Below are 57,634 nucleotides of genomic sequence, written 5' to 3'. Positions count from 1 at the left end.
TGTAATATATAATGATTCACGGTATTTAGAAGTGCCCACGATAACAATATCGTGCATATTCATTACCGTGATTAACCGCATTTCCGAATACCGGCACATGTCTAGTCACACTTTACAATAAGGTTCCATTATTTAACATTAGTTTATTAGTTAGCATAAACTACCAATGAAAAATTATTCTAAAGCATTTATTAATCTTAGTTAATTTCAACATTCAATAATGTGTTAAACATTCAATAGCTACATTCAAAAATGTAGCTATTGCTCATTGTTAATATTAGTGCATTAACTAAGGTTATGATATAATGCATTAACTAATGAGACCTTATTGTAAGGTGTTACCTACTGTTCTTTTATAATTCTTTTGCACTTTAATCTGTTCAAAACATTTGTTTACTTTATACATTTTTGTGTATTTCTTTATTGTATTGAAATGTCGAGTTCTTTGTCATATTAAAAAGTTATCAAATCTGTTATAGTATGACAGTACTTTTTTGCAACTTTTTCAGTATCGTGATAATACAGTATACCGTGATAAAAGCTTCTGCAATTATCGCAACATGACAATTTGATACAGTCACATGCCTAGTTGTGTGGAGAGGTCACTGCTGCAGTGGAAGAGGGATTTCTGGGATGGAATAGCCAGGAATTGCTCATCCAAGGTTGGGTTTTTGATGAGGATGGTTTCACATTGGCCTCTGGAAGAGGAACTAACAAAGAAATCCCTTCTCAGCTAAACCATTTTGGTTGACGCTGAAGGAAGGGTTGTCGACGAGGGTGGATAGGGAAGACTTTCCACATTGTTCTCGAAATGAGAGACCATCAAAGCCACCCAGAATCCCTCTTGAGCTACATGTTGGGTTAGGGTGTTCCTCCAGGTTCTTCCCCAGCAATTTTTGCCAGCCAGTTTCTTTGATCCTGTCCCCTCCCCACCCTGCTCTCCTGTCATTACCCAGATCCAAGGAGCCATTTCCTTTGGTTTAATTAGACTGCTAGCTCAACGTTGTTTTTCTCAGAGAGTTGTTGTGGCTGGTCTTGTGAGAAAGCTGGATACTTTGGACAAAAAAATGGGGTTGTGGGTTTAGAATTTAAGATGGATGTGTGATCGATATTGGGTTGACAGACAAGGAGAGGGCAAGAAAAAAAGCACAAATGAAACGACCTGGTCACCCCCTGTCGGCAGTGTGGCCGAGACCCCTGTGTGTTGGTGATGGAGCAGGGGACACCTTTCTCTTGTGGGTGATTGATTACAGAGCTGGCTTTTTAACCTCCTCTTCCCACCACTGAGGGCGTGATGTGGACCCTGTGAGGTGACTGGACCTACCGACACCCCCGATCATTCCCCAACCAAGTCTAGACTTGGTTGACACAAACATGACCTTGTCATGCTGGGGTGGGTGACAGCCATCATCACATCGCTCATTGCCTGCTCTAGAGGGCCTGTGAGAACAAAGTGCCCTCATTTGTGCTCAGACCTGTGCTGCAAGACCCTGGGGAAGAACACAGAGTCTGAATCGGCACCATCTTGATGAATTGATCTATGCTGTGTGGTTGCACTGTACTTCCTAGAGAATGAGCATTCTTGGGCTCTGATGTACCAAAGGGGGTTGGCTTTTTGATTTATGCTCACTATTATCCATATACCATTGTTGAATACATTGATAAACACCGGTTTCAGAGTTTATGCTTATTTAGATGGCTTTGCGTCTTCAATTGTACAATTTCCTACATTTCTTAAATTGTTGAAAATTGTATAGATGAATACATAATTTATTGATAAAAAGACCTAGTATCGATTCTGTACTATTTTCTATAAATAAATTACAAATAAAACACTAAAATATAAGATAATTTAAAATGCTACAATTTAGGCATTACAATATTATAATGCACAGTATGAAAATGGATATTGATTGTGAGATTAACTTTAACTTTAAGATTAATTTAAGATTTAGAGTGCTAAATGATGGCAAAGATCATTTGAATGTAAAAGTATGGACAATTCACATGCACAATTAAATATACACTATCAGCTGATATACCACTTAATTAATTTCTAATATTGCTCGATATGGTGATATATTGTGCATCTCTAATCAATATATAAGATTGTATTTGCACAGTCGTAGTTCAAAGCTGCATATGTGGTGCATAATGATACATTCATTGCCTTATTCATCGGCCCATATTGTGATTAGGAAATGAAATGCATTTAAGGATTAAATACTTTGATTTAATGTTGAACTAATAAAATGTCAAACTAGAATGAGGATTTTCTTATTGCGTCACAAAATCTAGTGGACATACTCTGCTCCAAAACTGTCCCTTAGTTTTGGGAAACAGTTTCATCTTGTTCCAGCCTGATGATACAGAAAGGCCTTTCAGTGTCCTTTAATTGGCCTGGTGGTGTCTTACATTTTGTGGTAATTGAAGGTTGTGGTCAGTGTTGTCCACTGCCTCTCCACCCTCAGTTTGGCCCAAATCTTTTGTGTCAGTCAACAATTCAACTAAAAAGATTGGATTGACATCCCAGATTAATGGAGATTATATGCTGAAGTCGTTTAGCATAGAATGAATAAATTATCTGCGGGTCTCCTGAGGACAATCAATCAAAGTCTGGCACAGAACTTGTGCGACTGGTGCAAAGAGTGTGGGACATAATGCAGTGGCTGAAGATAACCATTTGAATGTGAAAAACTGTCTAACAGCTAAAGCTAATTGCCACAAAAATGTCTGAACTAACAAAAAGCATATCCGCAAGTTATATATTTTGTTGTTGAACCACTGTGGCCCTAGTAATATGTTGGTTGACAGAGAGGGTGGGGATGATATCTTCCTGCCAGGTCAGACAAGGGAAGTTTGCCTCTCTCTGCAGTTCCTTTTCCAAAAGCAGATGAGGAAATGAAGTACTCGTTTTCTCACCAAGGTCACAGAGGAACGGAGACCTATATTTTTTTCTGTGTTGATTTCTTTTGGACTCTTTCGTCTCTCCTTCGCATCCCAGACCCAGTTCAATTTTCTTTCTTTTCTCATTCACTCTCTTTGTAGGGTATTGACACGGCGCTGAAGGCTTTGGTACTTTAGATAAGGCGTGTGAAAGCTCTCCGACTGCTTCACCGCACACTCGCTGTCAGCTGGATGGCACTTGTTCGTGACTGCTTCTGGAAAACACTTTGCTGCCTTAGCAAGAAAATCCCGAGATCGTCCTGTAATGTGATTGTAGTTTGATTAAAGTTAACATTGATTAATGTAATAATCATATGGTTTGTGCTTAGTAGGGCCTTGAGTGCGAATGCGTCAGAGCATTGCAGCCGATTGCGTGTGTGAGCCGCTGCCAACTGAAACTGCGGCGTGGGATCCTTTTGAAGCTGATGAGAAGCCTGATGAAAGGTCTCCAGGGTCATTCTTAGCCTCTCTCAATTCAGCCCCCTCTAATTTCAGCCCTGCCCCTCTTTAAACTGCCCCATCTACTGACTGTGGGAGCTTGCACCTGTGGCTCCCTCCACCACCACCCCGTTAGCCACCCACTCACTTACACACACACACACACACAACACACACACACACACACACACACACACACACACACACTCATGGTGTTTACAGGCTTAACGTCCAAACATGACTGCAGTACCTAATGCAAGTATGCGGCCGAAGGTTTGCTTCTGATGCATTTTTTCACAGCCCTCTATAAATATCCTCGCTATCAGCAAAAGTAGTCCACGATAAGGAAGGAAGAATTACTTGTGGTGAAATGGCAACACTTATATCCAAGGGGGTTTGTTTGGGTGTGTTTGTGTTGCTGTTGCATGTTGGGCCACTTCTAGGGGTCGGAGGGTGTGTGTGTGTGGCCGGAGGAATTTTCTCGGAGTATCACGAGACTCAGGTTGATGGTGTCTTGCAGTGATGGGTTTTAGATGGAGGTCTTTGTTCACTGGTTCACTGGTCACCTCCCCCACTAGTCTTTATCCGCATCTAGCCCTTTGGGCAGCTGTCACATAATCCAGCTAATCAGAGACCGAGTGTGTGGGAACAGGACCGTCCCTGTGCTACCTCATCTCTCTCCCTCTCACATGCACACTCCCTGACATTATGACCTTTCTCCTTGGGTACGCATGACCGCATGTGCGTGGCCAACCGGATCAATCCAGCATATTTATTTACTGATGGAGATTTAGACCAAATACACACATACAGATAAGCGTGCGCTCATAAATACATGCATTTCACATCCACACAGATGCTCGCTACCACGAGACCCCACTAATACGCTCTCTCACAGTGGCCGCCCGCGTGTTGGGGGATGGGAAGAGAGGTCAGAAGCCCTGCAGCATGTCGTGGGATGATCCACGTTCATGTCAAATAATCCACCTTTTTAAGACGCATCTGTTGTACATCTGCATGGATATGTGCCCACCCACTCCCACTCTAACCCATCCAGACAGACCTGGTGCTGCTGCTAATCCCTGACTGCATCCACCAGACCAGCCCCCAACCTCTCCAACCACGCCGTCTGGCTCCGCCCCTCTCACTCCACCTCTGGAGATGAACGAGATGCATGTGTAAATCTAACAGGTCGACTCACTCGGTGTGTTTACGTGCACTTTAAAAGTTCGATTTCAGTCGAACTAAAGCAGTAATCAGTCTTTTTAAAATAATATAAAATGCGTTAGTCTGGTTTTTGTGAAGTCAGACTAACTGACCTAGATATTGCGTTTATAGCTTGGTTTGGCCAGCGTGTATACAAATTATTGAGACTACATCTGGCCTAAAATTGGGACTACCATTTTTCAACAGTTTTGTTGTTTAAAGTGAGCATACATCTTCATTGTAGCTGCTAAAAAATCGATGAAGTGAACATAGCGAGCAGCCAGTACTCATTTTCACAGTGCATTCTGGGAATTTCTAGCGAGCAAATGTACACTGGGATGGTACTGACAGTTGGACAACCCTTGCCAGCCCTCTACGAACACCTTGGCAATTGAATCGCCATTGGCTAGTACATTTTTTTGTTTACTCGCCAGACTGATAAATATATATATATAATGTTTGTAAAATGGCACAGTTTTATAAATATCTGAAAGTACACTCTTAAGATCAGTCAGTCAAGCATTATAATATGATAATCAATATTATTTAATGATAGAACTTTTGTAATTTGAATTAAAACTTGATAACCATGTATGAATGCATATTAGTCATTTTAACTGAACTTCGGACTGGTGGTGGTGCTTTTTTTAGTCATTCAGTGTTTCTGTAAAAAAAAATTTAAATTGGGGAAAAACTAACAAAAATACTGATTAGATAATAATGATACGAATTCTACTAATAAGAACAATATAAAACGCACCAAGGATTAATGAGCTACTGGATTCATGAATATTAATCAGGTTGTGTGCGTTCGCTCGAACTGATTTGCTGAAATCAAAACAGGGACGATAATAGGTGAGGACCAGCCAATGAGATTGCCGTTTGCGCATTAGTTCCGCCCACTACCAGAGGAAGCGGCAGTTCTTAAAAGCTGAAGAATTCCAAAGGAACGCTGTTATTTTGACAGGAAAATGCAACAAAGAATATCGTTTACATGTAGCGCGTTCTCTCTCTCTCTCTGCGTGTGTGTGAGACAAAGCGACGGCGAGTCGTGTGCTTTCACACTAGAGTTTACGGTACGTTAAATACAGGTGCGCTGCGCATCCATTCAGATGAACTGAAAAATGTCACAGATCAGTTGACTGAGTGAAACTCTGAAGCGCTCAGTCAGAGAGTGTTCGGCGAGTGAAAATATATCTGAGCTAAACTTATACTTAGCCTCCAACTCACACACTGGCGAGTAAAATCTGAGAATTTATTAGCCAGTGGCGAATATTAGATATCATTTAGTCGCCCAGAGTAAGATTTAGTCGCATATGCGAGTGATTTACTCGCAATGTAGAGGGTTGCTTGCCAGTGCTAACTTGCTAAAGGGCCGTTCACACCAAGGACAATAACTATAATGAAACTATAACTGTAAAGTTTTAGTGATTGTTCTAAATCTTGGGGAGAATTGGGGAAGTCCACACCACAGCTATAACGATTTTTTCCAGCTAATGAGCAATAAAAACATTAACAGCCAATCAGAATCCACCCGACTTTAGAGAGCTCAAGCATTTAAAGTGGCAGATGACATAACTGCAGCATGTGCTTATAATCAACAAAATGTTATTGTGCTAATGTGTGGAGGCTAATATAGTTATCGTTATAGTTATCTTTATGGTTATTGGCCTTGGTGTGAATGGGCCTTAACACTTGCCACTAGCACACAGACATGCATTAGTTTTAATATTTAACACACTTTTCAGTCTGTACTCACACAACTAAAAGTTTACAGCTGGAGATGTAAGTCTAGCAGTTAGCACATGCAGTTAACAGATGAGACTTTTATTCTCCACAAAATTAGAGAGAGAAAATATGTTTTTTTAGGAGGATCAGTGAAGTTGTATAAAGTGCTAAAAGTGGTGTCATGTACCTGTCTAGGGTCAGGACTCAGGAGTGAGGACATGGTCTGAATAAACTCGTCTCTAAAGGAAACACATCAATTAAATGATTCTTTTCCTCATATGAAGATGCCCTGCTTCAGTGGCCTGGTTTTTACTCCGTGAAAGTTGATAATTTGACCTGGTCAGGTAGGGACTATAAGCAACATGTTAGTGGATGGACTCTCAGATATAGGAGCATCAAGAATGTTTCCAGATTTAGTCGGAACTTCCAAGGTGTGGCTGAAAATCTCTCCCTCCCGCCATGTCATGTGTAACATAACTCAACTCTTATAAATGCTGCCCGCTGTCATGAGAGAGGACTGTAATGGAGCTTTAGCATTGCTGTCATTTCATTAATGCTGTTTGCTAAGACAAACATCACTATTTCTGTTGCTCATACTTGAGGTTAGGGATTTGAATAAACCTCTTACGCTCTGTATTACATTTAACATTTAGCAGACGCTTTTAATCCAAAGCGCATTAAAACTGCATAAATTGTCTGGCATAATTTCTGCCACCTCAGATTTTGTTTAGAGGAGGGATGCTTTTCCTTTCTTGAGTTTTTTTTTTTTTTTTCCTGAAAGATGATAAAACAGGTCTATATATTTGGTTTATATTTGGAGGAGGTACCTGACCCATATCTAGGGATCAGGTTCAGAATATCATGGAAACTTAAGGGTGGGACCTTTTGACCTGGATTGTTTAGCATTAAGAAAATATAAAAATCTGTTGTGCTTTCTTCAAGAGCATTTTAATATTTCATCTCATAATGATATTCTTTCTCTTTCTCCCTCAGCGATCCTACACACTCATCCTGGAAGCCTGGGACTGGGATAACTCCACTCAGAACAGTGAGTATTCCTCTGTAACTGCTGTATGATTTACTGCTGCAGGCTGCTGTCGCCTTTCTGGGTTGGGTTTGATGCTCATAATGGCTGTTGAGTGTTGTTATCTATAGTTTTGTGCTTTAGAGGATGACTTTGTATGTGGATATTGAGTCTGATCCTTGACGATGAGATGAAAGTGTTAAAGCTGCCCCGCTGATGAGTTGTAATTTTGGTGCGGGGGAATTCATTGGGGTGCGTCAGGGTTTTACTGGGCACGTATGGGGTTATTTAAGGATTTTGTTATGAGCATTAAGTGTAAAAGTTGTCAGTTTTCATGTAGGTACTGATATAGAGGGTTGGAGGTATGCATTGAGTTATACTGTATATTTTTAACCACACTAAGCAGGGCTCATCACTTTTGACAGATATATTGAGATGACGTGTTGCTTAGCCAAGAATCGTTACCTGAGCTTCCACACAAATTTGTAGTTTAAGGCTCAAAAATCTTGTGTCTTCCACACCTGCTTCAGTAGTGCACGCAAGTCCACCAAGATTGCCCAATAACCCTGATCATCTGAAGACCTCTGTTAATTGCAGCCACTGGGTGAAATGTCCTGAGGATGTTGAGTATTGAGTCATACACATAAATTACAAATATGAGGTATTGCCAAATAGTCAGCATGATAATGTTTGATTGTTTGGATTACCTCAGTTTATAAGACAGATCTGTTGATCAGATTTCTAAGCAAGCAGAGCCGAATTCATTTTTAGTTGCTTTAAGCTCAAATGTGGTAAAACAACATATTTTTTCATACTTGAGTGAAAATCTCAACTGAAGATGAGATCTTGGGCTGTAATCCCATAAACCTGGTATTTGGGGGCTCCCAATATGTAAGGATCTTGGGGAAACAACATGGGCACCATAATTCCACAGCTGTATCCTGTTTTCTCCCGCCACCTTTGTCTGGCTTGAGGAATTGTCGGTAGGAAAGGGTCAGGCGGAGGAATTCGACGTATGCAAAAGAAAGGTGAATGCTGGTAAAACGGGAGAGACCGAGGGGGAGCCTGGCTTTGATCTGCGGATGTGATCTGTAGAATCACTGTATATCCCAGCGTCTGTAAAACTCCTAATGCAAACACTCTCTCTGCTTGACGTCCTGTTTTTCGTTTTCATCTTTGCATGCACTTCAGCCTGAAACAGTGGCCCAGAGGATGCTTGTTTGACTCACTTCTTTGAGTCAAGCGTCTTAAAGGCCTCTTCTTCATGGAGTTTGCTCATCAGGAGTACGTTGAGCGTGATGCCAGAGAGATGCAATGCAGGTGTCTGGTTTTGTTTAATCAGTGCTTGAGCTATATTGACCAGACTGACTAAAATAGTTTGTGCGTGTTCTGTTTGGTTTGTTTTTTTGTTTTTGTTCGTTTGTTTTTGTTTTGTTGTTTTTTTGTTTTTGTTTTCATTTTAGTTTTTGTTTGGTCTTCTGTTTTTTTATTATTAATTTTTTTGTTATATGATGATGATGATGATGTAATATGATAGTCACATAAAAACTTGGAAACCTGCTTACATGCTTAGATGAAATATGAGATGTGTGAAGAAAACTGAGAAATCAAGATAAATATCACTAGAGCACAATATTTAGTATTGTGCCTCATTTGCAATCTAAAAGTAATTTTGTCAAATTATTGAAAACATCTGAAGGTATTATTTAATAATTTATTTAGGATACATAAAACTCCTTGAATTTAGCTTTAGAGTTTTAAAAACAATGACTCTAGGAGTTTTCACCAGACCATCTGTAAGTTCTAGTGACCATTGATTAGAGATATTTGAAATTGACGAGCTCTCTTTGATGATCTGGAGCACACTCAATGACTTGGCAGAGCTCTGTTTGAGACAGTGGCTTCATTTATCACACGAGCCCCATAGTACAGAGGCGTGCCAGACATTAATGGTCTTGTCATCGAGAGAGAACGCTGCCAAGGTCTGTCTGATTTGACTATCTGCAGTCTATACTCACGCAAGGCTTGGCAACAAAAGCGCCAGTACATCTTCCTCTCTCCAATGCCGTTTGATACTACTGGTTTAGTATGCAGTTTGAACGCTCAGAGCTGCCGCACCTGTTTTCTTAAACTGGACACATCCCCACGCCTCCTTGTCTGTCTGTCAGAAACCCAAGGGCAAAAAATATGTCTCTCACTCTTTCGCTGGGGCGAATAAAGTTTAGCCTGCACAATGCATCATGTCATCTTGGGCCTTTGAAACATTGTTCTATTCGAACTGAGGAAATTAGCCAGCATGCATTTTTCATAGATGCTTTAAATAATTCAGTTACATCTGTCAGAACAGTTCGTATGTGTATGTGTGCATGGTAGGGCCATGCAGGCCGCAGGAAAAGTCCTGTAGCTATGTGTTTACTTTGCAGGAAGGGCTCTGGACTGCCCAGTGTTTAGACATTGGACAGAACGGGCCGGCAAAAGCTCGCTCCATTGTTCTTAATCTGGAAGCGCCAGGGCTATTTCTGTTTTTGTTGCTTAATTCGGTCGACATTGTCAGGGGACGGAGAGGAAGGTATGTGTATGTGCGCTCCGCATGTGTGTTTGCAAAAGGGGAAAGATGCGGACGCGCTCTGCGCGTCGGGACAGAGGAAATCACAGGCCCCCCGTTTCCACCGTGATTGTTCGCCATCTCCGATCCCACTGCAATAAAGATTGCTTTCTTTGCAGAGAGGCTGGGAAAGCTTGGGAAATTGGAGCTCTTAGTGTGAACACTAACCACTCTCACTAGTAGGAGGGATTCGTGCCGAGGGTCTGTGTTCTTGCGGACCTGGACAGTGTGCTTGATGATTAGGGCTAGGGTGGGATCCAGGTCCTTCAAGGACAGCTAGGGCTAAGAGCTGAAAGTGGCCGACTATAGAGACCAGTGGCTTCTTCTGCCTGCTGCTCTTGCCCAGATCTCCCTGGTAACAGCAGTCAAACTCGCACCCCTCCCTCTGGCCAGACATCAACGTTTTTATTAGAACTAGAACTAGACTTTGACTAGAACTCACAAGAAATGGGAACGGTGCTTGCTTGTGTAAGTGACTGCTATGATGCTAAGGTGTTTTTTATGCAGCTGCTAATGTGTTTGGAGTGATTTTAAGGTATTTTGCTGCTGTTGCTAGGGCGTTCTAGACGGTTCCTTCATGGTTACTTTCCCAATCATAAGTCTCTATAATATTCTGGTCTCTAGATATAGCTTTGGTCCCTTTTTTGCCCATTTTATTGTCTGCTGATTCAAAAATCTTAAGTCTGCTCACTTAGAAAAGCAATACCACACCTCTCCTCACTCCTGATTTAAGATATCATATCATCATCATGGCACAAAATTTAACACTCAAGTTAAGGGATATGTTCAAACGAATATGAGCTGTAATAATCATTAAAGAAGTACTTGATTTCGGATGGTTAACTGAGAGTAGATTGAAAGCCCTTTGTTTTATCAGTGGTGTCATTCATGTGTGAGTGTCTTTGTTGTGCAGTGATTTGTCTGAATGGATTTGTGAGGCAGGAAGTTGTAAGGGACAGGATAGTCTGAGTCACTAGTGAGTTTATAGCTTCAAATCAGGGTCTGTCCTGTCTCTTTTCTTACAGCTGATCTACACATTAATTTGTTATCAATGTGTTATTATATTACTTGTGTGAATGTATTTTAGCTCTGTCTTAGACATGTGAATTAATGGAATGAGTAAGTTGCATTTTAGAAATTTTATTTATTAATTTGTTATCAATGTGTTATTATATTACTTGTGTGAATGTACTTTAGCTCTGTCTTAGACGTGAATTAATGGAATGAGTAAGTTGCATTTTAGAAATTTGATTTCTTAATTTGTATATTTGCTTTGAGAAATGTTTATTGTATGTAATAATTATTATATATTCAGGGCTTCAGACAAAAAAATTGAGTAAGGAGCCATTGGTTTATAAGAAAAAAACTTAGGCGGCAAATTATTCTTTTAGGTGCCACAGAATAAACACGCTTTATTTATTTATTTTTTTAACATTTCAGTCATACTGTCATGTGTTTGTCTCACCTTTTCTTGACTTTATCAGCATTTTAACCCATCTTGTAGATGACCTGGGAACTAAGGTTCACTTAAAGTGGGAATTAAACATCTTTTCCAACTTGAAATATACAGTCAAAAAGAACTGTTTATTACACAGAATCTGTACCAATATTATGGACCATAAGCATCACTTGGCCATTGAGTGTACACTTTTAAGTAATTGAAATTGAATAAATTTAAGTTAGTCCAACCTAAAATAAAATGTGAACTCAATACTAGGGATATGCCGGTATCAAATTTTCATGTTGCGATAGAGCGTCTCTCACATGTTCCGCCATGTGCTTCTCGTCCGTGCTTATTTACGTCAGAGTGCGCACGTGTCTTTCACGCAGCATACAGCGGTGTTGTGCATTTTGACCAGTTGATGGGAAAAGTATTCTTAAAATGCATTCAAAATTCAGAATAATTTGTAATATATAATTATTCACGGTATTTAGAAGTGCCCACGATAACAATATTGTGCATATTCATTACCGTGATATATCGCATTACCGAATACCGGCACAAGTCTACTCAATACATTTTCAAACTGTTATTTACCAGTGTAACTCGGAATTGTCAAGTTCACGTAACTTATTTCTTTCGTTATGCATGAAGTTTATTTACTTAATAACTTTAAGGCAACAGGTTTCCTCAATTTTTTTAAGCAAAGTCAACTAATCGCTTTTTACAGCGTAGTTTGGGCTCCTCCTCAATGCATCCGAAATGTTGTCATATGTCTTTCACACATCCAGTCGGTTTTTCTTCATTAGTAACATGCAATTTTATAGGACGTGTTGAATTTTATATTTAGCTTGCATACTTGCATTTCTTATATTGACAACAGGTTAAGTAACTGTAAAACTATTAATATGCAATAGCGCCTAAATATAGAAAAATGCTCTTCTTTATATTAATTTTTCTAGCTGGTTTTCCGCAGTTTGAAACACTGAATGAGCGATTGCATGAGACATTTCAGTAAGTTGTACTGTAGGCTTTCATAAAATTAGCCTACCTTTTGGTGTTGATTCATGTTAATTTCGTACTAGTAGAGCAAGATATAATGGGTTCACTTGCCGCTTGAACTGAGGCGCTAAAGCGATCGTGCCTGTCGCATTAAAGAGTGCCAAAACCGTATTTATTGTATTAATTTAGTTATGAATTTGTCAGACTTTTAAAGCTGATACTTTGTTTATTAAAAAGTAACAAAGCACAAAGCTTTTTGCGATTACTGGGCGGCAAGTGCGCTACAAATAGGCTAATATGAAGTTCACGCATTAACAGAACACAGCATATAGACTAATATCTTGATAAGAAGCCATATTAGTAATGATTATAAACGAGAATTGTTAATGATATTGCCAATATCCACACAGCTGACAGCTTTACCTGTTGTAGTTTGTTCAAGTTGTGCACAAAATAGACACTGCTTTTGTGCATTTTTACTTGCACGTCTCCGTCATTTCGATCTCTCTCGCGCTGCACAACTGAGCTGCGTTTAGTGAGTGTGCCGTCAATGCTGCTGTGCTGCAGAGATGATTGTTGGACTGTTTGAAACTTTCTTTTTTTTTCCACAAACTTTAATGCGCATCGTCTCAGTTTAATACATGAACATAACAAAAGATATGATCGCAAAACAATCAGCAAACAATAAAGTCATAACATGCAAAATATATAGTCGCCAGTGGCGACCTAAAAAAATCAATCACAGATAAAATATTAAATGTTAAAAAATATAGGGCCTAGAAGTTAATATAGGCCCTTAAGTAATTAAATAGTTACTTGTTGGACTTCAAGTTGACCATCTCTAATAACTGTGTTGTTGCAAAATATAGTTTTTCATTCAGACTATTAACAAAGTATATGATTTTATGTTTCTCTCTCTCTCTCTTTTTGTTTTTTTTAAGCCGGTGAGGAGAATTTGATCGAGCGACACATTCACGCCAGCATGGTGAATCCTGGCAACCACTGGCAGTCCATCCGGCACCCCGGCATCACGGCCCACATTGAGTACCGCATCCGGGTCAGGTGTGACGAGAACTACTACGGGAGTAAGTGCAACAAACAGTGCCGGCCAAGAGACGACTACTTCGGGCATTACCGCTGCGATCCATCAGGAAATATTGTATGTCTAGACAGCTGGATGGGAGAGGACTGCCGGACAGGTGAGTGATGTTGACCATCTGTATTTTGTACTTACCACTGCAGTTTAATGTTATGGCAGAAAAATATTTTTTATTTTTAGTTTTCATTTTCATTTTAGGTTAAGTTTTACCTTTACCTTTATTTTTTACCTTTATTTACCTTTATTTTCAGTTGTTAGTTGAAAAGGCAATATTTAAATTTTTTTTACATTTGTTTTTCATCTAATATTTATATTTTATTTTATGTCAGTTTTATTTCAATTAACAAAAACAATTATTGTTTGTTTAACAATAGTACTAATAACAATATTGCACTGAAATCTGCTTTTTTAATGCTACAAATGAATCTAGGCATCAAGTTTTAGAGATTAATTTTGAGATTACATTTAATAGTTTAATGGTAATAATTTATCTGGCATCCTCAATATCTAGCCAAGTTGCCCTTCATGAAGGATGAACTAGGGCTGGCTAATGTCTTGAAGCGTATAGAGAGAAACCCTGTTAAATCTTGCCCTTTACCACCCTGTAAAGAGACCTGCTGTGCTATCAGTGTTTTCACAGCTCTGTGATCTTTGCTCCTTTGCCTGCTCCTTTTGCCTCTGCAGTCCTGGAGTCACACTTTCCATTAGCTCAATTAATCTGAGTGATGCTGGGGTTTTTGATGTCTTTAATGGACCACTGCAGGCAACCTAAACACCTTTGTTCTGATGCTTTGAGTGCATATGTGTGTATGTACCCCACTAAAGAAAGGCAGTAAATCACCAGCCACCGTCCTAATGAGCAAGGGTACGAGTAGGTGGGCGTAACAGGGGTGAATAGGGGTAAGCGTATATGTGTGTTCGGGCCATAAAGTTGTCTTCTGTCACAGCGAGGATGATGAATTTATCTTGTCGCACTTGTAAGGCAACACAAACAAACAAGACTGACCTCTCCTCCCTCCCGCTCTCCCTCTCCTCTAACAGCAATCTGCAAGCAGGGCTGTAATCTGATTCACGGAGGCTGTACGGTGCCTGGAGAATGCAAGTAAGTGTTTGAGCATCATTTCATGCTCGGTTGGCTGGGCTAATCTGGCTCCTTAATTTCAGCAGGGCCATATGTGCTCATGCTGATCAGGTCTTTTCATTTGTTTACCTTTCCATTAATTAATTAGTGCACTGAAGCTATTGTTTGTGCAAGCTGTTTTTGTTTAATATGCTTTTTTGATCACGCTATACTTTCTCTCGAGTGTTTATATATTGTGATCGTTTAACATTTGATGGGATGAAATACTTTAAGGCATCACTATTACTGTTGCTCATACTTAAAGGGTTAGTTTAAACAAAAATGACAATTCTGCCATCAATTACTCACCCTCATGTTGCCTCAAACCGATAAGACTATTATTCATATTCATACCAGTGTGGTTTGATCTTGCATGTCACACAAAGCCTAAATTAAATCTATCCCTTTAAAGAATTTGGAAGCCCTTCACCCTTTAATATGTAATTCCAATGTACAGTTTTCATGTGGCAGATGATACAACTGGCAAAAAATGGACCGAAGGAGGGTCCTGAGTCATATCTAGGGTTCTTCGGATTTGGATCTATCAACTAGGGCTGAACGATTTTGGAAAATAATCTAATTGCGACTTTTTTTTTACCAATATTGCGATAATAAGCCTGGTGTAAACAATATGAAAGTCAGTAACAAATCACACAAACTAAAGTAGATTGCAGAAATATAAAAACAAATCTGTTGCTTTACCACACTACTTTAGGTAATTCAAAGTTACTGTAATAAACACTTGTAAACATGTGGACTGCACTAAACACTGTCTGTTAACTTTAGACCAGTGGTTCTCAAACTTTTTTGGTCGAGCCCCCCTTTAAACCTATAAAAACATCGTAATAACTCATAATTATCTCATAAACGCTGCTTTATCAGGAATTATAGGTAAAATGAAATTAAAATGCCAATGACACGTTTCTGAGGACAGTCGGTTCCCTTCAGATACATTCAAATAAAGACATACGCACCGCGTTTTGACTTGAAACGTGCAGCGCTCATATTTATTCAAGGACATCATTGCCTTTTGAAGTTTAATCCAGCCGTATCGCGACTCGTCTTTCCGTCCCCAACTGTAAGACCTCTTGAAATTATAATTAAGACATTTATTATACCATTTAGCGTATTTAAAACTTTTTATGGCCTTAAGTTTGATACAACTCACTTTAGGAGTTTTTAAGGACCCGCGGGAGATCTGCATTTAAGATAGCCGTTGGGCAGAGTGGTGATACATTTTGGTAGCCCGACCTGAAAACACAATAGCCCCGGGACGTCGGGCTAGCGATTTTGCGAGCCCTGTATCATAACACCCTAGTCACACACATGGTGTGTTTTGCAAAGGCAAACTCTACATTTTCTTTATAAACTGTTAAAATCTAGTTTGAGTTGGACTTTTTGGAAAGTTGGCCAAAGCAGTGTCCCAGCATACCTTGTGTTTTGGACATTATCATCATATGATAATTATGTCAAATGTTGGTATTTTGCTCTTACTGTCACAGGAAATTCTGATGCTTCCTGTGTTGGAGCTCAGCGTGAAATCCACCTCACCGTCCCACATCACATTCTCCTCTCGTTCTCTTCCTGTAGCTTAGCTCTGCCTACTTCCTTTGCCATAGGAAAAGCTCCTAGTCTTTGGCATGTGGAAAGCCTTCTTGCTCATGCCACCTACAACCTCACTGTGTCTAAGGGCAGGGAATGAGTAGATCCAGAGATGTCTAAGCCAGGAAGTCACTCTAGACGATGACATACTGGAATATTTTGACAACAAATCATTCAGACACTTAAGGACCCATCACACTTCAGTTTTCTAGTCCTTACGACTACTGAGCACAGATACCTGCCCTCATTCTTCTGCCCTCCTTTACCTACTCTGAGACCTGAGCAGTTTAAGAAGGACATGGATATTTTCTGCCTCAGGCATCAGAAAGGCCAGGAGTAATGTTTCAGGGGACGCTGGGGCCAAAAACATGCTTGAGGACATCATGTACCCAAGTTTCTTGATGGCCTGGAAGAAAGAGTTTCTGGAACCGGGGCTAGGAAACAGAGGCCAATATGTTATTTCAGAGTTTGAGTATTTGGGAAGCCTCACTCCCCTGCAGGATGTGGTGACTCGCTTCCCTGCCGTCACTAGCTTGATAGTCCTTGGAAGGAAGGAGGTGGAGACTAGAGGACTGAGGTTGCCACAGAAAATTAACCAGTAGATGTATTAGTGGGGCGCAGAAAGTGTTAGGACATTTTTGCCAAAAGTGTAGTAACTCAGTCCAGTAGATTTGTTTTGTTTTGATTTCGGTTTGGTTTGTTTGTTTTGTTTTTGCCCTTTTTTAAATAACCATTTTAGCAGATTTTTTTTTATACTTCCTAAGAAACAATTGGGTAAAAGCAAAGAACTATAGAATACCTAAGACGTGTCACTCGTATAGTTTTGAATGGGGAAAAAAATGCAACGCTTAACATGGCCGATCAATCGTGGGAAGCTCCACCTTCTGAATGAAAGAGCCAATCGCTAATCGGTAAAGTCAGCGTGTCACTGCAGCTGCCATTAGAAGTCCCGGTTTCTATAGAAACAGTCAGCGTTATGAGACACTGCGTGCCGTTAGAAGTCCCGGTTGCTATAGAAACAGTCAGCGCTCTGAGACGTGCGCTTAGGACTGCGCATGCGCACTGGCTGATCTTGCCTGAAAAATAAGCTTTTTATAATGCTATTTGAGCAAAAGAAACAACATTTATGACACAGTTGTTGTCAGATTTCATTGGTATGAAATTTAATCGTAAGCTTAGTGAACCGTTTGGGAGACATTTTTGCCAAAAGTGTAGTAACTCAGTCCAGTAGATTTGTTTTGTTTTGATTTCGGTTTGGTTTGTTTGTTTTGTTTTTGCCCTTTTTTAAATAACCATTTTAGCAGATTTTTTTTTATACTTCCTAAGAAACAATTGGGTAAAAGCAAAGAACTATAGAATACCTAAGACGTGTCACTCGTATAGTTTTGAATGGGGAAAAAAATGCAACGCTTAACATGGCCGATCAATCGTGGGAAGCTCCACCTTCTGAATGAAAGAGCCAATCGCTAATCGGCCTTAAAGGGACTTTGGTAAAAGTAACTGTAAAGATCTAGCATAATTCACAGTTTACCACAAAAATGAAAATTGTCACAATTTACTCACCCTCACATCTTTCCAAACCTGTATTACTTTCCTCTACAGAACACAAAAAATATATTTTGAATATTGTTTTTTTTGTCTACACAATTGGGTCCAGTATGTTTGGATCATAAACCCCTTTAAGTGTACTAATACTTTGTAGAGCCACTGCGAACCCATGCTGTGTATCAAATGTGAAACAAAATGACACGTAAATGCACTTGTGATTTAAGTTTAAGGTGTTTTTATGGTTGTAATGGACATGTCCTGACACATCAAGTAAATGCAATGCAACTTTCTCTTTCTCTGAGTTAGTGAGCAAGCTTATGTTTGCCAGTGCTCGGCAGAGCTGAACGCCCCCGTGCACAGGCAGGATTCAGACTCTCCCCACACACTCTGCTGCCTACATGCTCTTTCATACAATACTAGTAAGGTTGTTACTGGGCAGCGCAAAGCTGTGTGTGCTCTGGTGTAAGTAATCCAGCCTCTGGCCTGCCCCTTGGGCACAGATCTGGGGGGCTATTTCAGAGACCTCATTGGAGATGTTATAAGTGGATTTGGATCAAGGCCTCCATGCAGAGAATGTGCCAGGTGTTTATGCAGCAGCCAAATCCACTTCGCCCACCTCCTCGAAGAGCACATTTGCCTTTAGTTAGTAAACACCATTGCTTTTCACCTTAAATGCTTTTGAAGTTGTTGTGAGCTGATGTGAGGCATTGTGGTCCCGATTTATTTATTTGTATTTTTTATTAATGCATTGATATCACCTTTAGATAAATGGAGAAAAAATGCAAATGCTAATTGTTAGAATATTAAACTGATAAAAGAAGTAGTTAAACTTACATTTTTTAACATTTAGTGCATTAGTCATTAACAAACAAACAATACATTTATATCGCATTTATAAATCTTGGGTAGTATTAATTTCTACATGTTAACTTTAATAATATGCATATTATTTAATGTCAAATATGAACATTTTTGATATTCAAATTGATGTATTGTTTACAGCATTTATTAATCTAGGTTAATTTATAAATCTACTATTGCCGTTGTTAATTTATTTTAATTCAGGTTAGTTTAGTATGTTAATTTTAATATTAAATTTTTTTTTTATATAAAAAAAAGTCTTATTTAAAATGTAGAAATTAACACTACCCAAGATTAATAAATGCTGTAAATGTAGTGTTGATTGTTAGTTTATGATACCTATTGCATTAACTGATGTTAACAAATTGAACTTTTTGTAAAGTGTTACCCTTGAAAACCAAGTGTTACCATGAAAATATTAATATATAAACATATTACTGGGAGTGCCATGTCAGTACCATGGTAAATTCATAAGATAATCATTCAGTGCTGTCTGCTTCTCAGAGTACTGTAGTATTTCTATCACTGTTCCATGGTACCACCACAGTACTTATTTGTAAGGCTAATAAGTGTTTGGACTTCTCTCTCCGAGGCACTGAGGTCGAGATATACAGACAGCGTCTCTCCACTCGGCAGCTGGAGTTAGGCCATACCTCCTCTGCAGGAGAGCTGTCTTAAAATAGCCTGCTCAGAAATGACAAGACAGCTGGGTGAGGGGTGTGTTGGGGACGGAGAGAGCGCACCACTGGCCTTGGAATAGCGGAGTGCTGCTATAAACCAATGATTAGTTAACCCCTCTGCACCCCCGAGCTGCGACCGGACCACCCGAGGGGGGGGAGTGAAAGTGTTCTTAACCTTTGTCGCCCAGAATGTCGCCTTGTCCTAAGATTAGGTGTCAGCGCAGTGACGTGCAGCTGTATGTTTGTTCCTGTCTGTCATTAAGATGTCATGGTGGTTCAGTCCTTTAAGTGTTAACATCCTTATGTGGTTTTCAGGTGCAACTACGGCTGGCAGGGCCAGTTCTGTGACGAGTGTCTGCCTTACCCCGGCTGCTTGCATGGGACATGTATCATCCCCTGGCAGTGCACTTGTGAGAAGAACTGGGGCGGCCTCCTCTGCGATAAAGGTAAGGGTCCTAAATGCATCCAACACGCTGATACTGAAGCGTTGACCTAGTTAGGTTTCGAAAAATCAAGGTCAACCTGGAATTGACCCATAAAATGGTCAGTAGTAAATCAGAATGAATACATTAAGCCTGTGAACATCCAGCCACGGCTGTGACGAGTGTCTGCCTTACCCCGGCTGCTTGCATGGGACATGTATCATCCCCTGGCAGTGCACTTGTGAGAAGAACTGGGGCGGCCTCCTCTGCGATAAAGGTAAGGGTCCTAAATGCATCCAACACGCTGATACTGAAGCGTTGACCTAGTTAGGTTTCGAAAAATCGAGGTCAACCTGGAATTGACCCATAAAATGGTCAGTAGTAAATCAGAATGAATACGTTAAGCCTGTGAACATCCAGCCACGGAGGTGCCAGGGCATCAAATTCATATCGTGGTGTTAAATAGAATTACAGCATCTTACACTGAGCTGGTTTGTTGGCTGCACTGTTAGCACAGGCTGTGCATCATGTGACAACGCACGCACAAATACACTCTGGATATTGTGGTTGTGATTGGAGTGGCGCTCGGATATCTGATCTTTTGGTCAGCATGTGTCCTGGAAGGTGGTTAGGAATGAAAAGCAGCTGAGAGGTGCCTACAGTTCTCTTTATTTATTTACCAGCTTTCATGTGCACAGCCTGGCCTTACAAGGCCTGCTGGGAGCCCAGCAATAGTTTCTGCCAACTGTTTTCATTCAAAGAACAAATGTTAGCAGGCTTAAGAAAAATCTGAATAGGGTTAGTATTGCTTTCCCCATGAACTTAAGAAGTACCCCAGTTCATTATTATTTTATGTGTCTTTACAGATCTGAACTACTGCGGCACGCACCATCCCTGCGTCAACGGCGGGACCTGCATGAACTCTGAACCTGATGAATATAACTGTGCCTGTCCCCCCCACCTCTTCCCTCTTCACTTGCCTGTCTGACCCTTTTACACAGCCCCCTCTCCACCCCATTCACCACAATATATGTATAAGACTAAAGCGAGAAGAAAGGAGGGAGGAATTTCTCTTGTTTTTGTTTCCTCCTATTTTCTTTCAAATTTCAAATGGCTGCTGCTCAGTTCTTTGTGCCTTTGTGCTCATATTAAAACTGTAACAATTTGTGCTCTAATAGCAGCTAATCTGGCGACCTGGATTATATCAAACTAATCGCGTTACTGTCTTGCATAAAGAAAAGCCTTTGCTCTTTCTGATGAACACACTGACACTCTACCCTGCCCTTTCTCCATAACCGTTTAATCGCCTATATTATATTATATTATATTATATTATATTATTGCATAATTTTTTTTAATGATGCAAAGCGTAGATAAACACAGCTTCACATTATGTAGAGTAACAAGTTGTTAAAAACAATAATATGTGAAAAATATGACTGGATATGTTGATAACCCTATACTTATACCATTGTGAAATAACCCTATACTTGCATTTGTGTGAATGTACATCATTTGAATTGTTTATTATTTCACCAAAAATTGGGACTTACCTTGATGACACAGGAAGCAATGCATCATCTAAATCATTCACATTTATTGATATTGGAGTGCATGCTATAGTTTTCTGCTTGGTGTTGGATTTTCTTTTTAATTCTGTGAATATGTCCCAATATATAAACAATAAAGCTGACATGTTGACACATTTCCATTGCACTGTATACATCATAATGCCTTGCCCTACTTTGAATCGTTTTTAGTCAATGTAACTGATCCTTTCTCTAGCATGCATGTGTGTGTGTGTGTGTGTGTGTGTGTGTGTGTGTGTGGTGGGCGGTGAATAGCCTGGACACACATGCTGGGTGTAAAATTGCCCAGTTTGAATGTTTATATACATGAAACTGAAAACATTCCATAATATTATGGGATGTAACTCCTGTAATAGCTTTTTATGCAAACTGTCTCTCAGCATGTTATTTTCAAGCACCATTTCAGGTGTGTTTTTCATATCTGCGGAATGTAACATGATTTTGTGTTGATGTTGCAGACATGGATGAATGTGCCTCCAGCCCGTGTGCGCAAGGCGGAACATGTATTGACCTGGAAAATGGCTTTGAGTGTGTCTGCCCTCCTCAGTGGGTTGGGAAGACGTGTCAAATCGGTAAGATTGAGATCCTCCTGTATTGCAGTTGTGTTTTGAACTAGAGCATTCCGGCACATTTGAGTTTTTAAACACACACTGTTCATTGGACCATCCACTCATGCCATTTTATTCATTTTTGCATTGCCATTTGTTGAAAAATATGGTCCATTATGTATTTGAATGGTTGAATATGGTGTGTTAGATCTAAATTGCATGCAGTTTGCAAGCCTGCATGTGTTTTAGGCAAAGCAAGACTTGTGATTTGATTAGTCTGCATGAAGAACTTGTAGTGGCAATCTGATCCTTGTTGACTGTAAGACAGCCATATATTCATATGTAAAAAGGAGGGCCAGCCTTAGAACTGGTTCTAAGACTAGATCAGATGGCCCATTGCAGGTGCCACAGGAGTTTCTAGCATCCTTTTGCTCACAATGGTGTGCAGCCCTTGTTAGTGGAAGTGATGAATGTGAAAGGAAGTGGATTGTGACCTGTAAACAAGCGTGGGGTGGGAACAGGAGTCGGGCTGCTCATCTTACGCTTCGAACCTTAGCCTCCAGCTTGGGTTTCACTCACAAGAGCCAGGCCAGAGCATGGTGGGGAGTCGTGTTTCCAGGAGGACAGGTGCGCAGGGGAGCGAAGCGCACCTCACTAGGGGCCCCTGATGAATATTTAAACTCCTAATAAGCACTAGTTTTTTCATGGCTAAGTCAAAAGAGTCGTAGCCCCCTGAACTGATTGGTCACCTGCTGTAGGCTAATAGAGGAGGGATGAGAAGGAGGGGAGATTACGAGTAGACCTTTAGTTTACGATGCAAAAAATCAGATTCTTGGTACTTTGTCTTGTTTTCCAGTGAAAATATTTAAACTTCCTTAAAACAAGATATATTTAAGAATAACATTTTAGAAGATATTTATTTTGTATATTTCCTATTTATTTTCTAGATTAATTTTATTAAAAAAATATTTCAGAGAATATTCTCCAAACCTAAATATATATGTTTTTATATATATTTATACACTACTCTTCAAAGGTTTGGGGTCAGTAAGATTTTTTTATCTAAGATATTAATAATATATTCAGAAGGTATTCATTAATTTGATCAAAAGTATCAGTAAAGACATTTACAAAATATTTATATTTTAAATAAACACTGTTTTTTTTTTTTTTTACTTTAATTGCTTTCCCCATGAACTTAAGAAGTACCCCAGTTCATTATTATTTTATGTGTCTTTACAGATCTGAACTACTGCGGCACGCACCATCCCTGCGTCAACGGCGGGACCTGCATGAACTCTGAACCTGATGAATATAACTGTGCCTGTCCTGAAGGGTATTCTGGCAAGAACTGTGAAATAGGTATGAGATGGATAGAGGATTCAGTAAATAAAAGAGCTACAGTGTGCACGGAACAATTAATTATATGATGTGTAGATGGATGGATGGATGAATACAAAAACTATGCATGTATGGATGGATGAATAGAAAAAATTATGGATGGATAGATGAATAGAAAAAACAATGGATTGATGAATAGAAAAATGATGGATATATGGATGGATGAATAGAAAAAATTGATGGATGAATGCATGGATGAATAGAAAAAACGATGGATGAGTGGATGGATGAATAGAAAACGATATATGGGTGGATGAATAGAAAAAATAATAGATGGATGTTGGGTTGAATGGGTGGTGTTGAGGTGGATGGATGGACTAATTGATAAATGGATGGATTGATAAATGAAAAATGGATAGACTGATGTTGGGATGGATGGATAATAAATAGAGGATAGGTTGATTGATAAATGGATAGAAGGATGGATGGATAGATGGATGAATAGATAAATGGATGCGTGGATGGAAAAATGGTAGATTGATAAATGGATGGACTAATACATGGATAAATGAATGCATGGATAAATGAATAGATGGATGGATAAATGGATTGATTTATAAATTGATAAACAGATAGATAGATGGATGGAAGATAGGAAAAAAGATGATTAGATGGAAAATTGGATGGATTGATGGATGGATGGATGGAAGGATTAGAAAAAAGATGGATATAGGGATGTATGAATAGAAAAAAAATTGATGAATGGATGGATGGGTGGATGAACAGAAAAAACAATGGATGGATGTTGGGTTAAATGGGTGGTGTTGGGATGGATGGATTAATTGATAAATGGAAAAATGGATAGACTGATAAAAGGGTGGATGAATGGATGGATGGATGGAAAATAAATAGATGGATAGATTGATAAATTGATTGAAGGATGGATGGATGGTTGCATGGATGGAAAAATGATAGATGGACTGATAAATTAATGGACTAATAGATATATGAATGTATGGATAAATGGATAGATCGGTAAATGGATGGATAAATGGATTGATTTATAAATTGATAAATGGATAGATTGATAAATAGATAATTGGATGGATGGATAGATAGATAGAGCAACAAATCATAAAGTCAGTTATGATGTTTTATCAGTGTCTTTTCTGTCTATATTTATGACGCATTGTTGTGTTTTTGCAGCTGAACATGCGTGTGTTTCCAACCCCTGTGCGAACGGAGGAACATGTCATGAAGTCCCGACCGGATTTGAGTGCCAGTGTCCACCAGGCTGGGAGGGACCCACTTGTGCTAAAGGTGCGTAAACCTTTCGTGCACCTTCCTGTCTGACTGTTTCCAGGCTCAATCTGTTCAGTCTGGAGACCTAGTTACAGACCTACACTGGAGCACAGACACCCGTCCCCTCCCCAACATGTGTCCAGATGCTGAGGCCAGTGTGCCGCTTGGATGCTTGTCATGCTGGGATGTGTCAAGTATATGGCAAGGGAAGCCGGTCTTGTATCTTGGCAGCACAGCGGGGTCCCATCGCATGGCGAGCATAGCTTGAGCTCTTACGGGTCCCGGATTAGAGCCTGGTGATACCCATCACTGAGACAGGGGGATTTGCATAATCTGTCTGCACTTTGAACCAGCATTTGGCTTCACAAATTGAGAACGCAGTGTGTCATGGGTCGCCCTTCCTTCTCCACCCCTCCCGTTCCACAAAGCATCCCATTTTAGCACCACAGAGCTCATATTTGATCGGCTGCAAATGTGTTTCTCTCCTCCAGGATGCATTGCACTGTATACATCATAATGCCTTGCCCTACTTTGAATCGTTTTTAGTCAATGTAACTGATCCTTTCTCTAGCATGCATGTGTGTGTGTGTGTGTGGTGGGCGGTGAATAGCCTGGACACACATGCTGGGTGTAAAATTGCCCAGTTTGAATGTTTATATACATGAAACTGAAAAACACTGTTTTTTTTTTTTTTTTTACTTTATTCAGTTTTCAACATAGATTATAAACATTTTTTTTTGAGCAAATCAAAATGATTTCTGAAGGATCATGTGACAGTGAAAACTGGAGTAATGGCTGCTGAAAATTCAGCTTTGCTTCCCCGAATTAAATAACATTTTATAATATATTCAAATAGAGTTTTTTTTAATTGTTATATTATATTATATTATTATAATGGGGTCATTTAAGATATATCGTTTGAATACAAGTCTTAATATCTTAAGTAAAATGATCTTGTTTTAAGGATGTTTTGTTAGTAGATTTGTTTGTTTTTTTTGTTTTTTTTTTGCTGTGTAATAGTCACTGATCAGGAAGTCAAGCAGACTGGCATCGTTGTGACTGTTAGTGTTTCAAGCCAGCAGACTGTTCAATGGGCTTAATGGTGGTGGGGTTACACAACAAGATCTCAGATTTCTCTGCTCCTCTCCTGCTGCTCTACACTTCCAATCTCCTTCTTTTCAATCTCCCAATCTACCAATTGTCGACAAAATCTCCCAATTCTTTCTTTCCCTCACTTTCACAGATGCAAATGAGTGTATGGGGAAGCTTTGTGTAAATGCTCACTCTTGCAAAAACATGATTGGTGGATATCACTGTGACTGCTTTCAAGGATGGGCCGGACAGAACTGTGACATCAGTCAGTATCTCCTCATGCTCCTCTCCTCTCCTTTCCTCCATCTTTAACAGCATACACTATAGTGGCACTCAGGGTTTCCTCTTTGGACACTTGATATCCTGTGGGGTTCTGCACACTGTATATTTTGTCTTAGGCTTTATTTACTGTTGCATGCTGGGTTATTGGTTGTATCTCACGTTTGTGTTGATTGTACTAACATTTCCATCCTCAGCGCACTTACCGAGCTCATCTAATTTGAGTTAATTGCACGTCTTCAGCTGTCCCTAACTGCTGTCATGATTTCCTCCACTTAGCCATTGATTAATTGCTTCATTTACTTTGCCCATGACTGCAGATCTCAATGGCTGCCATGGACAGTGCCAGAATGGAGCAACATGCAAGGTATAGCCTTTACAATTCTTCGTTTACTTTAGCATCTCAATTAATTGTGTTATTTATATTTAGTGTCATATTATTTGTGTCTGTGCAGGAGCTGGTTCATGGAGGTTACCACTGTCAGTGTCCTCCAGGGTTTGTGGGCTTGCACTGTGAAGTTTCAAGGAACAAATGTGCCAGCGGTCCTTGTCAAAATGGCGGCCACTGCCATGTCATTCTGGACAGCTTTGTTTGTGAATGCCCGCCAAACTATGCAGGGATGCTCTGTGAGGTGAGAATCTTTACTGTTTATACTGTTTAAAGACATTGCTGTAGTGCAAAACCGCTTTTTTACAGATAACTTTTTGTCAGTATTGTTCAGCACGATGGTTTATTTATTTATTTATTTTTTGTTTTGTGCCCAGATGTTTTTTTTTTTGTGGTTTTGTTTTGTTTTGTGTTTTGTTGTTTTGTTTTGTTTTTAGTTGGAATTCATCTGTTGGTTTATAATATTTGTGTCTGTGCAGGAGCTGGTTCATGGAGGTTACCACTGTCAGTGTCCTCCAGGGTTTGTGGGCTTGCACTGTGAAGTTTCAAGGAACAAATGTGCCAGCGGTCCTTGTCAAAACGGCGGCCACTGCCATGTCATTCTGGACAGCTTTGTTTGTGAATGCCTGCCAAACTATGCAGGGATGCTCTGTGAGGTGAGAATCTTTACTGTTTATACTGTTTAAAGACATTGCTGTAGTGCAAAACCGCTTTTTTACAGATAACTTTTTGTCAGTATTGTTCAGCATGATGGTTTATTTATTTATTTATTTTTTGTTTTGTGCCCAGATGTTTTTTGTTTTTGTTTTGTGTTTTGTTGTTTTGTTTCGTTTTTAGTTGGAATTCATCTGTTGGTTTATAAACATTTAATGGATACAGAGGGGCTCAGTCTTGATTAATTGGTGACATTTAGTAATACAGATGGTCACTTCACCATTCATACTTTGCTCACAATCTCGTTCGGCAATGCTAAATTGGTCGGCACCCTCCTTGTTGCGTGTATGTATGTTTAAAGCCTTGGTGTAAGGCAGATCAAGCCTGCTATTCTGCCACAGGTGTGCCAGGGTAACTAGAGCAGGGTTTGGGTGGAGGGCTGGAGTATTTTTTCTTCATGTGGCCATTATTGCTGGTCTGGAGCCAGTTTAAGTCTAGTGGCAGGCTAAAGATGGACTTCCATAGAGGTGCTGGAAGCTGGTCCTGAGCCAGTCTCAGCTAAAAATAAGTTGTAGTGAATGAGGCAACTCTTCTCTTGGCCTCCTGGCCGCCTGCCCACAATCAGCCCGGGAAAGAGAAGGCCTTGATTTTCATGTTATATTCATGCCTGGCATGCCATGCGATCACATTAGACCATACTGTCTGCAGTCTCTTGGAGAAGTGAGACTATATTAGGGAAGCTTTTGATCTGGAAGGGCTGGTTTCAGTGCAGATGCACATGAGGCTATATATAAAGCTTTGATCTAGTATTGACATAGAATCTGACATGTTTTGATATGGGATTAGATCTCTTTAATTGAATTAAATGTCATTAGAAAAAATATGTGATTTACAACTTTTAGAAGCAGTAATGCTTAAACCACTATATGAAATCCTCAAGTCACTATATATCTTCTAAGATCTGTTTCCTTTTGATAATCAGCTTTAGATTAGTATTTTAAAATTATAAGTTGACCAGTTTTGACTATTTAACATACCACTGTTTGAAACACATCCAACTGGGTTTGTTCGTCGGATCCAGTACAAATGGCTGTTTATCTCTTACATCTGTCTGCTCTAGCAGTTTAATGTATCTTGATACAGTCTGGTTTGCAGATGCTCCTCTTACATCACTGCCTGTGAATAAGTGCTTTGTGCAGGCGTTTCGGCTTCCAGTATATACAGTACAATGTATATCCCTAATAAAATAAATTCAGCAGTCTTAGAGCTCGGGGGAACAGTGTTATAGAACAAACTAACACCTTACATGGCAGCTGGCAAGATGTGTACTTTAGAGAGGTTGTTTACATTCCAAAAAGGTTCAACTCCCTAGAAATGTATTTGTGAGAAAAATGGGAAGTTGGGACATTGAGGGACTCATAGAAAGCTGCAGAAACCTACATTAATCAGTAAACATTATTGGAACAGGTGTTTGTAGTAGAGCCCGACCGATATATCGTTTTGCCAATATTATCGGCCGATATGAGCCTGTCGCCGATATATCGGTATCGGCGAATATGCCGCCGATTTATGTATATATATTCTGTTTATGTATATACTGTATTCTATATATAGTACCAGTCAAATGTTTGGACACACGAATGGGAAAGTGGCCAAACTTTTGACTGGTACTGTACTATAATATACACAAAGAATATCGGCCGATATATCGGTATCGGCCTTTTTTACTCCCTGATATCGGTATCTGTATCGGCCCCAAAAAACCTATATCGGTCGGGTTCTAGTTTGTAGTGAGTTTTTCCCTATATATTATATTATATTATAATATATTATATTATATTATATTATATTATATTATATTATATTATATCAAAATCTACAATAAAACAGTAATATTGTGAAGTGTTGATTTAAAATAACTGTTTTTTTTTTTTTTAAGTGTTAAAAAATATCGTATTAGGCTGTCAATTTAACACATTAATTTAGAAAAATTATATAAAAATACTTTTTTTAATAATACCCTTGACCCATAGAGAATTTGACACAGCATCCTAAAAATGTGGCACCCATGGCGAGAGACGTGATGCAGTGGGTAAAGACATCCATCTGCTTGTGTCCTAGACCGTAGTTAACAAATAGTGAACGTGTCCTAAGACTACCTCAGACAGATTGGCAAAGTCAATTGCAAAATGATAGATTGCTGTGGACTGAAGACCAGTGATATGACTTATGGTCAAAAAAGCCTCTTCTAAAGCCACTTTTGAATAGAATAGAATAGAATATAAGTTTTTTTTTTATTATATAAAATGATGTAACATTTATATTAAATATGTTAACAAATTAGAAGAATTATGAGTTTCTGTGTGAATTAGAAATTAATTTCTAAGAATATTTACCAGAACAAGGCCAAGTCGAGGTAGAAGGAGAACTAGATGTGCAAAAGTGTTCCTCGTCCCAGCTGAATATGCTCCGTAAGAGCGGAAGGATGTCTAAATTTAGCTGCACAGTTTGTTTTGATTGGTCTCTTGTGTGAGTATAATGGTGCTGTCTCCTTTAGCTGTAGGCTTATGGGAGCCTTCCACAGCTTACCTGACTGTTTATCCCTATAGTTTAAGAGGACTGGCCTAACTCATTCACTAAATCAAGCTCCCTGTCTAATTTGAAGGTGGAGAGTCTCTCTCACCCAAACCCCTGTGAATCGAACCCCTGTCAGAATAAGGCTTTGTGCTACAGTTTGCCTGGTGACTTCTACTGCGCCTGTCCTGAAGACTACGAGGGCAAGACATGTGAAAACCGCAAGGACCACTGCAAGACAACCCCTTGCCAAGGTACTGCCCTTCCTGTTCTGCTGCCGACCGAGATGCAATAGCCACAGATGACCTGCTTTTGTACAGTAGTGCACAATAGTTCACCTTAACAGGCGTCTGATCTTATTCCCACTTCTCTTGTTTTCTCATTCCCAGTGATTGACAGCTGTACAATAGCTGTGGCGAGTAACAGCTCAGATGGGGGTGTGAGACACATCAACTCTAATGTGTGTGGTCCTCATGGCCGCTGTATCAGCCAGCTGGGCGGCAACTTCACCTGCACCTGTGAGCTCGGCTTTACAGGAACCTACTGCCACGAGAGTGAGTCATACTTACTGTTTCACCATTTTCCCTTTTTTAATCATATTCCTGTGATGCCTGTTTGTCCTTGTTTGTTCACTTCTTCATTAATTTTGTTTATCTTATATTGTAGATGGGTAATTGACGTGACTTTTCAAGCAATTTCAGCAGATTCCTGTGCTATAATTCCCAACAATTTCAAGCAAAACTTGTCCAATTATTTTTTAATTGTTTTAAAAATAATGAAAATTTTTGAGAAAAAAAAAATTTTGATATAACAGTTCTTTTATCAGTAGTTGTAATTATTGATTTAATAATTTTATAAATAAACTTGTATTCATTAGTTACATAGTGTATTTGAAAATTAATTTGTTATAGGTACCACAAGGCCAATTAAACTGAAAATATTTTATATATATATATATATATATATATATATAATAGCATCTTGGGCATCAATGGATGCAATAACATCTGACCATCTGTACAAAATTCACATGATCAATTTTATTGGATTAAGGACCTAAAAATAGTGCAGAACCATAATTCATTGTTTATTTAATTTCATTTTGTTGAAAACATGGTTTATTTCCATTTTAAAATTTTATTTAAATTAAAATTTTAAACTCCTGAAGTTCAGTCAGGTCTTTTGAACCCCATTGTATTTGTACATTTTGTCCTAAAATCTTGATGTTCATTGAAATTTTATATATCAACTACCCAGATGTAAACGACTGTGTGAGCAATCCGTGTCGAAACGGAGGTACCTGCATCGACGGGATCAGCTCTTTCCAATGCTTCTGTCCGGATGGCTGGGAGGGTGACCTTTGTGACCTCAGTGAGTGTCTGTCTTCATCTTCCTCATCATCGTGATCTTCTTTACATTCAGTATCTTACCTTTCTCACTTGTATTTCTGCACTCAGATGTGAACGAGTGCAGTCGGAGCCCCTGTAAGAATGCCGGCCGCTGTGTGGACCTGGTCAATGACTTCTACTGTGAATGTGCCAATGGCTGGAAAGGAAAGACCTGTCATTCACGTGAGTTACCGCTCCATGTTTTATGTCAAAATACTCCCTCTTTTCCTATTATATAGTTTAGCTGCATATGTTAACTGACTGGTAATATTTTGAGTCCTTTTTTGTGTCTTTAGGTGAAAGTCAGTGTGATGCCACCACATGCAGTAATGGAGGGACCTGCTATGACCACGGAGACACTTTCCGCTGCGCCTGCCCTCCTGGATGGAGAGGAAGTACATGCAACACAGGTGAGTAGACCTCTGCGAAAGTCCAGTTTTCATACTCCGTTTATTCACAGTTGGTTTTCTTAGACTTTTTGAACCACTTGCATGAATATAATCACATCAGTCCCTCTCAACACAGTCAACGTTGCAATCCTGCATTCTCACTCTCTTCATATGTGCTGTATAGTCAGTTTTATATTGTATTATGGTTACTGACTTAATTTATATAAATTGTCCTTTACCATTTCAACCGTTTAAAAACATTAAACAAAAAATGTCTTTTTTAAATGCCTATACAGAAAATGAATCCAAAATATTTTTCCAAATAAATAAATAGCACATACATTTGTGAATTATATGCATACATAAAATGCATATATTAAATATGTGTTTATGTGTGTGTGTGTGTGTGTGTGTGTGTGTGCGCGTGTGTATAAATATCAGTCCCCAAACACTTTTCTAATAAACATCTAATATAATTAGTATTATACTTTTTTCAGTTTTCAGTTTTATATTGTATCATGGTAAAAAAAAATGTATTTAACAGAATGTAAATAAAAGTACACAGTCAGTCTTCTATCTTTGTCTTTTTTGGCTTCCGGTTCATTTTGGAGCTGGTTCATTTGATTCAAGACTTGAAACCTTACAGAAACCTATACAGAAAATGAATGTGAAATTATTATATTTTTTTTTAGTAACACATTATGGCATTTTCTTCAGACCCCTTAGCTATTGGCCCTTGTGGGACCCTAATTTGAGGTATACTAGTCTACAGAATCACTTGCTCACTTTCTGTAACTTTCCCATTTGTCTTTCTGCTTCAGCAAAGAGCAGCACTTGCGCCTCCAGCCCCTGCCTGAACGGAGGAACATGCGTGGGTGGTGGTGACACGTTCACCTGCATCTGTAAAGACGGCTGGGAGGGGCCCACCTGTGCTCAGAGTGAGTGAATTCCCCCATTCACTATTTAGCTGCCAGTGCATGTCTGCATACCACTGAAAGCAAATATCATGATCCACAGAAGTGTTAATTTACATTCGATCGATGCGCAAATGCCTTGCATTGACTCTCTCTTCCTCTCTTGTAATTCATTGCAGACATCAACGACTGCAACCCTCACCCCTGGTAAGAAGACCTATGTGGCTCTGCAGTTGTTCCTCTTCTTTTTTACTCTATTCTGCCTGGGGACGCCAGTAGATCTGTTGTGCCCTCTGTTTGGGCCGACCCTCCCCTTCCCTGTACAACATAGACGGCTAGGAATAACCCTTCTAATATGGCTTTCTGCCCTATTCCACCCTGTTGTTCCTGCCCCGCTAACCCCCATTCTCTGCGAGCGGATGCACCGAGGGGAGGGGTTTGTAGGGGGACGTTGGTTGTAAAGACTGGAGAAGATGTCCCTAAATCCCACAGCTCAGGAGACCCCGGGCTGGTTTTAATGGGGACCACAATAGAGCCAATGGCCCTAAAAGAGCACCCCCAGCGGTGAGGGGAGGAGGGGATGGACAGGCTCTTTTTCTCCCAGCCTGCTCTGTCCTCCTGCCTTTCTTCATCGCTGACCTGGGAGCAAGGGATTTGGGAGGTGGGGCAGAAGAGGGGGTGGGGATCCCAGCAAGGAGCCACTGTGGGGATTTGCATCTGAAAGGTGCCAGTATCCCGCATCCCGCTTCTTCCATCTCTCTTTAACTCTTTTCTTCCCCCTTTTTCCTGCCTTTCCTCTTCTATGCATGTATATTGGAAGTATCATGTCAATCACTGAGGCGAAGGTGTCCCTTTGGGCTGATAACCTCATTGTCCTCGCGTCTCCTTGCAGCTACAATGGAGGAATCTGCGTGGACGGGGTGAACTGGTTCCGTTGTGAATGCGCCCCTGGATTCGCTGGACCCGACTGTCGTATCAGTGAGTATCTTGAGGAGGAAAGAATAGGGATGTATAGAAAGAGGGTGCTGGTGGATTACCGAGCATCCCGTGCCCTTTGACCTCCGCAGGGGGTCAAAGGTTAGCCATGCCTCACAAAAAGACAGAGGAGATCAATTATTCAACCAGTGAAAAAATTCTTCTTCTTGTGTCCATTTATGGCTCTGACGTACTCTTTAAGAATTCCATGCATTTCCCTGGCCTCATTTTCTGAGGTGCAGCCATGGGAACGCCATCAATCCTGACACTTTATGTATTGATTTCAAATCACAGTTTTAGCTTTCCTAACCATTTGACATTTCTGCCCTAGGCAGTAGGTGTATTGATGCGAATGCATGTTCTCTTTGCTTCACCAGACATTGATGAGTGCCAGTCATCACCCTGTGCCTATGGTGCCACCTGTGTGGATGAGATCAATGGCTTCCGATGTGTCTGCCCACTCGGTCGCACCGGACCTCAATGCCAAGAGTGTAAGAGTTATTGTTTAATCATTAAATCAGTCAATCTCTTTTCATCTCTCAGCTTGCTGATATTGAGAAATGGACCTTAAAGTCCCCATGAAATCATGTGCTTTGCTTATTATTTCAAAGTGAGAGCCTCAAATATAGCCAGAATGGTTTATTTACTTCACAGCCATGAACATTAATTCTGCTTGTTAGTCGGAAGCAGTTGGGACATTCCCTCTCTAGAGAGCATTTGATTGGACAAAAATCTCTCTAGTGCAGGATGAGTCATAAATATTTTTTGTATGTTTTCTGGAAAAGAAACAATGTACATTTTAAATGTATATACTACTGTTCAAAAATTTGGAGTCGGTAAGATTTTTAAAATGTTTTGAAAGAAGTCTTATATACTCACCAATGCTGCATTTATTTGATAGAAAATACAGTAAAAATACAAATATAAAACAACTGTTTTCTATTTTCATATATTTTAAAATGTAATTTATTTCTGTGATGGCAAAGCTGAATTTTCAGCAGCCATTACTTCAATGTCATATGATCTTTCAGAAATCATTATAATACGGTGATTTGTCGCACGAGCATATAGATAAGCTAAAAGCTAATAGATGTGGATCTAAAGCCACAAAACAGGGAATATGGTTCCTAAGGAGTGAACGACATGAAAGGCAGGCGGCATCGTTCGTAAGAGCATTGACCTGGCATCATGTGACTTAGATCATTCCAGACAGGAAAGGGATCTGCTCCTAATTTAGAATTGGCCCCAGTCTTACGGTGTTTGTGTTTGTGTTTGTGTTTGTGTTTGTGTTTGTGTTGTGGTGCAGTCATTGGCACTGGGAAGACGTGTCACTATGCTGGACTTCAGTTCCCGCATGGCAGCCGCTGGGAGGAAGAATGCAACACTTGTCAATGTGTCAACGGCAAAGTGGAGTGCACCAAGGTAAGTGCCTGAAGAACACATGTCAAAAATGTATTTTTTTCTTTTTATGTATATAAATAAATGAATTTGTTAATGAAACTTTCTCAGGTGGTGTGTGGCAGGCGGCCGTGCCTGTTGCCAGGGACGCCAGGGCGAGAGCTTCACTCCTGTCCAGGAGGTCGAGAATGCCTGGAGCACAACTTCCTGACGTGTCTCTCTCCCCCTTGCCACCAGTGGGGGTTTTGTTCAAGCCCTGAAGCCACCCTGACCCTCCAAACCAAATGTGAGCCCAACTCAGTCTATCTGGACAAGAGCTGTGCTCGCATCACCCTTATATTCAACAGGGACAAACTACCCACAGTAAGTATTCACCTGTAAGTTGGTGTTTTGTTCCATTACACAAAAGCCCTGTGGTGGTACCATGGTACAAAGATGGTATCAGATGGTAATACCACACTCAAATAAATACCGCCATGGTGAGCATAAGAGACTTTCAAAAACATTCAAATCTTCCCGACTCCTAACTTTTCAATGGTAGTCTGTCCATAAAATCATGGTATTACCAGGGTAACATGATCACATAGAAGACATAGCAGTAACTTAACTTTAATATGACAATAGTCTTATCCCAAAAAACATTGGTATATTTCTGAAAATTTTCATAATACCTTAGTACTTTGGTATTGTAGTTGTCCAAATATGTCTAAAAATTCCAGAAAATGTGATATTACCAGGGTACCATGTCCACAAAGCAATGGTAGTAATGTGGTACTTTGGCATTTCCAGTAATCTGTCTGTGTCCAAAAAATTTTATATTACCAGGCCACAATGTCTAAAAAAAAGGTGGTAATGTTATATGGTACTGTACCTTTTTGATCCTTCTCCTAACGTATTTACATTATGACCCACAATATAGTGCTGTTTCTGAAATATTCTTCTAAGTACGCACTGTGCATTCTAGGGAACAACAGTGGAGAACGTCTGCTCAGAGCTGAGGTATATGCCTGCCACGCGGAGCCTGGCGAAAGATCGCACGCTGTTGGTTCTTTGTGACCTCTCCTACAAAAACCAGGACGCAGTAGAGGTGGCCATAGTAAGTACATTTTGAAGACCCTCGCTTTGTGCACCAAGGGAGAGCTTTCTATGCTCGCACATTTTAAATTCATGAGTCCTTCGCACGCCTGTACCCTTCACACAGGGATGTGTGGGCCCCTAAGATTTATTATCAGCAGAATAGAAAGTCAAAACCATGGGGGTTCTGGATACTCTTCGCACAAATCTGTTAATGGATGCAAATTTGATTTCCTCACCAAGTCGAGCGCAGTTCCTCGAAATGCCCGGACGCCCAGAGCAATGCCAACCGGCCCCCTCTTCAAACCAGCCCATTATGTTGTAATGAGATTCAGTTGACTGACCAGCAGCGGGCCGTACTGCATTGCAGCATTCCCTCCACCCACACGGAGAGTGCTGGAAACGGGCTTCAGCGCATCTCACACAGCCTTAGGATATACACTTTTGTCTTTAGACAAATAAATGTTGCACAACCAAATAAGCTTGAAATAACAAAAACATACTTGGGTAATGATATGAAAATTAATATCTTTGTGCTGTCAGGCAAGTTTTGTGTAATTTGAAGCCGTGTTTCCTGTGTTCAATGAAACATTTTGCCTTACGGAAGTTGCTTACAAATAGTGGTTACCTACAAATGCATCCTTTATCCTCGATCAGATTACACTAAATCCCTGCAGTGTTGTAACAAGTCAATAACTGAAGGCCCATGTTTAACTGTCCTGACTCATTAAAATGGAACCTGTAGGCAGGAACTTTGAACAGCTGCAGGTTTTTGCATGTTGAAAACAGAATAGAGTTGAAATGATTGAGTCAGCTGCTTTTTGGATAAAGACCGCTCTCGTTTTAGTAATTTTACTGAGCGTCTGTACCACAATACTTGTATGATGTAAACAAATTTGAAACATTAGAGTTGTGGTGTGGTTTAACATTGTCCACTGGTTCCATCACAAATGAAAAAGGATTTGTATTCTAACATTGTTTATTAGAATTAATGTATTTTTCATTAAATAGGTGTTGCTATATTAAACGTTTAAAAGACTATTTTTGCTAGCTTAGCTACTTTGCTAGCTTAAAAACATCTTGGTGACAAATCAGAATTTTTAACAATGGAGAAAACATTACAGAAAACCAAACATTCTGGTTAACAAGACATAAAATCGGATGTAGAAGATCAACAAATACGGGATTGTCAAGTGTCAATGCAGCAATGCCCCAAAACCTCACATTTACAATAAATAATTGTTCTTTGTAGGTGGCTTTTATTTGGAATCTTGGCCTCATATTACATGTTTGGGATACAATCTAAACCATATTTAATCCCCATTATTTATCCTGCAGTCGTTCCAGCAGGACGAGCAGCCTAACCACAGTCAGATCCAAGAGGCAGCTAGTACCATAGTCAGCACGCTGTCCAAGCGGCACAACAGCACCGCCATGCTTGCCGTCATCGAGGTCAAAGTGGAGATGCCGGTCATGTCCCAGCCAGTGGGTGAGTAGAGCAGGGGCCAACTGGTCTTGATGCTAAAGCCAGCCTTCATCGCCTGACCGAGTGTCAACCCCACCAATTAGTGCAGCTTAAATGTCTTTGTGAGTCACAGGAGGAAGGGTACCGAGAGGATCCAGCAGTTGTGGGCAGGAGGCCATAAACCTGTGTGACAGTCATATAACTCCTCCGCAGTCACCTGTCACTCCACAGCAATACATTAATTAGAATGATGGGACAAACTTAATGATTTTTGGGTTAAGACAATTATAAATGGGTTTTAAAAAAAGGAATAATATTTGAAACCTATAGGAATTAAAGCCAAATTATTCAAGACCTTTTTCTCAATCATTTCAGTTATGTAATGTAACATGGTCGATATTAAAAAAATATACTATTTTGTCTAATAAAAAAAAATCTAAAATAATTCTTGTCAATAGCTAATGATTTTTTAAGTGGCTTCTTATCTTAAAAATAATTTATACATTTAATTTTAATAATTATTTTAGAGTGTTTATTATATTTATTTTTGTGAATACAAAATAGTGTGATTTATTTTATTTTATTTTACTTTCACTATTTTGACTCAAATCATATCGAAAAATTGATGTATTGCGTGTCCACAACTAAATATCTCATGCTGGCCCATCGAAATATCTATTATTTAAATTCTGTTGTGGCCCATACCACTTAGATGATGGTTATTTTTGTTGTAATGTTATGGCTAATATTATACTATTATTATACTAATATTATGGCTAATATTACAAAATATATACTATTTTGTCTAATTAATAAAAAAACTTGTCAATAACAAATGAGTGTTTAAGTGACTTTTGATCTTAAAAATAATTTATATAATTATATATTTGTTTTAGAGTGTTTATTGCAGTTTGTATTAGACAAAAGTGTTTACATATATTTATATTATATATACACACCATTTTATATTATACATGTACACATTATTTTGTCTTGAATAATATTGAAAAATTGGTGTAATTAGTGTCCACAATTAAATATCCAATGCTGGCCAATTAAAATATCCACTATTGACCATTACTGATAAATTAAGTGAGTTATATCGGCCAATAAAAAATGTTTTTGTTGTGCATCCCTACTTTTTGTTCATTATTTTCCTCCTTGGCACGAGTCCCAGATTTGCCGTGTCTGACTCGACTCTCTTTCCATACAGACTACCTGGTGCCTGTGTTGTGTGTCATCTTGTGCATACTCTGGGTCTTCTGCGTCATCGTCTGTGTGTGGTGGACCCGTAAGCGTCGAAAAGAGCGTGAGAGGCGTGAGCGCGTGCCCACGGAGGAGAGCGTCAACAACCAGTGGGAACCGCTGAGGCCCGTGACGCGGCCGCAGCACAAGGACAACCGGGACGCGCAGTACGAGCGCACCAAGCTCATGGACTCCCCGGATCGGACCTGCACAAGCGGGGAGGACGAGGAGGAGATGGAGGAGGAAGAGCTGGAGCTGGTTGAAGAGTGGTGTGGGACAGAGGGGGGCAAGGGTCCCATCCAAAAGTACTCTAAACCTGCAGCACGGACCAAGAACGGGCTGATCTGCACCATGCGGAGCAGCGGTAGTGGCGGCTGCAGCAGCCCTTCCCTCAAAGCACCCTACTGGACAGGCTTCAGCCCAAAGGACAACAGCTGTAAAAATGTCAATAATGCCATCACCGGCCAAGAGCACAAAGAACATTGCGTATGAGCTCCGTCGAGCAGGATGAGGAGACCAAGGCCATCTCAGAAACGGGAGTTTTTCCCATGTGTTATTTTTATGTTTGACTTCTTCGAGATGTTTTGAGGCTGATAAAGTGGCAAATTTCTTTCGTTCCTTTTTTTATGTACAGAGGAAGCAAATTATATTTCTTTATAAGGAGGCGGTGAGAAGCCGTTTTTTTGTTTTCGGAGAAAAAAACTGCTGGATTAGGAGCAGGACTAAGGAACTCGTGAGAGAAACCGTATAAAGACTTTTACGTTGTTGTTTACAAATGGCTGTGCTTTTGGTTTTGTTTCGAGTGGCCCAATGTCGGTGCAGACCACGTGCGGGGGGTGGGGGACGCTGGCTTCGGGGGATCCCCCTTCAACCGTTCATCTGTTCTCCTTCCACGCCTGCCTTACCGAGCTCGTTGTCCGTGAGGAGGGCTACGGTGCCTATAAAGTGGCCTTGTTTTTTCTGTCCTTTCTGTCATCTTGGCTGAATGCTCTTTAAAAAAAATGGATTGCTGTATTTTGAGTCGGTCGCAAGTGCCTTCAGACAAGCCCCTCGGTTTCAGGGTCTCCTGACCCAATAGATCACGACAAAGAGGAGAGGCTGGTCTTAAGAGCAGCTCCCATATCACCATCAAGGTATTTGTTTAAACAAAGACAAGAGATCTGTAAATATGTGTATATAATAAAGGAGTCGCTGTGTATATTTGAATTTAGTAACTTAAGTCACTTTTTTATTATTATTATTATTATTATGATTTAAATATTATGATTATTATTGTTTGTTTTTTTGTTTTACATACCATTCCTTTTATTTATGCCAGTTGATATGGCATGTTTTGTAAGATGTATACAGCGTCCCAGTCAGAACAAAAATATAATCAGAGATCATCCTATTATGTTGTTGGTTTTTGTTTTCACTAGACACCTATACAATCGTGTGCTGTATTGTGGCGTGTGTTCGCCTTCTTGAAGACCCCTATTCCCTTTCCACACCTGTCCTTTCTTGCTGAGCATAAAACCATGCTGCTTGTTTCTTGTAAAAATGCTGATATGTCAAAATTATGATGTCCAACTGTTTTCTCCTTCTTTTCTGTTTTTGTTTGTTTGTTTGGTTGGATCTAAACTTCATGAAGGGAGCAATTATGTTGTAAAGCATTTGTACTCGAGGTACCAGCTCAAAGAAATGGATTACCTCAGAAACGGCTGGCTATGATTTGATTTCTTTCATCATGATGTTAAATATTAGATTTCGTTTTTTTGCTTATGGGAAGATAACAAACGTTTAAAACTGTTCCTGAACAACTGGTTCACAATCAAGTGCAAGCAAACAAGTATAAATAAGCAAGTTAAGCTCAATGTCCGTTATGGTAGGGAAATGGGGTGGAGCTGGAGGAGAGTTTTCTTGTTTTGTTTTGTTGTTTTTTTTAAGATGTATTATTATAATTTTGTTTGTACAGGAGAATTGCTCTGAAAAAAAGTTATTTGGTTCATTTAGTGGAATTTATGTTTGTTCTTAGAAATAAATCAAACTATTTATTAAAGCATTTTATAACAATGTGCTCAAAAGAGCCACTGTCTGCTGGTGTTCAGTACTAAAGGCGCTCGTCTGAGTTTGTGGTAAGTCTTTTCATCATATCGTATTACCAATACAACAAAATAATCCCCCTTCCCCTTCCCCTGCCAGAGGTGAGGACGACTCCGGATCGATACAGGAACTCGTGCTTCCAGTCGAGATGCTACTGACAGGAAGCAGCCAATGGTAACTGGTCTCCTGTTCTCGGCTGACTGCTGGCTAGCCAATAGACGATGGGTTTCTCGTGGCTTCATCTGGTGTGAATGTTTTATGAGAATGCTTATGATGATGCAGTGAGTTTGTTATGGTTTCGTTCCACAAGTAACGGGCTTTAATGGAACGGAGGCCTGGAGTTGTGTTTCACATCACTCACAATACCATAGTGTTTGGGTTTAGGTGTCTCTTATGGTGTAAGTGAACTTGGGTCGTAGAAGTAAAGTGGGGAAAAAGTACTTTGTGAGATAAGGAAAATCCAGTGAAGAAGAGGAGACCAGCGCTGTTGGGAGCTGTAATTAATGAGGGTTTGATAAATGTTTTTAATGGTAAATGGCCTAAATGAAATAAACTAGCAACCCTGTTGTTGCATCCCTTCTTAGATATTCTAGGGAAAGCATTGTACAAACAGTGCTTTCATATACCATAAACTTACTGCATTTTTGTGTGAATGTCGTCACGCCACAAGAAAAAATAACAAGGCAAAATCTTTCTTGACCTGATGATGTAAAGCTTTACTGCTCTGGGGTCATTCCTGTTGAGAAGTAGATTTTCATATCCCTGTCAAATATGTCTTAATATATGATACATTATTAAAACATTACACAGCTTTCTTTAATCACAATTATTTGAACATAAGGTGAATTATAAGTTATTTAACCCATTTGAATTGAACAGATGTCATTTTTATCATGTCACTGGCAAAAAAGACACATATATATATATATATATATATATATATATAGCCTGTTTCTTAATTTCGTTTTGATATGCATTAAAACCATACTTGTTTTTATCTAATAAATTTATAGTTTTCCCCCATGTGCCTCAACATCAGTTCATCCCGTTAGCCTGTCTCTTGATTGATTGATTGATTATTTGCAAAGAAAAAACAGCACTGCAAATGCAAACAACATAAAATGAAAAGGAAAGAAAATTTACAGATTTTACAGTATGGTCAAACTAATTAAGAAAGACTTTAAACCTGCATATTCAAACCTAGGTAAAATGTTAAGAAATGTGTCCTTGTTAAAAATACATTTGTAATGCAAACAAAGAAATGAACAGTAAGTACTGTATATCAGCATTGTTACAGTCAGAAAAAATAAATAAACATTTCATTAAAACATTTCATTCACAATTTCTAAAAGGAGATATATAACTTGTTTAAATTCTACCAAAGGGAACGTATCTGATTGCATTTATACAATAAATTAAGTTGGAAACATCAGCAAATGTATACATTTGGCAGCCAGTTGGGTATATATTATGCAGTATCCTAAGATGTACTGATCATATTTTGTCAGAAGTGCAGTATTTTTTCAGGGAGTAACTATGCTAATATCCACTTTCTCTAATGACACCATACTCCAGGAAGTGACATCACTTTGGAGGCAAAACAGCACAAACCTAAGTAAGTATTAGCAGTGGATCTGTCTGATGTTTTCTGTTGGTTTGTCTCACTGTAGAACATTAATCCTGTTACACTTTGCAGAAAACTTTATGATAATATTAGCATTTCGAAAAATGGTTAAAAATATCAAAACTTCCTTCAGTTCAACCCCCTCATTAAAGCTAATAATCATCAATCCTACACTGAGCAATGCTTAACTTTAGCTGTTTATTTCTATCCTCTTAGGAATTCTGACTACTGTTAATGTACACAACAAAGTTACAGCATTTAAAGAGTATGTAACAGGAATGAGACAATACAGTCACACCAATTTCTTTAACAAAGACTTTATTAGGCTGTGCACGAGCTTCAAATATACTTGAGCTTCAGGTATATTTTTAGCATTTAAAAAAGGTATTTATTTGTACTTATCTTGATTTTATTAAACGTCCAAAAAAGTCTCACAATAACTTTCAGGGTGTAAAAGTAAGGCACTTATTATCTTGTGTCTATTAACTATGTATGGACAAAGCATTCAGTGTGATCCAACCACATATAACATTTCTAATAACTTAATAACAGTGTATATTTACAATTTAAAATATTTGTTTTCTATAGGGTGATATCAGGTAAATTGGGACACTTTTTGGTTATTCGCTTGGGACACTAACAAAAAGCCCATGTATGACATTTAACTGTGTTATATGATTAATAAGGACTGTTTTTAATATTTTTGTGTTGAATTGATGTAATAAAATATAATTGTTCAGGCCCTACAGGTTTTGAAACATTAGCTGCCCCACATTTTTTGAGATAGCAGTGTTCAGGTAAAATGGGCCGGCTGATCAGCAAAAATGGGCCAGTCAAACTGCAAAGTGAAATAGAGACATTTCTGATAAAACACATTTAATTTTATAATGTAACAGTGTAACATTGCTATTAACTTACATTAGAACATCAGTTTGAATTACATTAAAACAAGTAGTGTTATGGCAACAGTTTTTAAGTTAACAGCCAATGACTGCAAAGAATTTCGAAGAGAAGAGGTAAGACACTCAAACCTTTCAATCAATTTCATTAATAAAACATAAATTTCATAAAAAAAATTAACAATAACTTGAACAACTAGTGTGTGTGTGTGTGTGTGTGTGTGTGTGTGTGTGCGCAATCTGAAGGTTTTTCAAAAACAGTCTTGACAGATAAAGCCGTCATCATCAAAAATGCCATTCTCGTCAACCACATACTCTTCAACACACATAGACATGCCTCACTAACATGCACAAACAAACATAGTCGAGCACACATAAACACACATCACATACAAACACATATAGAAGGTAAAATGTGAAAAAGGTAAAAATCCGGATTATTTAGCAAAATCGGCATTTTATCTCACAGAGGCCATCAAGACATTGGTTATGAATCATTATTTTTAATTGTGCATTTGTTTTTTATTTATTTATCAACCTTATTATTGAGAAGTAAGATTGGATATGTCAGGCCACTCAGCTTGATTTTTTCTGGCCTGGTCTCAAAATGAGGCATTGTCCTTAGCAACCTCAGACCAATAAAATCATTTGCTAAATATCAAGTACTGTTTTGGCAAGTCCGACTCTCTAACCATTAGGCCACGACTTCCCCATATATATATATACAGGGCTCGAAAAATTTCAAGATCCCTAGTAGTCCTTCGGGCAGATACAAATAAAAGAAATTTCTCCATGCAAGTAAACTAAGGTGTTGCCTGTGTATTTTAATCACGATCCAAACAAAGATGCTGCATACATGTTATTTATATTGTAAAATTGTGAAATTTGAAACAAAAACAAAATGGTATGACTTTGCTTTGTGATACGTCACAAAAATCTGAACGAAACAAAAACAGCAGACGGGCTGAATGAGACGCAAATGTCACTCTCTGACAGCAGGTGGCGCTTAAACAGCAGGTATTTATAGGCTGCTGCCCCTTTAAGACCGAATGCACGGATCCAATATAATGATGCCCGTGCGATTTCTTTCTCCACTTTTTACGTTAATTTACATGAAAATACTTGCCGAGATAGTTATTTTGAGATAATTGTGTATGTATGTGTCCATTCAAGCGAAAGAGGAATCAATTATGTGTTCCTGCTCTGCCTGAAACGCCTATGTATGTGCGAACTGAACTCTTCATGCGCATGAATGGTTTAAAACAACTGAATGTTTAAATTGGTAAGACTTAGAAACACATGTAAATGATAAACATAATCCGTTTCACCCATACAAGCTAGTGAACAACACGAATCAAGGAAGGGATGTTATATCACTATTCAAGATAGCCCGTCGGGCAGGGCAGTGATACATTTTGGTAGCCCGACTGGAAAACACAATAGCCCCGGGACGCCAGCTAGCGATTTTGCGAGCCCTGATATATATATATATATATAGGAGTCATTTCTTTAAAACTTTTGATCAGTAGTGTGTGTGTAGGCTATATTTATTTATTAATTTATTTCAGAATCTAGCAAATTATGTCACAGTATCTGACAATACAGTAGCTTTAAATAAACACCACCAAAGGTCTGCTTTGTTATAAAATGTAGAATCTTGCTTAAAAATGTCTTGCAGTATAACCCTCTTGTTCATATAAAGCACCTTTAAACTGATGTGTTTTTCACAGGCATGAGGGACCTACATGTGTGATGGAGTCTATAAAGTTGCCCCACGTCTCCCCGTACAAGAAGGCTGCATGTGGCTGAAAGCTGATACCAGATTCCTGAGGTGTTTCTCAGCAGTCAAGGATGTCTGACCCACACACATTTATAAACATTTTGTGCCTGTCATGACCCGAACGAAAGGTACTGTATGTCCATCTCATTCAGCCGTCAGTCTGTCAATCAGCCAATTTGACTGATTAAAGTGCATCTCCCCTTCAAAGTATATGACAATATGACAGGTTCCTACAAGATCTTTCCAAATGTGCCGAATCAAGAAACTGAGAAAGTCCAAACTGTACAGTTTGACTCGTGGTTTCGTTGAGCCTTTAAGGAGATGACAGAGTTGATCTGAAACTGAAACATTTGGCTTTACAGCATTAGGGAATAGTATGTTGGCCAATTTAAAGCCTGTGCCTTCAATAATAATTCCTCTTGGCTTTTCATATCTCCCCTTTAGAAGAAAAAAGTTTGTAATTGGTAACACTTGACAAATGCCAACATAGACGATTTACTTTTGCAACTGCCAACTTTTTGGCGCCTCACTGGAGTTGGAGGATTATTCTTGTCTGGATTTAAAATGGCTCAGTTGTTAGTATCCAGTCTAATAATTTATGCAGGTGGATTTGATTTAAACATTTCTTTTGTTCTTTGCTCGCCGTCTAGAGGATCCACATTTTAACTGCCAGCCAACTCTGTTGGATAGTGTTTTGTTACATGAATAGAGTGCATTATTATTATTTAGCATTATTTTAGTTAAATTAGTTTTAGTAATTTTAGTACTTGAACTTAAACTTATTTCATTTAGTTGACAGGGCAATATTTCCAATTTTCTAATTATTTATTATTTATCAAATTTTTTTGTAAGTTTTAAGTTAAGTTTTTCATCTAATATTTATATTTTTATTTTACTCCAGCTGTATTTTATTTACTGAAAATTATTTTAAATAGTTTTATTCTTAGACAATTACTGGATGTAATCAATTCTACTTATTCTGTACTGTATACTACATACTGCATTGAAATTGAATTTTTGTTTCTATGCTTTTAATCAACATCTTTACGTCAATCATTTTATATTTTTCCATCATTTTTAATTATATTACATCATTCACAGTGCCTCAAATGTTTGTAGTTCATTGCCTTATTAAAGACATGAAGTGTGCAGTTTTGTCTGATTTTCAAAAACTTTTTGAAATGCTTTTTTCTCCAAAGTTTGTAATGTTGCAGTTCAGCAGAACTTGTCAGTTTAGTTCACGTCTATAGAACTTTTAAATAAATATTTTTTAATCCTTATGGAAAAAAAGCATGAGAAAAATACTGCCAGGACCAAAAGTAGGAAGTAACTGTTGCTCTATGTACAACTGCCATCGTCGTCCACTGATGGACAGAATCATTTGCTCGTCTTCTGTCTGGTGGGTCAGATCATTATAATTTGATCAAAGGTTGTCACTCAACCTGCTGCTGCTTTGGCCTTTAGAAGAGTGTGATTGGGATGTCAAAGCAGTGAGGTCATTCCAACAAACCCCAGGAGAGCAGAAAATCCTCATCACATGGGTGTATGGATTCAGATAACACAATAAATCCAGCACAATAAAGTCTGTATGGCAGTATAGGACATGAGGAATACTCATGCGTTTGTTGCTGGGACAAAATGTACCAAAATTGCATAACAAGCTGTATATCTTTAGGCCTTTCCTCACAGCGCTTGTGACCTGTGGCACAGCAGTTCTGGCCTGAAGCCAGTGGTGGCAATTGACCCAACGGGAGTAAATGGGAGTTGGGTTGTGCACCAAGATGCTGTTTGCACCTCTTTTGGATATGAACAGTTGCGTTACAGTAGTGTTTTTAGGTCGGTAGTGTTCATTGCGCTTCCTGTGGATGTTCTTGTGAACTTGAATAAGCCAAATCACTGACATTACGAGATATTTTAAGCAAGTAAATCACCACTCATTCATCGGTGTGCATATTCCACACTACCTCCATCTAGATATGGGATGGAGCAGATGAACTCCACCCAGGGGCCTATATTCCAGCAATGAGGCATGGATTATGCGGCAAGGTCTCATGGGTAAGGCTTTGGCAGCACGATAAAGGTCATGAGCCCCCATGCAAGCAACACCCCCTCCATACAAGATCAAGAATCACTCCCATGGCAGGAACTGTCATCATGTGTCTATGTTCAGATTCATCTAGTGCAGCTCAAGGTTTTCTGCTCTGATCCAGTGAAATTGTGTATGTTCACTTGATAAGACACATCATTGGCCCAGTTTTTTTGTGTCTCACAGTGTTAGAGGCTACTGGGAAATTCATCATGCTGCCAAGGACCAGCTGAAATGTTATTGTTGCAGTAGAAGGTGAATTTAAAAAGGAAGAAGAGTGCAGGCCAAATGCCCTATCCTTGAGAACATGCTGAGTTGATCTGTTGACTTTGGGATGACTTTGCTTCCTCCAACTCAAAGCCAGATCTTCCTATTTTCATAGTCAGCTGACATTCAAATAATGCTTTTCTCAGCTTGGATGGAATAACTGTTGACCACTGTCTCGGTGACCTAGAAACCAAAAAATTCCCACTGACATCAAAGAGAGGACCTGCCAAAAAATACACATTCATACAGATTCACCTCTCAAATATCCACAGGCCCTTGCTGCCCATGGACATCAAACAGACTTGAAAGAGACTTCTTGATCCTGATGGGACTTATTCATTGTTCAAGTTCCCGTTCCTGATTCCATTTTCCTTCAGTTTTGTGTCTCTTTGCCTATAATGTCAGTATCGTCACTGTGTAGACTTTAATAACATAATTTTAAGATGTTAATATATTAATTAAATTAAAAAATTGTGGTCAACTTAAAAAATAAAATAAAAAATCCATACCTGTTGATAAGGGAATGCAGATGTAAAAATGATATTGTAGGTTTTCATTTACATGATTCTGTAGATCTGGATGGAAGCATTCACATAATTATAACATGATTCACAATGTTTTCCTTTGTGCACAAAATCTCATTGTTTCTTTGTCACAGCCTCATTTTAAAGAACACTAAGCATTTGCATAGATTGCTTTATTGAGTTACCAATATCTGTATCAGATTGCAAGTGGGATTGTTGAAACTACCCATATAACATATATATGAAACATTTCAACAGTGCTTATAAATGTTACCCGCAAAAAACAAAACAAAAAAAAAAACACAGAAAGGTTAGAACACAACTTGGTAAGATTGCATACCTTTCTCAGATACTGAATAGATGCCCACCATTTTATAATATTAACATACAACTTTTGAGTTTAATAATGTATGATTAAGAAGTGCTTTAGTAGGATTTTATCACTAGTTCACATAACTACAGTAGTAAAGTTCATGTTAACTTATGTAGTTAACTAATGTTAATACAAGGAACCCTAAAAATAAAAAGTGTGTTCAGGATACATAAAATTGGCATTGCCAATGATAATACAAAAATAGGATACATAAAACACTAACAATGAAACTGACCATAGCAAAACAACAGAGTTGGCCATTTTATTCCTTTATTTTCGCCACCATAATTTCCAAAGAATGTAATTAAACAGAATAAATCGTATGAGATGTGTTGGAAATCACAAAGAAACAATGGCATGCAAACTAGTGAGACTGAAAAGTGTTTTTCTTTTTCTCCCCTGCACCAAATGTGCTCATAGTTGAAGAAACACCCTTACAGGCCTATTATTTTTCCTATCTCCCTCTGGATCTTGCTTTTTTGTAATATTTTTCCTGCCAGATGTAGTTTAATGAACAAATCTGATAGAATCATTTTGTAATATCACATTCCAATGTCAGTTCAGGCTTGTCTTAAGTGCCCTCAACATTTGTGTAACGTTACTTTCAAAAGAATGATTTCACATACTTGTCACAGCCTTGAAAAGTGAAAGGTATGAAAACCACCAGGGGCATCAAATAAAATGTTGACCAGTACAGAGAGTACAGAGATATCGTGTCTCAGTGTAATAACTGTCATAATCATAATCTGTCTCTCTCTCACAACGTATTGTGTCGTGTCCATTAGAGAGGGCAGAACTCAGGCATTATCTGCGTGGGGTGAACTAAGCCCAAGGAGTTGGTCACATGCCGCAGTAGGGTTGGGTCCTGCTGCTGCTCTGGACTGCAGATGTTGTGTTTTCCAACAGCTGCTTCTACAAAAGCTTGGGGAGTGGTGGCCTTCATTGGAGTTGTGTCTGAAAAGGAACTTAGATCCACCAAGCATTACTTTAGTCAATTTTTCCACAAGCCCGAAGAGGAATCAGGCACTAATTCATCATATGCATTAGTTAAAAGGACATGCTGGGGTTTTAATTAATTGAGATTTTTGCCATAAGGAAGAGGAGGGACCTCCCCATGAAGCTGCAGCTTGTTATGCAAAAGGTTAGGTTTGAACACGATAGACGTGGGCATGGCAGGAACAACTGGGGTTGGCAGGTCACCATGTATGCTGCCTGGCACGCTGCCCTGCTGGCTCGGATGCTACTCTTTGATCTTTTTCACAACATGTGGAGCTGATGGTACCCAGAATTCCCCTGGGAATACTGTCTGCTGGTGGAAATCTGGGTAGCATCTGATTCCAGGATGCTGCACCTCATCTTTGTCTCTCCCATGATGTCTGAGCGCTGTATTTCTTTGCTTAGATCTGATTATTGCACAGCTTTCCAAAATACTTGATTCTGATTGTTCAGTCATGACAGTGGTGGGATATTTCTTAAACGGGTCATATGATGCGATTTCAAGTTTTCCTTTCTCTTTGGAGTGTTACAAGCTGATTGTGCATAGATAAGATCCCTGAAGTTGCAAAGACTAAAGTAGCATATTCTGTTACACCAAATACACAAAATAATTATCTTTAAAAAAGCATCATATGACCCCTTTAATGGAGCGCTTAGGTTGGTTCATAAGGCAATTGACTTTTAATAATATCTTACAAACATTTAAAGGTGCTGTATGTAGAATTGACCTAGGTATTGCAGTCCAAATTCAAAATATTGGAGCGGGTTTTTCTCACCAGGCCCCTCCTTCTCAGGACTTGATACAAACGCAGGTTGCCAGATTGACGACACCAACAGGAACGAGCGCACTTGACGATGAATGAAATGAAATACGTTGTATTTTCCGCCATTTTTATGCTTTAGTAGAGTCAAAAACTTACATACAGCACCTTTAAAGACAAACCTATTATTAGCTAGAAGGTTGTTAATGATTTTGTTGAAGCCATTAGCCTGGATTATGTCAACAATTTTTTTAAATAATCATGTGCAACAGTGGAATTCCTAGTAAAAAACTACATTACCCATGTTTTTGCAGTGAAATCCCCACAAATCAGAAAAATGCAAAAAGAGCCAGTTTACACTCTTAAACTACTATATATATACAGTGGTGTGAAAAAGTGTCGGCCCCCTTCCTGTTTTTTTTAATATATATATATATATATATATATATATATGTATATATATATTTTGCAATAATCTTAAAAAACAACATTTGTATATATGTAATCAACATTTTTAAATCAACAATTTTACACTTCTTCATATTTTTTTAATTTGATTATGTCATTGGCAATGTTTTATGGAATTGTAGTTCTTTCCCTCGTTAAAGCCGTTAAGGACACAGTCCTGTACTTAACCTTTGTCTTTTTGTACCTTAACCTGTGCCTTTGTCTTTTTTGTTAGATTTTCAAATGCTTTTTTGCTTCAAATCAAAGTTTGTAATGTGGGGATTTTTAAAACGTGAATGGGGAAAAATACTTACAGAACCAAGGCCGATGAAAAAGTGGGCAGACTGTTGCACTCCATGTTTCCTAATTTGCTGTCATCCATGGCAATCCTGTGTTTCAGACCGTTCATCAGGTGACTGAAACTGGCACTACGCTCATGTCTCTTGTATCACACCGTGGACTCGCTCTCTTGATTGTTTTGTACTTGTATTGGACTGTTTTTCTTAGAGCATGTTTTCAGATAATATACAGGTAAAATTATAAAATAAATTCAACTCAAATCAGCATTTCATGCCCACATATTTCTTTATTTCATGATAGACGTGTAATTACCATGAGCGCTCTGCGCTGTGTCATGATTTACTGCATTTCGCAATAATGACCGGCTTAAGCTGCGGTCCCCCTCTGACAATGCAGATTTTCTTCAAACACTGCAAGGAATGAGATATGACTTCAAACTCTTTAGTGCCTTCTTTAAAAATGTAAACTCATAATAAAAAATAATAGATCCAATATGCAACAATATACAGTCTATTGCAATCTCCTGCAATGCTGCAGAGTTTAGTATTACAATTGCAAAGTTTAGTATTATAATTCAGCGAATAGATCGCGCTGACTTATCTTCTTTTGGTCATGTCTCTTCACATGATACAAATTCGCAGGCTAGAGTTTACAAAACTCCTTTGCATGTGCGTGCATTTCTGTCTCCAGCATTCGCAGGCGTATGAATGGAAGTCAATGGAACAAAAAGTGTAGTGTGAAGTTCCCTTTACTTTACATTTATATTCTCCTTATTGACACAGGCCTACTGTGTAATTACAAACTCTAGTTACTTGGTCCAACTGGGTCAATGAGATGTGAGTAGTTTCGGAAGGGCTGTATTGCTACCCCAAAGGGGCCAACGCGAGGCACTGACCAGCACTGCCAGCATAATAATGCAAAAATAGGTAGCGGGGAATACATGGTGACTTACTACAGAGAGAGAAGAACTGTAAAGTCGTTAAGCTGTGGCTTTGTTTTTAAAACAGACACTCACTTCTAGCATTGGATCCCCCATTGCTTTTGGGGTTACTGTGGTAGCCGAGGTCATGAGAAATGCTTCTGTCATCCTGTAGAGCTGGAAGAGGTATCGACCATGAAGTCAGCTACCTTCCTTCCTGTGTCTGTCCAGTCGTCTGGCACTCAGTGCCACACTCAAACAGGGATTGATAGCGCTCTCTTGACAAGGTGTCTGATTTGATACCTCGAGCCCTTAACTTATCACAGACACGGCGATATGACCCAGACAAGCACTGTGCTGTACCGATCTCATTCTATGTGTCACAGGGCAGCCCCCTAGCGTTTCTGTCACTAAAATATCTTTACTTGCACAAGGCTTGCACATTATCATACTGTAAGAAAGTTACAGTTATTGTAAGTATACAGTACATTGTAATATACAGTACATACACATATACACATAATATATACACATTGCATTTTGGTAAATTAAGTTTTATACACTCTTTGACCTAAGCCATGTATTAAGTTGCAGTTCCTTTTAACATTACTAGCCACTGTTGAGTTATTTATTTATTTTACTCAACAAAACCTGTTTTTGTTGCATTTGGTGCTTGCATTTTACTTGCATTTCATGACTGGTTATTACCATACTTTTAAAAGTATGTATTGTCAAATTAAAAGGTTTACTTTAAATGACATTTTAAATCATTATGTTTTAATAATCTTATTGTGCATTAAAGTACACTTATTTTGATGAGTTGACTAACATACTAAAAGCACATGTAATTAGTGTGTAATTAGTGCGTTTCGATATCACATTTAAATTGGATATATTTTAAATGTGTAATTAAAAATATATTTAAATGTAAGGCATTTAAATGTAAAATTACAACAAAAGTATACATACAAAAATGTAAATACAAAAATGAAGTCTTATGGGTCAAAAAGGTACTCTAAAGTTCAGCTAATTGTATTTAATGTACATTTAAACTATAATTTAATTTCATTCCTTTAAAGTATATAATTTCCATAATAAGTACTCTTTTTGAAAGTATGCTAATGTGTACTTCTTTTTGACACGAGGGGCTTATGTATGTTGAACTGGCTGAACTTGTATTCTGTATTTGGAGGCCATTGATCAGTTCTAAAGATAAATCTATTTCAGGGGCATTGTGTGGGGCTCTGCACATCAACAGCTCTCCCTGCGTCTCTCCTTCTCCCTCTGCTCATTTCCAGCTATAGTGCTGCACTGCCTCACATGGCCAGCTATACTCACAATACTAAAACAGCTTGTCATTCTAAGTGTACCAGTGTTGACAGTTACTTAATAGTGGAGTTCAAACTGTGAAGAGTCATCTTACTCCTCTCCATGTCTTCATTCATAACTCCCCTCCATTCAGGTGCATTTAAGACCGCAAACAGCCACCCTGCCTGTACCTCAACAGTCTGAGGATGTTTCTGACATATTGAATATCAGACAGAGATAAAAAAAAAACTGCATCTTCACTCTGACTGCAGAGTTAAGGGAGGAGCCGTGCAAAGAAGAAGAGCTGCAGCATCTCCCCTCAATGTGACCTCTGTGAAAGGTACTGTGAGATCAAACCGAGTGAAATATTAGCCCAGGTTAGCTCAGGCCAAGTTTGGTTTATCTCTGGGTAACTGAATGGTGTGTTTCTGAGCAAAATGAGAAAAGAGAGATTGGCCTACAGAGCTTGATGATGTTTTATTTTCTATTATGTTAGGAATGGATTTAGGAATTTAGAAGTGTTTTTGAAGTTGCCATTTTCATGAAGAGCGGTGTTTGTGCTCATGAGGATATTTTGTTCCAACACCATCCAATACACCTGGTAAATTGGTACATTTAGCATGCTAGCTTGCACTATTTTTCACTAATAGGTGATTCCAGACTCTCTGTATTTAGGTTATAGCCCATCTAAAAATCTGAGATCATACTGGTTTGCAAATGGTTTGTGAAGAAGAGAGAAGTTTTTGGGGTGTAATACAAAAGTGCAGAAATCGTACCATAAAAGCATAATGTATTTAGACCAATGCATTTCTTTAATTGTTGACAGTTTTTGTTGTCTTTTATTTTTTATAATTGACAGTTTATGTTGTCTTTTATTTTTTATAATTGACAGTTTTTTGTCTTTTATTGTTGACCCCCCCCCCCCCATATGATTGTCTTAGGGTTATAGATCTTACAAACATAAATGTATGAATTAAAAGATGATGTATACAAATGCAAAGTTTCAATTATGTTTATTGAGATGTTCTTTCAGGTTTATTTAATTATAGTATATTTTTACGTAGACAATTGAAACTGCATACTGTATGTTCTTTCAGTCTTCGTTTTGTCGAATTAATACCATAAAATATGTCCATTTGTTAAATGTGAGAAGAAAAATAAATAAACAGCTCAAAATTGCATTTGTTTATTCACTCGAAATCTCCATGTTCAAACCAGTTGGGATTACCTTTTCATAAATTTTATTGGCTTTCGTCTAATTGTATTCTGTCTGTTCAACTGAGTTAAGTTTCCACTGCACAATGCATTTGAGAAGAGTTCACAGTTAAATTTAATGTTAAGAAAACCCATTTACAATGTCCACAACTGAATTAAGTTAAACCAATGATTGTTTTTCTTCAGTGCACTTTAGGATTAATGAGATATTCTCTTGTCATTGCTTTAAGAGTTTCTTAGAGTAAACCAGCTGACCTGTGTAGTCCTGTTTGTCTAGGAAGCAACGATGCTGTCAAAACCCCCCTGTATTCTGACAAGCCCATCTTGCCTATAAAATCCACTTGTTCTGACTCGCCTAATTTCATCAAGACAAGCAAAGTAAATGCATGGAGAAAATACTTGACAGGAGGAATGTGAAGTTCTTTGTTTGCATGTGAGTGGAAGTAATTACACAGTTGACGTACCATCGCTCCTGATAGGGAAATGTGATATATGGGTTATGAGACTTAGCAGAGCTTAAGCTGTCATAAAAGGCCTCAATAACCAGATTAATGTTCTGACAAGACTGTCTGATTGTGGCCATAAGGCTAATGATTAAAGGGAAGAGGACGCCGTGTGCTGTCACTAAGAAAGCTCGTTTTGCATCTCAGCCTTGAATACAAGCTCAACTTAGGCTCCTTTTGTCCTACCAAACATAAATAGTAGACGTTTCTGTGGGTCTACGTGATGCATTGAACTAAAGACTGTTATTAATTTAATAAAAGGCTGTTAAATGGTCTGTTTGTTGGCACAATATAACTGGTCAGTATGATGGATTGAAGATTACATTAGAGTGGGTAACCATTCAGAGTTTCCTGCTATAAGTTATATCCTGTCAAATCCATTGTTCAGGAATCTTTCTTTGGTTTGTGAAATACACTCACTCTTTCTCTGTTAGAGCGCAGAAATGGCTCCCAGCCCCTCAGTCTCCAGCTGATTACAGAAAGCCCATTAATGTGTATTGTAGGAGTCAAACAATGACATTTCCATAGTAGGAACTGTAACTTCCTGTTGATAAGCAGCACACTATTCCAAGCCAACTAGTGTTTATGTGTGTTTATGCACCGGGTGAAAACAATATCTCTTCGTTTGAGGAGAACAAGTGTTGGTGTAAAAATAGCGATGCGTGGTTAAGCATCAAAGGCCAGAAAATTCCTTCCAATAAACAATGTTTTGTGAGAACTCCACACAAACAATTCAATCGCACACATTTATTTCTTACTCAATTGAAATCTGTCTTTGAAGGATTTGTTTTGGGAGTATGTATAATGCTCCACGTTCAAAGTTTTCCATAGTGTGAACTACGGCATACTGTAACTTACGTTGTAGTAATATAACTGCAGTTTTACTGATGTGCCTTCATTGTGAGCGCTCAATACAGAAAATCAAGCATTATTTCTACTGAAAGATCAAAGGTTGAAAATCTTGAAGATAAAAACAAATAAAATTAAAACAACGATCATCTTCACTCAAAATGTACACTTAAAGGTGACATATTATGCCCCTTTTTACAATATGTAATATAAGTCTCTGGTGTCCCCAGAATGTACCTGTGAAGTTTCAGCTCAAAATACTCCACAGATCTTTTATTATAACATTTTGAAAATGCCTATTTTGAGTGGAAGCAGAAACACGCTGTTTTTCGGGCCTGTCTCTTTAAATGCAAATGAGCTGCTGCTCCCCACCCCCTTTTCCAGAATAGAGCTGTGCCATTACAGCCCGTACCTGCTAAAAACATCTGTTTTGGTTCTGATTATCATGTTTATCGTGCTGAAATCATGCGTTTTAAACCATATGAGTTTAAACTTCTGGCTGGGAAATAAATCGCATGTTTATTTTAGATCTGTGTGGCAACAGCAATATACAGTAAATAAATCAATAAATCCACTGCTCTTGTCTCCTCTAAGGCTGGGACTCTAAACACTGTTGTGTGCTCGTCTGTGCAGCCAAAGACAGAACAGTTAGCATGTTTTGCTCAAACTTTCGGCATGGCATTAGAGCTGGTACACCGTTGTTGCTTGCGAAATCAAAGTGATGGCGCTGTGGGTGGAAACTTACAGATTAAGTGGCGGTAATATTATAATGAGATCCCTTTGCCACGTCACCAAGGGAGCGAAATCAGACGCGCTTGTTTTTTCAGACGCTTGCAGAAAAAGGCTTACCAAAACAAAGTTACTGGGTTAATCTTTTTCACGTTTCCTTGGTTGGTAGATGCACGGGGACCTGATTATAGCACTTAAAACCTGGAAAAGTCAGATTTTCATGACAAAACATCACAAGATGTTTTACTTTTTTAGTTTTGTTAAATAAAATGAAGATACATGAAATAACATGAAAACATAATGAAAGCGAAATAACTTTTTTGTTTTGTTTTGTTAGATTTGTTTTGTTTTTGATTCATTTGTTTATCTATAAAAAGAAGAAAAAAGATCAAAAATGTTTGAACACGATAGCTGTAAATGAGAACCGATACTTTTTGATGCCTAGCTGCAACTTGTAGATGCAATTAAATACAATTTAGTTAAACGTCTGCATGTGCTGATTTCATGATTTGTGACCTTTGGCCCTGACTTTTTTCTCCAGATATTTAAAACATAAACCACAAGTCGTAGTGAAACACAATCGCTATTTGATGTGTCACTACTATCATGTGCTACAGCATGGCAGCAGCAGCTGTCTTGTGCTACAGAAGACGGGAAGAAGTTAGTAGCTTACGAGCAGCTCTTTGAACTTGATGCAGTGGTTTAACTGTTGGCGCTATTGAAATACACCCTGTTATCCTGTTCCTGCCTGTCTTATGCTAAAAGTGCGTTTACTAAACATATGGGTGGTAATAGAAGAAGATACTTAAAGGCAAAGGTTATGCTGCTATAACTGCACCCTAAATATGTCAAGTAATGATGAATTTGTTGGGCATTTTAATATGGTTTTCTTAACTCTTTATATTCACAATAGTAATTCTATCTTGTCCACCAGGTGACTGCAGCTTAATGTCCTTCAGGAATTTTAAGGCCAGTGTTCCCTGAGGAGCATGTTCTAGAATGTGTTCCATGTTGACACTCTAAAAATAGAGTCTATTCCCATCTAGTTGCTCATAGCACCCCCTCATCACTTTATCATATAACCCGTGAGACGGGGTTCTGAAGAAGACGGTGGGGGTTCTGCTGTAGACCTGCTCCAGCTGGGTTGTCCAAAAGAAGAGCAGGGACAGTTTGTGTACACACAGCACTGGTTTTATGGTTTCAGAACAACGTAAGCTCACCAAAGAGGATGGGAGAGTGCACTTGTGACTTCAGAGAAATCTTCTGTGAGCTTGCTTTGTTTTCCCGAAGCCAATCAACCTGGGATAACGCCCGTGAGACGGGGTTCTGAAGAAGACGGTGGGGGTTCTGCTGTAGACCTGCTCCAGCTGGGTTGTCCAAAAGAAGAGCAGGGACAGCTTTGCTTTGTTTTCCCGAAGCCAATCAACCTGGGATAACGTAATCCTGGGTTATGTTGTTTCATGTTTCATGCTTTTCATATTTTTGTCTCTGAGTTGGTAATTAAAGAGCAGGTCATATGGTTTTTTAAAGTGTCCTAATATTGTGTTGGAGTCCTCTACAACAGGTTTAAATGCATATAAGGTCAGAAAACATTGTAATTTTCTCAGAATATACATTTAATATTAGAGTCATTTG

The 57,634-nt window shown here is 38.8% G+C and overlaps 1 protein-coding gene across 1 annotated transcript; it reads left to right on the top strand.

Moving 5' to 3' along the window:
- The first annotated feature begins 6,719 nt into the window (after window positions 1–6,719).
- LOC107701453 (protein jagged-2-like) lies at window positions 6,720–41,351 on the top strand. The gene is made up of 23 exons (XM_016503456.1): window positions 6,720–6,749; window positions 7,312–7,366; window positions 13,332–13,589; window positions 14,531–14,591; window positions 19,616–19,746; window positions 21,752–21,883; window positions 25,746–25,859; window positions 26,194–26,240; window positions 26,329–26,505; window positions 29,581–29,743; window positions 29,879–30,043; window positions 30,747–30,860; window positions 30,947–31,060; window positions 31,174–31,287; window positions 32,088–32,204; window positions 32,360–32,387; window positions 33,073–33,158; window positions 33,533–33,646; window positions 34,462–34,577; window positions 34,665–34,916; window positions 35,518–35,649; window positions 36,966–37,116; window positions 38,306–41,351. Exons 1-23 carry the CDS (start codon window positions 6,720–6,722, stop codon window positions 38,827–38,829), a joined length of 3,195 nt encoding a protein of 1,064 aa, XP_016358942.1. The 3' UTR covers window positions 38,830–41,351.
- The last annotated feature ends 16,283 nt before the right edge of the window (window positions 41,352–57,634 follow it).

This window comes from Sinocyclocheilus anshuiensis, unplaced genomic scaffold (assembly GCF_001515605.1).
Source record: "Sinocyclocheilus anshuiensis isolate Anshui unplaced genomic scaffold, SAMN03320099.WGS_v1.1 scaffold1051, whole genome shotgun sequence".
NCBI classification, from domain to species: domain Eukaryota; kingdom Metazoa; phylum Chordata; class Actinopteri; order Cypriniformes; family Cyprinidae; genus Sinocyclocheilus; species Sinocyclocheilus anshuiensis.
This window is presented reverse-complemented; position numbering and strand designations above follow the sequence as displayed.

Excerpts from the sequence above, each read along its gene's own strand:
- LOC107701453 (XM_016503456.1), top strand. The coding sequence starts at position 6,720 with ATGTTTCCAGATTTAGTCGGAACTTCCAAG. Across the intron at positions 26,241-26,328 it reads AGAATGGAGCAACATGCAAG|GAGCTGGTTCATGGAGGTTA; the intron begins GTATAGCCTTTA and ends GTGTCTGTGCAG. Across the intron at positions 35,650-36,965 it reads ACGCAGTAGAGGTGGCCATA|TCGTTCCAGCAGGACGAGCA; the intron begins GTAAGTACATTT and ends TTTATCCTGCAG.